Source organism: Astyanax mexicanus, chromosome 1 (assembly GCF_023375975.1).
Source record: "Astyanax mexicanus isolate ESR-SI-001 chromosome 1, AstMex3_surface, whole genome shotgun sequence".
Classification (NCBI taxonomy): Eukaryota; Metazoa; Chordata; class Actinopteri; order Characiformes; family Acestrorhamphidae; genus Astyanax; species Astyanax mexicanus.
In genome coordinates this window covers 25,785,763-25,857,851 of record NC_064408.1, presented here as the reverse complement: position 1 = coordinate 25,857,851, position 72,089 = coordinate 25,785,763, and the positions used below count along the sequence as shown (strand labels likewise).

Below are 72,089 nucleotides of genomic sequence, written 5' to 3'. Positions count from 1 at the left end.
GCTCTATTTTTGTGTTTATTGTAGTGGATTGTCCTCTTAAACAGCTCTGGTGCAGCCTCCCCCTATAGACTAGGTTAGGAGTGCTAACAAGCAAACTGCACTCAGAATAGACCGTCCCCTTTTCTAATCTAGACTTCTATCTCCATCTATACTACCATCCCCCAGCGTTAGTCACAGATGCATTGCAATGCATGCAATCTAAGATACTGGAGAAGAACAAAAGAACCTTATTTTTTTAAGAATAGGTCTAAAGTATATTAACAAAACATGATATGTTATGTACTCTATGCAACATGTAGCATATAATGAAACAAATGAAGTGCTATGCAAATCTCACCCAAGAAAATTGTGTAAAACAATAAATCTCAACAATGTGTGCCTTCTTATAAAGCACTTTACTGTTGTCATTTTAAAGGACTAACTAAATGATTAAACTAAAGAAAGATAAGTGAAAAGACTCCAGTCAAAGCATTGTGTATAGTGCTTATCTTTTGTTGTGGCCACTTGATGTCTAGCCAGGAGCAACAGTCAACAACTACTTCACACACAGAAGAAGACCACCCGTGCTTTTAAAAATGACTAAGATCTTCTTTATTCTTCAGTTAGATACCTGTTCAGTGTTGCTGCTGAAAAGAAAAAGAAACAGGGAAAATGTTGTACTATACTTGGTGTTGGAAACGACCTAGATTGTAGAGAAAAGTTCATTTAACTGTAAAATGGGTTTAAATAGTCAACATATACCTGTATTTTAGGCAAGACAATTATTAAAAAATGATTGGATTTTTATGATTGTCTGTTCGTATTACAGCATCTGAAAGAAATGAAACTCAGGTCAAATTCAAGGTACACGGTCACTAAATTGGAACAGGTGGAGCTATTACAATTTGTGTGCATCATTGAAAGGAAGGAAACCAACTTAAAATATGGAATATGAATGCACATTTTACTGTTAAAACTAACATAGTGGAAATGATCAATTCTAAAATATCTTTAGCTAGTATTTAAATTTTCTTTTCCTTTTTTGTTAGTAAATTTAGTAAATAGTGTTTTCCCAGATGTGGCCCGCAAGCATTAAACAGCTGGCCCCTGAGGTTTTTTGAATGATAATGAAAAAAAAAATGAATAAAATGCTTCTCTGGCGAGCTTTTATTTACACTTCTCACCTGTCTCTCTGTTGTGTTTGCCTTGGCGTTAGATTCCACCCGTTCTCGATTTTTCTGCCCGTTCTTGGGCTCCCTATCTCTTTATAAGGGCGTTTTTTTTTTTCTCATCCGTGTCCCAATTCACTAACAAGGGAAGCGGTAGTTTATTGGACCATGACCCTGACTATGTGGGTTCGATCTAATGTGAGAAGCGTTGTGTTTATTTATTTATTTATTTATTTCTCCTTTCTTACCTTTCTTTGAGACCAACTGTTCTGCAATTGGGTTCAATCACCCTCTGGGCTGGAGAGCTACTAGCCTGTAGCACTCCATCAAATTACACTTTATTTTCCAAAACAGATTTTTTTTGTGACCCACCACCTAATGGCTTGGAAAATATCTGGCCTACAGCCAAACTTAATAGCTGACCCCTGATGTAGGATGTTTTATGGAAATGTTTATTTAAACATTTTAACACCCTTATTAAAACCCTATATGTCAGCAATATGATTGTTTTTGTTTGTAAAATTTCCAGATCACACGTGAACAGATGTACAGAAATATAGTAAAAAGTTAGAATAATTTTAAAGAAAGAAATGGAGATCTTGTGAGCTAGTTTGAAGAACATATGTGTTTGACCGTAACAATATATAATACTAGATTCTCATGAGAAGAGCTTTGAGATGTGTCATTAAATATACTGACATGAAGACACATTCAACGTTTAAGCAGCTTTACACTGAACAAATATATGTCCTGGTCTGGAGTGCAGGACTTTCCTGTAGTGGAGACAATGTGCTCAAGTGTTTGTTGTGACGCATTTTGTTTGCACATGCAATTTTTCTTGCGTTAAACCAAACAAAAAGGGGGAAATGCTCCAATAAACAAACTTTTCAACATAATCGAACCAGAAATATACACTACATGTGTTAAAACATGCTAAAAATAGCAAGAAAGCACAGCACTAGGGGTGCTACACAAGTGAACATACAGTACGACCTGTAATACTATCAGAGCTAACTGTAGGTTCACTCCTGGGAAACAGGACAACCAGACACAACATGTCAATACCACATCTATTGTATCCCAAAACAGACAGTATGAGAGAGAAAACCCACAACAGCTCACACTTCAACCAAAGAAACTGCTTCATTTATAGCAGCAGCGTAGATGAAAGCCTGGCAAAGAGCTTAGCGTGACTGCTTTTGTCTCCTGAGTCACAGGGATTATTCAGAGTTGAATGCGGGGCTGTATCTGCTCAGGTAGAGTCCCAACAAAACCATTGACTTCTGGCCCTGCGTCCTTGCAGGCTTTGGGGCTTCTCGTGCCAGTAGACAATGAGGGCCCTCCCAGTGCCCATTGACAGCATGAGAAACGAAACAAGGCGGCACAAAACAAACATGGCGGCTCTCCTGCTCTTTCTTTCACTCTCTCTAGCTGTGCTTTCAGGCGAGGCCGGGCAGAGACAATGGCTAGACAATTAGCCTGGACCTCTCCCAGCTGCTGATGCGAGTAAAGCGCTGATTAAACAGTCCTAATGCACTTTGCCTTGTGTACCCTGTTTGCCTCCTGCAGAGTCCCTTTCAGCGGCCTTCCACAGCGTTGTACGCTTGCTGTTGTGCGAGCCACTTGAGAGTGTCTGTGTGTGAGAGGCCTAAACACACTGGCTTGCGGTCACCTTTTGTTCAGGGTTGTTTGTAATCGCAGGGCCTTGACTCGTCCCTTTTTTTACTTTATGTCTCACTTTGGGCGTCTGCATGCGGACTGTTTGCTTTAGCATCTGTTTTGAACAAGAAACCGATCAAACAGACGTGAAAACACTATAGACCTTTACAGTGCCATTGTGTAGTCAATAACAGGTCCATATTAAGAAAACTGGGTCTACACTATTTTTCTCTATGTGAAAAATTTATATGAAATATTTGTTTATAATCTGATATTATTACTTTAGTGCCTCGGTCCACATGCTTCTTTCAGTATCTCTCTCTATATCTGTAAAATGCATGTGAAACGTGTGTTCTTTTTTAGTGGCTGAAAATGAGGATTACGCTTCCCAACACTAGGGGGAGCCCAGGAGTAAGAAAATACCAATTGTCACAGAATGCTACCCCCCATTTTTTTACTTAATGTCTCACTTTGGGCGTCTGCATGCAGACTGTTTGCTTGTGCATCTGTTTTGAACAAGAAACCCATTAAACAGACATAAAAACACTATAGACCTTTAGAGCATCATTGTGTAGTCATTAACAGGTCCATATTAAGAAAACTGGGTCTACACTATTTTTCTCTATGGGAAAAAATTATATGATTTTTTTGTTTAGAATCTCATGTTATTACTTTAGTGCCTCAGTCCACATGCTTCTTTCAGTCTCTCTCTCTATATCTGTAAAATGCATGTGAAAAGTGTGTTCTTTTTTAGTAGCTGAAAGTGAGGATTACGCTTCCCAACACTAGGGGGAGCCCAGGAGTAAGAAAATACCAATTGTCACAGAATGCTACCCCCCATTTTTTTACTTAATGTCTCACTTTGGGCGTCTGCATGCGGACTGTTTGCTTTTGCATCTGTTTTGAACAAGAAACCCATTAAACAGACGTAAAAAAACACTATAGACCTTTGTGTAGTCATTAACAGGTCCATATGAAGAAATCCGGGTCTACACAATTTTTCTCTATGGGAAAAAAATTATATGAATTATTTGTTTAGAATCTAAAATTATTCCTTTAGTGCATCAGTCACATGCGTCTTTCAATATATCTTTCTATATCTGTAAAATGCATGTGAAAAGTGTGTCCTTTTGTAGTGGCTTAAATTTAGGATTAAACTTTCCAACAGTAGGGGGAGCCCAGGAGTAAGAAATACCAATTGTCACAGAATGCTGCTTTAACTACACAATACAATACATAAATAAATGAATAAATACAATACATATTTACTCATACTCATACTCTTCATAAACAGTTGTGTGCAGGTAATGTGTTATCCATAGCAGATTGCTGTAATTTAGGCTGCAAACTGGAATGAGATTACAAAGGATCAGTGCAGGTACATGATGACAGTGTTGTGGATTATCTGCCCCCTGTGTCTAGTCTGCTTCATGCAGGTAGTTTAATATAATAAATTCAATATTGATCCCAGTGCTGCCTGGCTTAATTACACAATAGCTGGACAGTGACAAAGCTTAACACGAGGCCAAAACAAGTGCCAAAGTCTAACAGCTTGTGATATGAGACACACACACAAGCAAGAAACACCACCAGTTACTGTTGATAACATGACACCCCTCAACACCTTCTAGACTGAACGTCTGCGCTACGCGAGTTTGTCCGGCTGCTAGATAAGTGTGTCTTCACTGGATAACAATGGCTGACTCTCACTGTGCCTCCCCCGTCAATGCAATCTAAGAGATAACAGATAAATGTTGTAATCTCTGTAACAAGCAAGTAAACACATCCCAAAGCCTGCCCCTCCACTTACCCCACCCACAATCACCAACACACACACACACACACATATATATATATATATTAGTATATGTATATTAGTCTACGTAAAAATAAGGATTTGTAGGTACGTATATGTGTGCATCAGTGTTTCTGTGTGTGTGTATGTTTGTGAGTAACTATGTAATAATAATATAATGTATATTAGAGGTGGACAATATGGCCCTAACATAATATTACTATATTTCAGGGTATTTTTGCAATTACTATATTCTTGGTGAAATGACAAAACACTGTATATATACATAAGCGATAGACTGGAGAATTAAGTTCGTTGTCATTCAGGGCATTCAGGAAAATCAAGCTCATTTTAAAGGGGTGGTGCACTATTCTACTGTGCAGCAACACCTGCACCACTATGACTTTTTAGAAGTCAGGAAATCTGGAAAAAAAAATTCAGCATTACAACTTTTCAAAGAAACATTCAAACAGACCTCTTTTTGCAGGTCTGTGTGCTGTTGTTTTGGCAGTAATCACACATTCAATTTGCTAGTGTTACATCAACACAGTTAATGTTCAATTTTGAAACTTTTAGTGTTAATTTAACATTAACAGTGTTGTTTTAACACTGGTGAATTTACTGTGCAGAAAATTTAATGAGGTATGTTTGAAGAATAAATAGTTCAGAATTCAATAAGCATAATATTTCTCTAATGCATTTTGAACTGTATGCTGTGTGGCATCCTAACTAAAGTTAGTCCACCACCTAATGCATCTGCTAGCTGATTGCAGTATGATATGTAGTTTTGCCCATTCACAAATGAAAAAAGCCCAATTTTCAACTCCAAACTGTTTTTTTTTTTTTCATTTCCAGTGTCCTATTACAGCAGTTATCCCAGTTGTCCCTGTGCTAATATTGGCACATTTTTTTCACCTGAAATTCTTGGATCATCTTTCATTTGTTTCATTGATATACACAGTACTGTAATAAAATGAAAATATAAACAATTTGGTAATTAAATACAAAAACTGTTCTTACTGTTGAAACATCACACTTAATAAATAAACAGGGTGAGATATCAATAAAAAAGTTTCAGAATGCTTCTTTCTATTTTGATCTGCAGTGCTGGTTCCGTGGGTTCCAGTGGTTGATTGTGTGTTACAAGTGTATTTGTATCATCATGACATGACACAAAATGATGCCACACCATTTGTACCTTTTTCAGTCCTTCGGGTAGAAACGTCTGTGCACATCTGATTAAAAAGATTAATATTAGCACACATCCCACATCCCACACATCAGACAGAACAATATGGGGTGTTGTCTGTGTCTGTATTTTACAAAACCGTGGCAGAAAATTAAGGATAAAAAATATATATGTTTCCTTGTTTGCTAAAAATTATGCTTCTGTTAAAGACTCTCTCACACACACACACACACACACTTTCCATTTTTTGTCTGGTGCTATTAAAGTGTCATGTCAGGCTAATTGGTGCTTAACTGCAGTGTTAAGGCTAGATTAGGGCACTCATAGACGTGCAGCTCTACTGGTGTCAAATTTAATGCAAGTCTAGGCATGTAGCACACTGTGTTACAGGCAGTGCATTTGTGTGTGTGTGTGTGTGTGTGTGTGTGTGTGTTCTTTGCATTCTTCGTAGCAAAGTTGAGCTGTTTCATCTTCTGCTGTGGCCGGAGATCCGTCGCCTACAGCTGTCAAAATGACATGAGCTTACATGCTTAAGTGACTAACTTCTACACCCTAAACAAACAAACACACTCACAAACCCACACACACACACACACACACACACATACACGCTGTGTGTTTAACCTAAGTCAAGTGGTACAAAACAGGGGGGGGGGGGGGGGTCGTGTGGGGGGTCATCTCTGTCTGGACTGAACCACACACAGACACGTACAGAAACTGTGGCTGGTGGAAAAATGTGGTAAAATTGACCAAAAGAGAATTTCATTTACCTTATCTCAGATGCAAAGGCGTAAACAATTGGGGGGGAGGGGGGGCACATTTGCTAAAAATGAATCAAATAAAGGCAATGAAAACCATTGAAATGCATAAATAGTTATTTGTCTGGTACAATATGTTTTTTGTTTTCAAAATGTACAGTTTTTAAGAATACTAGAAATTATTATTAGAATTATAATAGTACATAAAAGTCACAGTTTGGTTTGCACCAGATTTTTCATTGAGGTACAACCAGACATGTATAAAGTACTAAAGATGGAGACTTGAGTAATTGGGTGAAAGTACAAGTACTCTATTAAAAAAGTAGAAGTTGAAGAGTTCTTTAACCATCATACTTAGGTAGAAGTACTAAAGTATTCAACATTGTTTGTACTTAAGTATTGAAAGTAGTTTATTTAAAATTTCTACTCAAGTACTGAAAGTAAAAGTACATGTGTTGTATTGTGTAATTATTACTGAAAGAAGTCAAAAGTTCATAAAAAGTTCATAAATACCTTATTGTTTATATTTTTCAAATGTTTAGGCTAACGTACATTAGTGAAGTAGTTCTGCTTCCTTATGATACATCTCTGGGTACAACTGGCAAAAAAAAAAAAAAAAAGCAAAACAACTAACCCAAATTTTATTTAAGCAGAGAGTTGTGCAGAAGTTCCCAACACTCAGCACATGCTATTTTTTCCCCTCTTAGCACAGTGGGTATTGGACTGTGTGATGAGGAAGTCCTAGTTACTATTGCTGCTACTAATGAACAAATCTAAAAATCTATAAATATCTTTTAAAAATATCTTTTTTCAATAACTTTCATTTTAGAATAATGTAGGCTCCTCAATGTTCTGAACACATCAATTATTTCCTTCTACAAACCTCAAAGAATAAACCTATGAATGTATACAGTACTATAATTTTTTACCATTTTATACATGTCTTGATTGACAACAGTTTAAATGTGCAAACTCTCACTGATCTATTTCTTCAAACCATGTTGCATGAAAGCAAATCTGTCTGGACTGGCCTGCCTGTCCCGGCCTGCAGCCCTTTCACCAGGGTTATCTGATGGTGACACTCTTAAGCGACGCGCCTGGAGCCTCTAGAGAAAGCGCAGGCAGGACCTTGCCTTAACAGCATAGCTCCCATTCCTGCCAAGACACTCCTGCTCCACTCTTCAGCCACACAGCGGCCTCCCAGAGCTTCAGGCCGGTGGCTGGACCTGAGAGCGTCTGGCTAATTCCCGTTGATGTCTATCACTTTCTGCTTTTTCCCGTCATTCCTGCTGTCGGTATGTCAGCTACAGGCCGGTTCTTTTGTTTTTGCTTTATATTGTCTCATATTCATTCAGAGGTGAAACCAAGCACTCAATCCAAGATCAAAACTAACAATCAGGACCCAACTGAGTAGCACTAAAAACACCTGTCATTTTTCTACTTACTAAAAGGCTGAACATGTGATTTATTGTCTGATACTTCATTTTAATCTCAATTCTATATACAGTTCCGGAAAAAAAATAAGAGATCATTTAAAAATTATGAGTTTCTTTTATTTTACCAAATTGAAAACCTCTGGAATATAATCAAGAGGAAGATGGATAACCACAAGCCATCAAACCAAACTGAACTGCTTGAAATTATCAAGTAGAATTAGGAGTGACATGAAATTATCCAAAAGCAGTGTGTAAGACTGGTGGAGGAGAACATGGCAAGATGCATGAAAACTATATTTAAAAAACAGGGTTATTCCACCAAATATTGACATCTGAACTTTTAAAACTTTATGAATATGAACTTGTTTTCTTTGCATTATTTGAGGTCTGAAAGCTCTGCTCCTTTTCTGGTTTTTCAGCCATTTCTTATTTTCTGCCAATAAATGCTCTAAATGACAAAATGTTCATTTGGAATTTGGGATAAAAGTTGTCTGTAGTTTATAGAATAAAACTACATTCTTCATTTTACATAGCAGCATCAGAGAAACTGATTCAGAAACTGATGTGGTCTCTCAATTTTTTATATAGCTAAGTAGCAGTACTTAAGTTGTATTATCTTTTATAATATTTTGAAAACAACAGTATTTCTGACTGAAGAGAGGATAACATATTTTTATAAATGTCATTAATGTGCTTCTTCAAATATTCCTGCATAGCCCCATATGTTTATTCTAAAAACAGGTGGTCTGGTAGGTTTTTACTGAAGCATTTCTGCTTTTAATGGTTACTTAAGCAACAACTGTGCTGCTGCTAATGGCGCTGTTACAAGAGCTACTGCAAACATGGAAATATCAGAATGGCAAACCCAGACCTGCTCACCTTATCTTTTACTGAATGTATCATAAGTCAAAAAAAACTCAGAATTAGAAGTGAAAAATGTGCAAACGGTGCTTGCTAACAATAAATAGATTAATCCACATCTATGCTGGGTGCAACTACAAATTATTACCAAAAACGTAAGACTGTCACTTTAATGTAAGTCATGATGATGTGTCTTTACTGGATGCACCTTGATGTATATGGCAAGGTTTTCTCTTTCACTTCTTTTCACTTGTTATTTCTGTATGTTACATGTTTAAGATTTTATCGATTTTTGTATGTGGGTAAGACGTTTAATATATGTGTGCATCTAATTAATATCTATTTGAAATTTAAAATGTATGTTTTATTTAATTGTTTATAATGCATTCAGTCAGCCAGTTAGTCCAGCCAGTTACAATATATATATATCTATATATATATATATATATATATATATATATATATATATATATATATATATATATAGGGGTGTTTTACTCTTCTGTTAAATACCTATAGACTAAATTCCAGTACTTCTGCAGGAGACTGTAAGTTCTTTGTCCAGGGTCGTCCAGAGCTTTGATCCAGTCAGGTGATTAGGCCCTGTCTTATCTGAGTAAGGCTGACAGCAGCTCCCACAATCAGCTATATGAGTTATGAAGGTGAGAGCAGAGCTTGGCATCAGGGAGCAAAAGCTCTCCTCTGGGGTTTCAGCCAATGACTCTTCCTTATCTCATGATCAAACAACTGATGGAAGATTAGACTTCATACAGACGCAGAGCATGGAGTTGGATCAGGCTTCTCGTTGGGCTCCATGATATAACGGCTTAACCTTTATCACAATATTGGTTTGAAATAGTCACAGGTTTTTATTGGATGCTGTGAGCTTTCTAAACAATATCTAAATAATATAAAAGTTCCAGATATGCCTGTATATAGGTGTTTTGGTCAGTCTAGGTCAATTTGGTCAATATATACTGTATAAAACCTGTCTAGTCAAACAGTCTTGTTTTGTTGAAGTGTATAGATAAATATATGTCCATTATCTTCAGCCTTATACTGTGTATCATCTTTGGGTTGAACAGTTAGTTGATTTCAAAAGGTAGTCTGGGTGATGCAAGATGGTTTTATATGTAAACAAACTGCCAAAATAATGATCTACTGGACTCTTTGTGAGCATTTTTTTTTTTACATAAAGCTCACTCAGACTGAGCTCTGCCAGACAGAGGGTGCATTGTAAATAGCTTTTGAATATTTTTTTGTTCTTCGTCTCAATGATACTGTGTGTCAAAACATCAGTGTTAGCAGGGCCTGTCCCAAACTACCTACATATTTACTGTCCCCAGAAAAAAATTCTAAATGATCTGAAAATATAAAGATTTTCTCTTAAATGCAACTGCAACATGATACATGAGAGAAAAGTCAATAGATAAAAGATAGATAAAAGAGAATGCATAATGAACATGCATAAACAAATGTGATATATTTGATCTATAAGGGTTTGGAGAACACAGGTGTTCATCTTAGGATTACATTATAATAATTTTCTCGCACATTTGTTGTGAGAAAAATCTATTTTAGGTGTTACTGTACTTTGGTACTTTAGCAGAACAGGACGCTACTGTTTGAACTGCCTCAGACTTTCCCGCATTACTTTTTGGGGGAGATTTGTCTTAGCATAATGGGCTTTGTTTGGCTGAAATACCAGGCTTTTTAGCCTCAGCTGCTGTTCTGCAGGCCACTAATCAGAAGCCTGATCATTATTAGCTCAGTCTGCTCTTAAATTAACTAAATCCTATTGTACCTGCACTAGTCAAAGTAAACACTTGATCTGCACAAAGCATCAGTCCAGTCTAGGTAAATATTGAAGGTTTTGAAAGTAGTATATTATTGGTTTTTAAATATATTTTTGCTATTTGTAAGTATATGTTTCAGTAAAATTAACATTGTTGTTTTATTCTATAAACTACGGACAACATTTCTCCCGAATTCCAAATAAAAATATTGTCATTTAGGGCATTTATTTATGAAATGGCTGAAAAAACAGAAAAGATTCAGAGATTTTAGGCCACAAAGAGATCAATATTTGGTGAAATTACCCTGTTTTTTAGTCATAGTTATCTTGCATCTTGGCATGTTCTCCTCCACCAGTCTTATACACTGCTTTTGAATAATTGAAGGCAAGATTGGGTTTTTATTATCGAAATAGGACCTGCCTGCATTTTGCTGCACGAAAATTACTTGTTCAAGCTACATTTTTAAGTGTTTTAGATTATGGGGACATTATCTATATGCATGCTGACTCCTCCTTACTTCGCCGGTTAGATCCATTGTACCACAGTTCTTTACGTTTTATATCTAATTCATTGTTCCGCACACATCATTGTGTACTTTATGATTTAGTGTCATGGCCTTCTCTGAGCTTGAGGAGACAACACCACTGGTACATTTTTATTTATAAAGCTCTGTTGGGTAAACTTCCTTCCTACTTGTGTAATTTGCTGTCACGTTTTAACAGTTTTTATGATTCTCGCTCTTCCAGAAGGCTGCTTTTGAAGGTCCCCAAAATTAGTTTAGAACTGGGCAAAAAAGCTTTCTCCTATTTTGCACCGTGGTCTTGGAATAACCTTAAAAGCAAATTACATCTTAATGATTTGGTCTCCTTCAGTAATTTTAAAACTTTGTTAACAAATTCTGTGACAGAAACACGTAACTGTTATTCCTAAAGCTGCATTCGTGTCTGATTTCAAAATTCTATGTAACTGGTTGTTTTTTGTCTATGTTGAATGCCCTTATGTGAACTGTCTGATTGTACTTTGTCTGTAACTGGAAATGGTGTGCCACCTTGGCCAGGTCTCCCTCGAAAAAGAGATATTAATCTCAAGGGATTTCCAGGTTAAATAAAAATAAAATAAAATAAATAACTTGCAAATAAAATGCAACTCCTGTTCCAAAAATTCAAGCAGTTCAGCTTGGTTTGATGGCTTGTGATCATCCATCTTCCTTTTGATTATATTCTAGAGGTTTTTTAATTAGGTATATATTTATATATAATATCTATACTCAAAGGCCAACTGGTTTATCTTTTTTTTCTGGTCCGCCTCTATGAGATGTATATTCTCAGAAGTAAAACTTCTTCAACAGTTCTTGGCTTGCAGTAAAAATGCTTCTTTATCATGGATCCATTAGATTTTATAAAGGATCTTTAGATTTTATCAGAATCCTTTATTTATAAACAGAAATAAATGGAATCTGAGGGTAATCTGTTATGCTCATCCTGTTGCCTGATTGGAGTCAGATTTAGGAGACCATCGGGAAAGACCTCTTGCCAAACTGACAGCGTTGTACAAACCCAACAGTGTTGTCAAGTATAGGGAGACTCCACTCCACTCCACTCAAAAAGTATTGGAACTGTGAGGCATAAGTGAAGACTGGAGGGAGTAACCTCCGAAAACAAACACCATCTCAAAGAGGCTGAAAGAAAAATGAAAAAGTTTAGGGATGTCAGCGAGTTACAGGTTTGATGCACTTACTGAAAGCAATGGATTTGCAGCTAAATATTAAGTCTTTAATCTATTTTATGTCTATATGTTCCAAGTATGTTTGCTCAAAAGAAAATGTGTGGTTTTAGAAAAAGGTGCTATCTTCTGAATTGTGCAGCAGATGAATGTTGATATACTGTATTAAATCTGGAAGGGATTAGTTTCTCAGGGGGTCCTGGGATAATCTTTTCTCTTTTATGGGAGTCCTCTGTGATTTTATCCTGTCTGGAACGACCATGCATGTATTTTTCTCCTTTAAGAAAATTACAGGTAATTCCTACTGTTTTTCGCGGAACTCCGTGGTCCCGTCCGGATTCACATCTCTGAGTTTCGTTACCTCGTGTTTAATAAAATAGCTATTTGTCTACTGGCACGCACCGTAATTACACTTTGGGTGCACGTTTCCACGGAGATCCAAATAAACACAATATTTAGTGGAAATAGAGGAGCTACTGAACGTGATGTCACAAAACCGAGAAAGCAAAAAAAAAAAAAAAGCTCACTGGTCCTCCTGTTTTTTCAATTGCAGTCCGGATGCATGAGTCCCCCTGAGAAACTAATCCCATCTGGATAGGGTTTTATATTCATCTGTTCAAACCTAAATGTTTTCATTCTTCAGTAGAAATAAAGGGATTGGCCACACAATTGGTTCTAATACTTTTGAAGGGGAGTGTACAATAGGTAATGTAGTCACACATTAAACCAGAACAAATGTGTGCAGTGTAACAAAAAAAAAATCCCTGCTCTGGGTTTTTATCCCTTTGGTACTGTTTTGTACTTATTTTTTTAAGAGTGTGGATGTGCTACAATACTGTGAGTCATCTTGCCAGGAGATGGTTGATGGATACCTCTCATGAGTTCTATTAAGATAACTGATTGGGCTCCAGTGTGTTTTTTTTCCACTCTTTCCTCTGTTCTTAACAATCTTCGTTCAGAATTAATGAGCTCTGTGGTGCAGACTGTGAAGGCTGTATGGGCATGGCTTCTGTTTGCCATGTGGAGTGTAATAGCTCATGTGAATTTATTTTTTATTTTTTGGAAAAAGAAGGTTTGGCAAAGCAACTGGAGTACATATGAAAGTCGAGGTATGTCTGGACATCTGGAACAGGCTGATATTTTGTGTGGAAGCGTGCGCTGGGGCGTCATGTGACATGGTTCAGTAGCAGCCAAAGTTTTGTCAGATTTGTTCCATTACCTCAAATGAGAGGTCAATCAGCTAAGAATCATTTAGTTATTTAGTTTTTTTTTCACTGGAGCTATGAGCATAATGTAGCCATCAAATAAGTAATAGATCTATTAATTACTTAATTATTAAAGACACTTTATGGTCAAAAGTATTGGGAAGTCTGTTCATTTATTGCAATGGGTAAAAAAGGTTTATCCTGCTTTTGTTGGATTGATTCAACGGTCTCTACTGTATAAAAGGAAATCTTTAAACTACAATCTACAATTTCGAGCTATGATGAGGCTTTGAGGCATTGACTGCATTCAGTGACAAGAGCATTACTAAGGTCAGGATGTTGGATAATCACCACACTTACCATAACCCCTCAATCCCCTCCAAAACATCCTCCATGTGACTTTGACTACAGCTATTGCTGCCAATTTCCCTGATTAAACACACTCTGGACACTCATCTGCGGGCTTCTAAAGGAGTTGAGAAGAGTACCCTCCCCCCCGGCTCAGCCATCCAGCCTCAGAAACTCCTGCTCCAGGAGAACAGCAGCGAGGATAATTTTCCCCACCTCCCCCACACCTCTTGCTCAGGCCATTTAGGGATGGACCAATCTGAATCTCATTCGAAGAAAATTGTAACAATTGGCAGTAGGGGTGTGACGAGACACTAATATCACGAGACGAGACACGATACTGGGTTTACGAGAACAAGATGAGACAAGATTTTAAAATAAAATTTTAAAGAAAACATCAAAAATGAAAAATGGCTTGAAAACTAGAGTTTTATTTGACAAAATCATATAACGCAAACTTAACAGACTGGTTTCTCTTACACATTGATTCTATAAGAAATAAAAATAAAACTTTTCTAGGTCTTATGTAGTGCATACAATAAGTGCAAACCACAACCAGTCATATTAAGACTATGGTTTGTGTTTTTTTCTCCTAAATCTCTTGTAATTTAACTATGCATAACCATAACCAGTCATATTAAGACTACGCTTATAGTGCAGACAGAGACAGAACATTGTTTTTAAATACAGTACAGAGCTAAGGGATTAGTACAACTGCCTATGAAACAGTCACGTGTAGTATTTACTTACAGTATTTACATATGGTTTGTTTCTTGTTGGTCACTCTGTTACCGTTTATTGTTTTCACTGGAGCCAAAATGCAGCCAGACATACAACTTAAAAGTAGCAGAAGCATCTTCTATGCAAATGTCAGAATTTTCCTCTTCTGCTGAGAGCTGCTCTCACTGCTCAGCCACCACACTCGCTGCTATCACTACTGTGTTGTCAGATCTCTCTTAAAAAGTCCACACTAAACTCTTTTTTTCTGCGAGTCAGGTTTAAGCTTGACGAGAAATATCGTCACGTTTTAATCTCACAAGATCTTGTGCCACTAGATCTCGTCACACCCCTAATTGGCAGCCATAAGCAGAATGTGTGGAGTGTGTGATGTGTGTTGCACAGTCTGATGTTACACTAATAAATGTGTTGTCCAATAACAGAAAAGATCCCATTTTGTTATAATCTAGATTGTATCCAGATTGATTTTGGAATCTGGACAGCCAGAATACACATCCAGGGATGGACCAACCTAAATCTTATTAGAAGTCAATTGTAACAATTGGCAGCCCTGAGCAGATTATATGTGTGTGTGGAGTGCGTGATGCATGTTGCAGTCTTGCATCCAGAAATTCAACTCCAAGGTAAAGTTCAGACTGCCAGCCCAAATTCGATTTTTGATTACCATAGTAAACCATGTGTTTTCTAGGCATACATATTTGATCTGAACACTTGCAAATAACAGTGTGAACAGTCATCTAAACAGATCTGATTTGAGAAACAAATCCGATTCGCCTACATTCTGAAAATACTGAGTAGGAGATTCAGTCAAGTGGTTTGATTCATACTAATTAAAATATATATATATTAGAATGCCTTATTATATCTGTCTACTGGACAGTGCCTTTACACCCATGCTTGACTACTTAGAAGCATCCTGTTATATTGGTCATTATTTTCTGTGGTGATTAACCAAGCTTTGCACAAGCAATTTTAGAGCATTTATTTGCAGTAAATGGGAAATAGCTAAAATAACAAAAAAAAAAAAAAATCAGAAATCAGTATATGGTGGAATAACCCTGTTTTTTTTATCACAGTTTTCATGCATCTTGACATGTTTTCCTCCACTAGTCTTACACACTGCTTTTGGATAATTTTATGCCACTCCTGGTAAAGATTCAAGCAGTTCAGTTTGGTTTGATGGTTGTGTTCATCCATCTTCCTCTTGATTATATTCCAGAGGTTTTCAGTTTGGTAAAATCAAAGAAACTCATCATTTTTAAGTGATCTCTTATTTTTTCCAGAGCTGTAGATGTATAGTGTTTTTTGGCAGTGTAGACTACATTTGTGGTAAAATCATAAAAATCAGAGTTTTTACCTTAGTATCAGTGGACTGCTAGGTTGGAATTTTGTGTATAGTGCCTTGCCCTTAAATTCTCATCATCATCATCATCCTCATCATCATCATTTCAGCACCCAAACTAGTGGATCCACATGGAGTCAGCCTTTACTGTCACGCAACCTCCAGCAAAGTTCAGCAGCAGGCTACAATGAGTCAGGTTCGTTTTATATGGAACACATGTCCATTAATGACAGACGCAGAGCACGCGCGGTTTTGGCGGCCCAACGGCATTGTGGGAATGATTACAGGAGATGGGGTGGAGGGGACTGGGGTGCCTTGACATTAGCTTGGCTTTTGATCATGCTGTTCACCAAGGTGGCGCTGAGGAAACTCTAGCTAATGCTGGCGAAGGGCGAGACGGTCTAGCGAGCGTGGAAGAAGGGGAAATGAAGGCTCTTGTGCGAAACTGTTTGGGCTGGGTGCCCCAGCCAGCGGCTTTCCTTGGCACAAATTTGAGTTGTGGTGTTACAGTGCCAGCTGAGACACGCTTACTTTGGGGCACTGGTGTAGGATCTGCTTTCACAAAATGAGCTGGTGCTAAACGGTTAGCTGGAGGAAAAACGCAAGGTCACGTAAAGGTCTTTTAGTCCGACCTGGCGTCTCTGCATCTGTATTTCATTTCAGCATGCCCTTCTTGCTAGGAAAGCCATTTTACAATGTTGATGCATGTAGCTGCTACCATGATTGTCCTAGCTTGTTACAAGGGCATTGCCTAGTTAGCCACATATTGTTGTTGTGTGTAGGAAAACCTTCAAAAATCTTTTTTTTATTTTAAATTGAAAGCAATTAAAATGCTCAAGTGACCATAACTACAAAGCCAAACATACTTATTTTAAATACCAGGTGTCTGGTAGGTTTTCCCATGAAAACCTATTATGAAACCATTGAAACTCTTTCTGGCAGCTTTTTCTGGATACCTGAGCTATTACAGTGCTGTTAATGACACTGATACAAGAGCTACTGCGAACATGGAGATATCAGAACTGCAAACTCAGTCTTCATCTGCTTATTCATGCATCGTTTAACCAAGGAAACACAGAATTCGAGCTGAAGAGAGCTGGCAAAATAGAAGAGAGCATTATACAGTCCTTACAAAAAATCACCAAATTCATCCACTTTTAAAAAATATTCCACTACAATGCATGTTTTCTGCATTATTAGAAAACACATTCTCACCAAAAACAACATTGGATCAATGGTTTAAACAGGAAATTGCTTAAACTGATTTAAAAAAGGTGCAATAAAGAAACATTTAGTTCTGAAAACTGAACATTAAATCAACATTGTTAGAAATCTCAACACTGAAGGGCCTCCTTGGGGCCAAACAAAAGCACATGTCACCAGTTGTTCAGAAAGTGACCAGAGTATTAAACAGTGGAATCAGTTGTGCTGCTTGTTGATTATAAGGAAACCCCGTGGATAATACTGGACTAACCTTTGAACCAGTGGTCTGTTTCCGAACCACTGATTTAGCTATTCTTTGCTGAATTGTTTTGGGTGATACAAGGTGGGTGTTGCTAATAAAGTGGCCAGTGATTGGATGTACATGGTTGGGGTTTCTTACAATGTGGCCAATATGTGTAAATACAAAGTAGGGGGTTCTAAAATAGTGGAAAGTTCAAGGTGAGAATTGTGTTGAGTGGAAATACAAGATAGGTTTTTTTAATAAAGGGGTCAACATGTGGAAGTGCAATGTAGATGTTTCAAATAAAGTGGCTAAAGAGGTGGAAGCACCTGGTAGGTGTATCTAATAAAGTGGCCAGATCGTGAATTTACAGTATTCGGTCTTACCTTCTTTAAACTCTGATTATTTACAGTTGTTCCAATTGTTAACAAATCTGGTGAAACCCAACAGTGTAAAGATTAAGATTAGGACCATTGTATTATATAAGACTAGGGTGATGGTTAGGAGTCGGTTTTGAGATGCATTAGAAAGTTGTTCCTGATTGGCCTGTTCTCTGCAAAGTTTTTAGTGTGGGCGGACAGTGCTTTTTTTCTCAGTCACTATACCTAAAGTGAACAAAAACATAGACATATATATACATAGATCCCACATAGCCTGCCTCCTGGTGCCACCTGATATGCTATGCAATATCTATGTATATATATATATGTCTATGTTATTTTCAGTTCAGTAATGGCGGCGCCAGGAGCTGAAGCTAGCATTATGGGATGCACTTTTTAAGTAACTAATGCATCGTTTTGAATGTCAGGGCTCTCCGGATTCTAACAAGGAGTTGTGGAGCTACTTTGAGCCTGAATAACAGTGGAAAAAATGATTTATCTAGGCAGATTATGCCCCGTGTCACCCAGTCTAAAGAGTGTTTGGGGGTACCTCCATGAAATACATTTTTACTTTACTTTACTTGGTATCTCTGCTGTATATTAGAATCTATTAAAAAATAAACCATGATAAATACTTTGACACATCTGCTGATCGCTTCAGCATTCAACTGCTTCCAGTATAACAGCTAAACGAGGACAATTTCCCCAACTGAACGTCACAGGCCAATGTCCGGATAAATTCTCATCTCAGGTTCTTTCTGTTACAGCGTTTAAACAAGGCAGACATGTTTCCTTGTTTCATCTAGGCTGCTGGCATATTACCCCGAGACAGCTCCCATAAACTTCAGGCCTACGTCTGCTCCAAATTTACTTTAAAAAAAAAAGAAAAAGAAAGAGAAAAAGACATATGCTTCCAACTTGATTTTGTGTCATATTGAAAGCCTCTATTTTTGCTGAAATATGGTATCACTCAGTAAATGTCGCACTTAAAAAGGTTCGAATAACAGAGTGTTCTGATGTAGCGTATTAGGATGATCAAACGCAGGAGCAGAAGCTACCTTCTGTGACCTCAGTGAATGAGCAGTACAGTCGTGCCTTTGGTGGAGACGGAGCTCGGAGCACGGAGCTGCTCTCTGTGAACCTGGAACAGGAAACTGCAGTTCTGACCGCAGTTTATTCCTCAAAGAAATCGTCTCACTGTTGCTTTAAGTTTGGGTGGGGCTCGTATAGTCCCTTTTCCATCAAATGAGGGCAATCCGAATAATTTTTCATCCTACATGCTTGAATGGGGTTAACTTTAGCATAACTCCTAACTGAGTGACGTCTTTCTGCTCCTGTACTCCTGTAGTCGTAGTCGGCTGGAGGAGGATAGCTCATGGCTGAATAAAGACCAAGCGTGTGTGTTATCATCACTGTCGGAACAAGAACCTGTCTATCCAAAAATTAACTTTTTACAGGAGGTCACACCTTACAATAAATAATAAAATAAATTATGAGCCTTTACAACAGAATTAAACTGACAGTAGTTAAGAAATTATTAATTATTAAAGTTGAATAATGTCTTAACTAAGACCAATTAAAAATTATTTGATGCATTACTTAACTGTTAGTTGTTATCCTTATTATAATGTTCTCTATTAGTTCCATTAGTTGCTTAGTGTTTCGTAAACTAAATGTTAAAGTGAATAAAAGTGTAGTGCACATTTATATGAGGTATATTTGGACCATTTCATAATAGCTCCTCATTTTTTCAATTTTGGTTGATTTTTAATTAATGTTAAAAATGATGTAAATTAATGTAAAAAATGATTGAAATTGCGTCTTATAAGGCGAGAGGAAAGCGAAAAGCCTATGGGACAGCATTCATTTGACTTGATCTGTATATGCAAACCTTAACCTTGTATTATTGTATTCTTATATTGGTTTCATATTGTAATCTTGTACTGTATCTATATATGTAAAAGTGTGCTGAGTTCTGTTTGTACCTGTTATGTATCATTAATAAAAAATCTAAATTACAAAAAAAAAAATTACAAAAAAATATATATTCACAAAAGTACAAAAATAAAATCTAATTCAAAGGTTATTTATGACAGTATTATGTTCATCTCTGCTTTTTGATCCCCAAATCGAGTCAGATTACACAAAACCATGGTGTAAAAACAAACAGCAACAACACTTGATATGAATCCTGTAATTATAGTGCATTATAAATGGATTTATGGTATGTTACACAGTGCTTACAAGACCTTGTAATACCTGGCGGGGATCAATATCATTTTTCAAAATGAATCACAGCTACCAAAGCAAAACACTTTATAAAGTAAGCTTTTTAACTTACAATGTAAACCCTGCCAATGACATGTACTTTGATGAAATAACACTTTATTATGTGTTATATGTTAGAACACATAATTTAATTTAATTTGAAGTCATGATCTTGGCAATAATATGCCATAGAAGGCATGGTAAGTTGTTCAGGATGTCAATAACATGGAAATATTAGGTTCACAGTAATATTACCTGAAAATCTTTGGTAACAATTTTGTCTAAAAGTGTGTGTTTAATTTTAGACTTCAATCACATGGTTGTTCAGCTCCAGGCCACAACAAGACCCAGCATGTGTGTTATCTTTAATACAATAGTATGGGTTAGGGTGAGCACAGACAATGCCCAAGGCTCTCATTGCTAACCCTGCTCTCTGTTGAAGACTAGTACATATCAGAAATCATACAGTCTATCACTGTAAAATGTCATGTTTTGTTATATATGTATATTTTTATTTGTTTTTCATATAGTTAGAACATTAAATCTTTAAAACTGTAAGTTTCACATTACAATAATGGAGAATTTAAAAACTGAGTAATTAAGGCTGTGCAAAAGCAACAACACCTATACCAGTAAATGTCATTTACTGTCCTTTGTTAACCCTGTCAGGGATGGGATTCGTTTAGATGTGAAGTTGATTTCCTACAGGAAACACGTTGTCTGCTTTTTATTTTATGAATATAACATACTCTTAACATACTCCTAACCTTTACCTAATAATCTATAGATTATCCCAAAACCAGTGAAGAATCCGATGAGCTTTAATAAAATAAACAAAATTATTTATATACACCTAATTATTATGTATTAATTATAAATTTTTTTTACTAATCTACAGATTAAAATACGTCAGGAAAGTGCAGAAAAAAGAAAATACATGAAATCTGTTGAACTACTAACCCTTTGGACGATTTTAAGGAAACTCTTAGCCATTTGCCATCTGTGCACTAGTTATCTACCCTTACAATACATGTACATGAAACAATTTCTAATTCCACAAGTCACTTTATTTATATGTATTTATGCTGCTACTTTAGAGGTATGTACATTCATGTAGATGTACATTTACATATCTACACTATATACCTATATTTATTATTTATGCTGCTACATTATATATATATATATATATTTTACTGTCTTGATTAATATATTTTGATATCTAATTCTGTGATACTATGTATATGTATCACAGCAATGATTGTTTGTTTGATTGTTTCAGAAAATATAGTTTAAACTGACTTGTTAAACAATTTAAAATCGGAAATCCATTCATTTTAATAATAAAAAAAAAAACAGGGGGGGGGGGGGTTCTGTTGAAATGCATTTTTGTACAGTTCACTGTTTGAACTGGCAAGTTTTCTGTATGATTTTGGAGCAGAATTGTACAGAAGTTTTATTGCGGTGTACAGGAAACTGTGGCTGCTGGTGTTTTGTGAATGAAAGACTGTGAGGGAACATGCGTGCTGTATGGATGTGTGTTACCAGCACTACAGCGCTAGTTTATGGGCAGTCAGTGACTGTTTTTATGTAGGAAGACAGGCTTTTAAGCCACACAATAAAATCTCCTTATGTGCTTTAACATAATCTACAGTGAAGGAAAATACAGTAAACCTAGTAGATCATCAGCAAATAAAGACAATTCTTTTCATATTGTAGTGGTTGTGTTTCACAACAGGTTTTCTGAAGTAAAAGTACTTAATGTAAAAAATCATCTCTCACAGAAAGCATACCTTCACAGTTGTCTTCATAAACATGAAAACTTAATACATTCATAAAATGTATGGAGCACACATCTCCAGCCAATAGAGGGCGATATACATTCCCAAACTGGAGCCAGTCATCTCACTGGAACAGACAGACAAAACTTTGTTCATTCCTAAACAACAAAGCAATGCCAAAGGTAACAAAGGCAGCACAATGTCTGCTTGTTATTACTGGAAACAGCAGCATTGCTTTGGCATTTCCCATAATACTCATGCGCCCAGTTGCACAGTGCTCCACATGGTGCGTAACACACTTAGAAGCATTCTACAAAGTACAGACTTAAGTACACTCTTTTATAAAAGGGTTCAAATGGGAGTTCTTTAATAAGGCCAGTTTTTTTTTATTAATTCATGCTGTTAACATGTTTTTTTTTAAACACAGATTAGCCACATAACCAAGTTTGGCTGCCACCTCCTCCTGTAAATCACTCATTTTACAGATTCTGGTGAAGTATTTGCAGTTTTTTTTTTACCAGTATTCAGCAGTGTGAGCACAGCATGGCTTACTACTGTACTTTCTGGAATGTAAGTTACTGTTAATTTATGCTGATACATGTATTAACTTATTAACTCTCTCTCTCTCTCTCTTTCTCTCTCTCTCTCTCTCTCTCTCACTCCCACTCCCACTCCCCCCTCACACACACACACACACACACACACAGCTGCTGTTGAAGATGGAATATGGAACTACATTACCTTTTATTTCCTCCATTATAGCTCTCAATTAGGAAATACTAGCATTTAAAGGAAATACTAGCATTTAATTTAAAAAATCTAAATATTGTTGGGTTTAATACAATTATTTTTTAAGTGATTAGCACCGCTAATATACTTATAATGCAATTACTAATAATATAGTAGAAGTACTGATTATTGTATTTACATTTAAATGTTTATTATTAAAAGCTCAGTCTTAAAAATAAGAAAATGTGTGATAAATCTGATTAATATTTTTTATCAATGGACACCACTATTTTTATAGTGGTTATATTTTTATATCAACTTGGCTTTTAACTGGATTAATAGCTTTTTTGGATTGTTGTAAAACATTTGGTTAGACAGTTCTATGTACAACCTTTTGAAATATGATTCTATAAATCACCATCCACTTGTCAAAGAACCACTTTTTAGTACTAGACAATACATTTGACAGTCTAAATTCAACACTGTTATTGTTAGATTTTACAATTTTGTATTTAACAGTAACAGTGTTGATTTAACACTGGCAAATTTTCTGTGTACAGTAAGTGTAGGCAGTGTAGAACCCTTTTTGCTTACAGTGTACAAGATAATATGAATAATAGAGATTACCAGAGCATGAAGTTTCACATGTAACCGTATGAATCTTTTATGCTTTTTAGCATAAAAAATACTATGCAAATTTTGTCTGTTTTTAAAATGTTCACAAATATAAAAATAGTCAATGTAGCTATTTCATAAAAACTAACTGCATAAATGACCTTTTTTGTGATTACATAATAATTAAAAAATAACTCTTATGTAGCTTTTTATAGTGTAGGATTATCACTTTTTACAGAGAAGTTGTTAGATTTTTTTTTTTTTACTATATCCTGCACTACACAGGCAGTCAGTCTATATTATCTACATAAAGAACACAATTTAGCTGCTTAGGAAAAAGACTGGGTGAAACAATCGAAACATCTATTTTAAAAGATAAATAACATAAATGTGACATAAAGGGGGATAAATAAGTAAATAAATGTAACATTATATTATACACGGCCCCTTTAAGTGATTAGAAGCCGCTTTCCTTCTCTTTATGTTTCCCTCGTCTTGTGTCGGAGCTGAAATCTGATTGGCTCTTCCTTTTCCTCAGGATTTGTTCTCGTGAATTGGAGAGGCGGCGACAGCAGATATGGCTGACGGTTGGGTTCAGTCGCACCGCAGGTAAAAGCAGCAGCTGGAAGGATTTTCTGAAGAACCACATGTCTCCTCTCGTTTCTGAACAGCAGAAAAACGAGCAGTGCAACCAGCTCACCCAGCTCTCAACTACACCACCATCCCTTACAGTCAGAGCAAAAACACACCTGAGCCACACCGCGCTCTTATTTTCACAGCAGATTCAATATTCCCAGCATTATGCCTATTTTAGAGATTTAAAAAGTTCTACATGAAACTGGAAAATTGTTATTTTGCTGTTTGGTGTTATTTTTAAAAGATTTTGTATATAGACTTGTATACACAATTTTTCCACCAATCTTAAGAATGTTTTACCGGGATAAGAAATTATTCGATTGGTTGTTTGAGCTCTCATGGCTCTAGGTAGAACATTTGCCTTCAGTAAAAAACCTAGTCGTGAAACACCCTTTTATGAGTGAAATCAAGGAAGCATTATTATTATTATTATTATTATTATTATTATTATTATTATTATTATTATTATTATTGAGCCGTCCTTTAGACGGTTAACCATACGTTATTGTAATGATATATGTACCACTAATATAAAAAAATAAAGTTTAGAATAAATAGCTTTTTATAATATTTGTTCGCCACAAATAATACTACTTATACTACTACTACTACTGCTACTACTACTACTACTACTACTACTAATAATAATAATAATAATAATAATAATAATAATAATAATAATAAAAATGTTAATACTACTACTCCTACTACTACTACTAATACTAATAATAATAATAATAATGATGATGATGATAATAATAATAATACAATTAATAATGGTGATCAAAACAGTAACTACAAAACATACCAAAATGTTTTTAACACACGTTTCTAAGAAATGTTACACTTCTACCTCTAATAATAAATTGTCGTTTTTATTCACAGTGATGAGGTTTGGTCCATAACTTGGCGTGCTTTCTAAACTCCACTGTAATCAATCCACTATGTGTTCAAAAAGAACAGGGAGGCACCAACCACTCTAATGTAAACCTGCAGGTGAGCAAATGCTTAACAGCGCGCAGACAAGCCAAGTATTAATCACGCGTAGGCTGCAACTGCAACTGTTTTCTCACTCAGAAATAAAAATCCTCACATTTTAAAACCGACCTCGTTTATAAATAATGACTTAATTCAACCCGATGTTCTCACTTCAACACCCTGTGCCTTATCCTGTTTTATGGAATAGTTTATTCCCTGCTCAAAACTGCAAAAAAAAAGTATGAACACTTGAATATATCATAGATTAATTAAAATATTTAAATTTAAAATAATCATATCTAACGCTCAAAACTTTCACTCGGTTTATTTATCTTTACACACATATCGCAAGTTTGTGAGAAAATGAAGTGAATGAAGTGGTCATCGAGGCTGATGACCTGCAGGTGGCGGTACTGTCTCAGTTTACTGCCTCTCTCTTCAGGCTGCTGAGCACCGAGGCTCCTCTCAGCAGTTTAAAAAAAGTTTTTTAATGAACAGAAATTAAGCTATAGATTTGAAATTAATTCAGTCCCGATTCTTTACTGATATATAACAGGACACGAATATTGAAAGGTTGTTTAAAAGTTTTAGGTTCTGTTGTATTTGTTTTCTAAATTTGCTCAATTCGATAATCTCTGCGGCAATTAGAGTTCAGTGTTACTGCGTGTAGTAAATGTACCTGTTTTCTTTATCCCATAATCATATCAAAGCCTTCAGCAACATGTCAATCTAATATTGCTCCGACTTCTAGTAAATTCTACAAGGAACTATATAACACGCAGACAAATAAAACTGTTAGCTGAACAGCACTGTAAAATCTATCTTATTTAACAAAGAAAGGCTATGATGACAACACTGTCAGAAATATGTCAGTTTTCTACAATGTGAAAGCGGTAAATTATGTATTTCTATTTACCATGCTAAATCCACATCAGAAAACCCTCCAAAATATATTCGAAATGAGAACTTTTAGTAGTTTTAGTCAGTGCAAAAAAAATATTCCAAGTAATTTCGGAGAATGTCTATTGGTCCATTAATCAAATTTCGACAGAAGTGTAAACATTTTTTACATTTGTTTATGTCAAAAATAAAAACGCTTATATATATATCCGAGTTATCCAAAAGCAGTGTGTAAGACTGATGGAGGAAACATGCCATTTTTGTTATTTCAGCCATTTCTCATTTTCTGCAAATAAATGCTCTAAATGACAATATTTGTATTTGGGATTTGGGCGAAATGTTGTCCGTGGTTTATAGAATAATAAATAATAATTCAATAAATAAATAATTGTAGAATAATAAAAAAAAAATGTTCATTTTACTCCGACATATACCTATAAACAGCAAAATCAGAGAAACTGATTCAGAAACTGAAGTGGTCTCTTAATTTTTTTCACAGCTGTATGTATATATATATTCCTATGTTTATAGTTATGTATAGAAATACAAATGTATATTATTGTGCTGTTTTATTCGCTTTTATTTAACAACAACCTGTAATGGTTAACGTTTTTGTGCGTGAATTAGGACAGCGCCCAATCACAAAGCAGGTTAATACTCATCCACGCCCCCCAAACAAACAGTAATAACACGTAAATGCCAACCAGTGTGCAACGCTTCCTTCGTTTATTGAAATGTAAAGAACGCAACAAAAAACACCCCGTGCTCTTTTTTACCCGAATATCCAGTCCGGGGAGTATGTTCAAACAGCTAGGTCTGTCCCAGGAGCTGATTAAAACACGATTTCCCCCGCCGGAACAGATTCAAATAAAAAATAAAAAGAAACCTGAGTTTTCCCTGCCTAGAGTGCATCGCTGTACTTCAACTTTGCAACGCTGCATATGTACGAAATGGAGCAGAAAAGCGAGACTTTGCGATTTTGTGGTGGCACGCCCTTTCCTTTAACCTTCTCCTGGCTAACAGCAATGCATCACAAAAAAACATCCAATCACATTCAGTTTCATACGAACAAGCGCTAGATAATATTCATATACAGTCATGTAAATGGGGAAAAATATAAAGGTAACAAATTGAAACCTAAATAGTATTTACACACCAATGTACAGTTCGAATAAATTAAGATGCATCTCCTTAGATCCATTCAGCTTATTTACATAGTTATTTTGAATGTTTTTTTTGTCTATTTTAATTTTTTTTTATATATAAATAATTAGCAATAAAAACAGGTCCCAGACACAAGCATTGTAAATATGGACCTTTCACTAATGCTGTAGATTTGTTTTCATGGGAGCACCAAGTCCCTTTTTGTAAGGTAATGGGGACAAGCAGAGTCCAGCCAGTTCAGACTCTGCTGACTCAGGGTAAGGGTTGTGTTTTAGCGAGCAAAATTCTCCTTCGTCGTCAAATTTGCCATCTTTCCTTCCACGCAGGGTTAAACCAGTTTAAGCCTTTTTTTGAGCCTCATCCAGGTTATTCAAAAATGGAGCAATCTGATGGATATTTTCTCCAGGTTTCAGATCTGTAGGCCAACAGTAAGCCTATTTCTCTCAGCTTTCTTAGAAGCAGATCTAATTTTTGTTTTCAATTTTGCAAACACTGTGATTTGCCTGTTTTAAAACCTGCACACAAGTGGACTTTCCTAATCGGTCACTTGGGAGACTCTCTGCCCGGGGACATGTCCCTCTGTTTTTCCAGTCCACTGACCAGTCTTTGTATATTCTGCAGTTCATTTATGGAGTCTTTTGTGGATGATTTGGGTGAGCCTGTCTTCTGGCTGCTGCTGGCTCTGTGGCTGTGGGTCTCTCCTGCTGGGCTGCTCTCCCTGCTGCCAGATTTGGAGGACCCAGAGTCTGCATTGAGAGTGCTTGAAAGTCCTGTAGTGAGCAAGCTGGGGCTCTGAGGGATCTGATAAGGGTTAAATCGCAGTCGTTGTCGGGCACTGGTCAGGAAAGGGTTCCTGCTGAGGGGCGAGGCCACACCGCTGGCCGCCGGGAGAGACGAGGCTGCTGCAGCTGCTGCTGCAGCCGCCATATAGGTATATGGATATGGCAGCAAGCCCCCAAATGGTGGCATGGAGATACCCTGTAAAAAAAAGATTTTACACCTTGTTAGCACATGCTCTTCATGGATATTACACCCAAAGTATGTCCAGTACACAGATGTATTTATATTATATACATATGGAAATAATTTGGTTCCTGTTTGTAAATACGGAATGCAATATAGCCTAGTCTATTTGAAATCATTATCCGCCTTCATAAATGTGCAATTGTTCAGTCTAGCAACTTATAACAATTCTATCTGAAAACTGTGAGACTGGCCAAATTATTAGACAATGCATGTTGATGAAGGCCAAAACATCAGAAATTACAACAGACAAGGCCTCAGTCTATAAGAAAAGCATTTGTATACAGCTCTTAGACACAATGCTCTCAGTATAAGTTCAACTGCAAATAATACTTTAAAATGTAGATTTTGCAGATTTTATAATCAAAGGCACATTAGTTTGTTCATTTAACAATCTAGATTTATATTTCTATTGCAAATATTAAATAAAAAGCTCTTTGAAGACCCTCAATTTAAATGCAAGCTATCTATATTTTTGTTGCGCTTTATAATTCATATTAGTTACTGAATAGTGGAACTGATAATTCATATATTTTTTTTATTTACAGAAGTCACTAAATAATATGCATAGCATAGTGTCTCTTACCTGAGATGCAAGCATGTGTTGCGATAAGTGGAACGGGAATGTACTGGCTGCGCCTGCGCCTTGAGGTGATAGGCCTCCGTTTTCCAGTGCACCAGCCCCTGACATGGACGCCAACAAGTGTCCCATGCCCATGGTGGAGAAAGCGCCGGGGGTCATTGCGAATTGGCTCGGGTGAAAAAGCAGTGGTTGCCCCGTGGTCAGAGGGTTAAAGAAGTGCTGGCTGTGTAAACCGGACAGGGCCAGGCTCTGCAAATGACCAGCACTAAAATGTGACGGGCTGTCCGTCTGGACCATCAGCGGAGAAAAGCCATCTTTGGTCCTACTTAGGCCCGCACTGTCCAACTCTTTCTTGGAGGACTCTGGTTCTTTGTGATTTTTGCCATCCGATTTGTCTTTTTCCTTAAGACTGAAAGCAGGCTCGCCCTCCTGCTTGGAGTCAAGGCAGTCTGCTTTCTTGTCCAGGCTTGGCCTGTCCTTGATACGTTCCTCGCTGTTTGCCCTGAATGGAGAAGCTGGCTGCAGACCTGGGCTGCTCACTCCCACAGACATTTCCTCCTGCTGGTCAAGTTCTTGATCACTTTCAGTGCAATTTTTGTCATCTGTAAAAAGATAAAAATAAATAAAATATAACAAGGCTGCAAATATGCATAAATCTTTTTTGAGACATAATGCGGCTCTTTCGCGTTTCAAGATTATACAGTCACACAGAAATTGTTTAAGCACTTTTTCTGAGTACTAAATCATTTAGTCCGGACATGTTTCCACACAAACCACTTCCTTCTTGCATGCCAACTTTTGTCCATGGCACAATTGCCAGGGATGTATTGTTTACCTTAAACAAATGAGTCCCAAATGCTTGCAAGGCAAAATATTGGATGTTCTCTGTGTAGCATGTTGTTGAAAAGAAGCAGAAGCACACAGTATACTACGTTTCTTAATCTGAAATTAGCTGGCCATAGATAGAATGTAGGCTCGGGCAATGTAAAGCAAAGTGAAAAAGATTATATTAAATTGGTATGTGAATAATGATTTAAACAGACTCAGGAAGCATTAAAAAAACTTTATTTAAAACCAGCTCCTCTGGAGTTCTCTAAATTAAATTCTCTCTGTTCTTTAACAATCATGTGTTGATGATGTGCATGGTCATATGCACTGACTTTTAAAGCCAGTGGCACCATAACAGATACAAATTCAGATTAACCCTTAAATGCATGTATGATATTATAAATATATGATTTAATCTATATATACTAACTCTACTAAAATAAGTCTGCACCAGCAAAAACAGCGGTAGGATGTAGAAACAATTGTAGAATGAAGGAAGTAACAAACAGAAACTATAAAAGTAAAAGAGCTACAGCAAAATAAATCATACCTCGACTGCTCCTGTTGAATTTCAGGGGGCTAACTGCCCCTAGAGGAGAGTGGAGGGACTCTGTCCCAGCATTTTGTTCGCAAGATGAGGTGTCTGACTCTGCCCCATCTCGGTCTGCCTTGCACTGCTCGTCGTAAAGGCGCAGAGAAGGAAGAGTTAACTGCTTCCTAGAAATCATAAAGAAAAATGTGAAATTAGTTCATTGGACATCAAACACACACAAACAGAGCTGGTAATAATTCTGTATGCCACGGTCATGTGTCAGTACCTTTTTTCCCTTCTGCCATTTCCTGTGTCTCTGAATCCTTTGGCAAAGGGGTTGTTGTCGATTTTCAGTTGTGTGATCTGTAAAAATACAGGACATATGTTATTTGAAAAGGGTTCAATGTGGAAATATAATAGAAAAGAAGTATTTACTGATTTTAAATACAACATTAATTATATAGTATTAATACTACCACAGCTAGCTATATATATATATATATATATATATATATATATATATATATATATATATATATATATATATATATATATATATATATTTAATAGAAGAGGAAACTCATCAAATTATTTTGTTGACCTTTCTTTTTTTTTTAAACTGTCGGTTTATGACACATTAATATGAACAACATTAGGAGATCTTACTTGAATTAACGAAAGATGTAAATGTAAATACATTTAGACTAAAGGCGCTGCTTGTTTTCCATTAGTACTTTTCATTTGACACCTTCTCTGTATATTCAGCACTATCCATATTTCTTCTTCTGTGTATCCTTGGAATTTGGTGCTTTGGATTAACTGTGGTAATGTCCTTCAAGACTGCATATGCCCTCAGTGCTTTTAATATTTTATATCTATTGCCAAGACAGTTTAATTTAATGTAATAATAATAATACTAATTATTATTATTATTTTTACATTAAATTAAACTGTCTTGTCAATAGTTGAAAAAGTATAATAATATAATATGATATAATAATATAATAAGAGTTTACATTAGTCTAATTGAATAAAGTTATCTCATTTTTGAAGTTTAAAAAACAAATTACGTTTCTGGTTTATAGACCTTAAGATGATAAACATTACATACACATCTATGTTTATCATCTATTTCCACTTGAGAAAAGGAAAGGATTAACCATAACAGGCCTCACGCCGCTCAGTCACTCACCTTGTCGTTCTGATATGCAGTGACTGCTATGAAATCAGTCTCCGGGAACACGTATGTCCTGAAGGTGCTGTAGGGAAGCTTCAGGATGTCGTTGGCTCTCACAATATGAAACCTGGGCTGGTATTTGTGCATTGAATTTAGGATGGTCTGGAAGACAGAACACATATTGCCTTAATATTATTATGCTTTTCTTAATACAGCTCAGTTCATCATGCTGTTGGTTATAAAAGAAAACATTTAGGTATGAATGTATTTCCATATTTTAATGCCAAATTTGCTATTGTAGTTGCCCAATAACAGTTCTCTAAAAAATATCTAGATTTTTCAGTTTGATCCGTTTACAGCTATTTACAGCTTTACATATATTCAGAAGGAATACTGTTCTGTTTATAAATATATTCAGCCAGATATATTCAGAATATTCAGAAAATCTTGCATAATACAAGATATTATAATTTGCTTCGTTTCAGTAATTTCAGTGTAAGAACAAATAATTTTAAGACTGGTGCTGACTGTAGAACACCTTATTAATACATTTTGTATTAAATAAAGCATTGCTGATTTTAACTAGGTCATAATATAAACTTTGTAATTGGGATATTCATGATTTTGCTGGACATTTTAGGGCACTTGGTAATTAAACAAAAGTCAATAAATAGGCTATGTGATATTTAGCAAAAAGTAACCTATAACCACCGCAGGGAAAATAGTGGATTAGCATGTGGACCATGGTTTTCCTGGAACTAAGAGGCATTTATTTTTTAAAGCCATCCTTCCACAAGCCTTCCTCGCTAAATTGCACTTAATGGTCAGACACTGCAAACACTTTGGGGATGCACCATCAGCACAGCTTCCTCCCTTGCTTCACTAATGAGATTCAAAAAGATGGCAAAAGTCATTGTAAAAGGCCTACTAAGCTTAAGCTAAGAGCAGCCTAAGGGCCTGCTCAGAGCAGCCCAGACCTGCACCTCTAAACAGCCTCAGTATACCAGTGTATTAACACAGGCCTGAATATCTAAAGTATATCTTTACAATGGAGGTTCTACATTTCATTGCGTTTAACATCCTTCAATCTATCGGCCCACCATAGTCATTATAGAAGCCTATGATAATTATGTTCTTTTAAGCTAAAATATGTGCGGAGCACTGCTGTCATTTTATACGTGGTTATATATTATTTACTGTATATGACGAGCGCATGCAACGAGTAACGGGCGCTTAAGCTGTTGTCAAGCTATTCGATTAATATTCATTTTAATGGTCCGTTCCTAAAACTTTTCAAATGACACATTTCAGTTCTTCTCAATATTTGTAAATGTAGATAAATCTACAAAGCGACGTGTAGTCACTGGCGTTTAGCGTATGTTTCCATATTTTTGTGATAATATTTTGTTGGTTGTGTACCTGCGCAGCTTACCTGTTGGTAATATTTTTTTGTTTTTAGCTGCTTTAGCATTTAATTTTCGAACACACTTAAAAAAGTTACACTGTAGTTCTACAAGTCACTTGTTTTTTTCTTATACCTGATACCGTCTTCATTTTTATTTTTTTTTAAATTGAGACATAATTTCGCTGAAACAACCCTAAGTCTACACTCTCGGCAGCTATTACGTGGTGAGATTTAAACGGAGTCCTACTTACGAAGCCATGCTTGTCCGAAATGTTGTTGGTCAGTTTGAGCTTGTGGAAGGTGACGGGCTTGGCCATCCACTGCTCGCCTGTGGCAGGGCTGTCCGGGTGGATGTACATGCGCTTGGGCATCTCGGGGTCAGCCTTGCCGGCAACCATCCAGCGGGAGTTGTGGAACTTGTAACGGCAGTCGTCGGCGGCCACGATGTCCATCAGCAGAATGTATTTGGCCTTCTTGTCCAGGCCGTTCACGCGCACTTTGTACGGGGGGAACATCCTCCTGCAGGGGAACGGGAGCGTCTCGTTTAAAGCCAATGAAACTTGTAATAGGAATATCAGAAATAGTAAGTTTGTTTTTCTAAATAAAACTGCAGCAGTGAAATAAGTTTATTGTAAGCCGCGAGAAAAAAATATCTAAAATAGAGGGATTATTATCTCTCTCTCTCTCATATATATATATATATATATATATATATATATATATATATATATATATATATATATATATAGTATAGTAAATATATACTATAGTCAATCTATATATAGTAAATATATTTATATATAGATTTTTTTATATATTTATATATAAATATATTTTTAAAAAAGCTAATCACATTGAACAGAAAAAATAACCGGTGATGCCAGTACATCTATTCATCTATTCACAAAAATAAAATAACATTTTTGTATTTATTATTAGATACTGATGTTTAACAATATAGTATGGCTATTTGGTTGTCAAATTCCGAATCTGTTGCCATAAGAAGCACCGGTGGCTTGGTGTGTTTTTTAAAGTAGTTGTAATTTCCCTGCATAATGGAGCAGACACACTTAGAAGTTGCGAAATATTGTTGTTAATTCTGTATAATTTTCCTCAAATGGGCTTGATTATGATGGTAATTGCCATATAAGTTAGACAGGAGTGATTCATGGCTTCCTCAATTATATTGTGGGTGTTCTGGGAACGACAGTTCTTTTTCTGAAATGGATTTGATGTAAACAGGCACAAAAAATGATTGTTTCTTTTTTAAAAATCCTGTTAAACCAACACATCTTATAATGTCGGCGTAAATCGCCTCATTCAGCTCTTTAAAATAATCAGTACGTCATTAGATGTTAATAAGCTTTACATGTACATAAAACAGTGCAAAGCTAATTTTATGTAACCATTTTAATTAAGAAGCTTTATTAAATTTTACTTGTAATAGGCACCTCCTTTGCTCCACGCGGGTTTGCATACAAAACAGCGCGACTCGACTTCGAGGAGCCTACCTGCCCGATTTGGTGATGACCATCTCAGTGCCTATCTTGTGGAACTGGTCCCACAGCTCCATGGCCTCCAGGTTGACTTTAGGGTCGTCCTCCACCTCCTCCTCGGGCTCGAGGCTCTTGAGGGAGCGGAGGTGCTGCTGGTGGTGTCCGTGATGGTGGTGATGGTGTCCGTGCAGCGCTGGATGGAAGGCGGCCTCCGCGGCGCCGGACAGCGAGGATTCGGCCAGGGGCTTGGCGAGCGCCGGCGGCAGCGCGAGCGCGGGGAAGAAGGAGGGCTGCGCCGCGGCCAGGAATGCGGACACGGGGAAGTCTGCAGGCCGATGCGCGGGGAACGGAGGATGGTACGCCATGGCGGTGCCCGCGAGCAGCGGGTCTCTCATCGGGGCATCCACAGAAAAGGAAAAAATAATTAAGTTAAAACAGTGATGATAAATAAATAACGGGGGAGAGCGGGCGGTGGGGAGACGCGCGTGTCCGGTAAATCAAGAAAATTGAAATACAAAAAAAATCAAGAAGAAAAATAGAATACAAGTGGTGCGTGTAGATCCAGGAAAGTAATAAGAACGTAAAAAAAATAAAAATAAATACAAAACCAACAAAAAATCGTCTTCTTAGCTGATTAAAACTGTTGATTTTTTTTTCTAAATCATTCCTGCCAAGGATGAAAGTGTTCACGTTCCCACAAGGCAAGAGTTAAAAGAACTTGTAGGCTGTAACTCCGGACTGTGATGCTCCAGTAAAGCGGTGCGGTAACATCCGTCAGTGAAGAGCAGCAGCCTTCACACTTCAGCTCCTCGCCAGTTTCCTCCTCCTCTCTTTCTCTCTGTGTTTCGCTTTCAGTAACGCAGAGGGATAAAAACACAACGCGAAGCCACGACAAGAAGCGATGAAATGAGCGAAGAACCGGTGCGAGTCGGAAGCTCTTTGGCGCCTGGCAGCTGTGTGAGGATTCGTCCTTTGCCTTCTTGCCCTCACACTCTGTCCCCTCCTCTCCGCTTTCCCCCCTCACTAATGAGTCGAGCCGTGCTGATTGCCCATTTTACGCTTTCTCGACCAATTGCAGAGCACCGTAGGCGTGGTTTTCACAGCTCCAACCAAATTCGGGGGAAGACGGACTTGGGGTTTGCGTGAGGGGGGGTTGAGAAGAGAGCGAGAGAGAGAGGGAGGGGAGGGCGAGAAGGTGTCGGAAGCGTTTGAGGTAAGAAAACATGTCAACAGAATAAAATATTAACCAATGACAGAGTAAGGAGGTGGAAATCCCACCCCCACTCTCTCGCTTCTCCGTACGGCGGAGCTGCGTCGTGTCCGCGGCCGCCTCTCACAGCGAAAGAGCCGGCAGTAACTCTTGAATACCCACGCTCTCTGGAGACGGTGGAGCTTCTTTCTGCAGCGCCGGGCACATTTGCCATTTACGTTTACAGACTCGGCATGAATTTCTCTTTCACTGCGGCTCGGTTTGTATTTAGGGTTAAATAAAACGGCGGCGCTCTTTATTGGTGTTTTGAATTATAAGCTACTTGACCCAGGCGCTTGTTTTTGTTGAAACATCACCATATAATTTCTAAGACGAAAAAATGACCATTTACAGTTTGGTTGTGTTGAAATGTTGGCTTTATTGATGTGGCGTTTGAAATGTCTCAAGTAGCTTTGGTTAAACCTAGTGCTAAGGAAGGAGTTACATTTTAAAGCGCTTCCTATAGTATTAAAACTACTGCACGCTTGGATGAATAGAACACATTGTTTTTTTTTTTTAACCAGAGGCTTATTTAATGAGGGAAATGTTGAAGTTGGTGGATTGGAAATTCTCCTGTAGATCTCTTGATAATTATTCATTGTTAAGTAATTGGCCATGTTATCTCCGGTCCACGCAAGAGCATATCTTGTAGCCTATTGTCAGTTCCTGGTGCCGTCATGAAATAGAAATGACCGACAGGAAAAAATGTATATTATATATTATATGATATAAATTACACAAATACAGCAACGCCCGAATGGCCCTAGCTATATGATCTTTGTGTGAATGAAGAACATTATAGCTAATAATTTTTGTATTTATTTATTTATGTAATAATTTAGTGTATATATCTATGTAAAACACCCCCTTCCACATATTACAGTGTGCTTAGACATGAATGGGAAAAGTAGTGTCCTGTGCCTTTAAGAGGCTCCGCCCACGCATGCGTGATGAAGTGGGACTCGGGGTTTGGCGCCAGTCGGCTGGAGGCCTACAATAAGAACCTACCCCTGTCACTTCATATTTACCCCCTAACCACTCTCACCCCCTAGGCCTCAAACAACGTTCACCCATCCGCTCCCTTCAGCTCACAGGTTACAATGAAACCCAAGACAGCCCGTTTATCCTCTTTGAAACATTTTGACAAAATTAGCTTAGCTTTAGTTCAAAACAACAGAGAAGCTGTGGAGTAAACAATGCAGAGGAGCCTTCAGACACATTGTGAAAAAAAACACAATATTAACCCATTAATGTCCATATCTGCTGTTTGAAATGGTATTTGAGCTTGCATTAGAAGAAAAAAATAGGAAAGGCTTTTTTTAATCAATCAATTTAACAACTTTTAGGTACTATAATTAGTTAATGGGTTAAATACAGCATATTAGTCACGTGATGACAACCTTTTTAAATAAATTAAAATGTATTGTATTTTGTATGTGAGCGTTATTTACGGTTATTTAGTGCTTAAACTAATATATAGTTACTGTTAGACATTCTAACAAGGTGAAAAAACAGCTACACAGTCTTTGTGATCCTCTATCTTGGGGTACAACAGTCTTGCATGAACAGGATGGACTCAGAATCAAGAATTCCTCAGCTATGTTGATTGGGCTGTTGGTGCCTCCGAAAGGTTCCTGGCTGCCTTCTTAAAAGCTAGCCACTGCTCAGCACACACATTAGCCATGACTCACGAGAGTCCCAAGAGAGTGACACAGGGTCGCCGCCGCCTTTCTTCTTCTCGTCAAACAGTGGAGTCTCGGTCCTGTCAGATCGCTTGAGGGCTGAATGGAGAGGGGACGAGCCGCTGCCGTCGTGTTTAGCTTCGGTTTGTGGATGGGAATATCTCTCGGGATATAAAAAAACGAGCTTGAGATGAGTGGGGAATCCCTGGATGGGAACAAACAGTAGCTCTGGTAAGATGGAATATTGTGTGTGTATGTGTGTGTGTGTGTGTGTGTGTGTGTATGTGTGTGTGTGCGTGCGTGTGTGTGAGCAATCTGCAGTCTTCGGACAGAAATGTCAGGTGGAATATTTACTTCTTTATTTTCCTGGAATATTAAAGACATTATATTTTGTATAAATTCTAGAAAAGTTTATTTATAGTATGTGCTCTGTTGATCGCATGTGAGTTCGATTTAACCACAGTGGAATCAATATAGTGTCACTGTCACGCAAAAAGTTGTTTCTTCATTTTTATTGTATTATGTTGCTTGGAATAATCTGGCTGCGACTATTTGTACTATTAATGCTCTAAAATTTATTGCAATAAAATGTGTTTAATGACTTCCATTGACTGTCAAGAAGTTTTTTACCTACCCCTGTAAAGTTTTTTTTGGAGATAGGATGTTTTGGGTTACAATGACGAGTGATACATGTTGAATTACTATTAATTATATATATATATATATATATATATATATATATATATATATATATATATATATATATATATATATATATATATATAGTAGAATTTGTAGAATTTCACTAAATGTTCATAATAACCCTTTGTGAAGACAAACGTGGTGAAGACTAGTCCTTAAAAATAACGCAAGCCAATATGACAACTATTGATACGTCAAACAAAAAAGCAACTAAATAGTTACAATACAGAGGCACATATATAAATGCACATATTAAAAATATGTATTCTGCAGCTTTACACTACACGAGAGGGCACATCAAGCCATTGTTTTAAGTGTTTTAATAATTCATGAATTATTCTACAATTAGCACAAAAAGCATCACAAACAGTGCACGCCGTGCTTACAAATGTTCGCTGAAAGAAACCACATTAACCCCACACGAAGGAAGTTAATGATTTGCCGTGTATATACGTCTCAAGCTAATTATATAAACACAAGTCAACGGGAAGCTCGAGCCTATTTATTTGCAGCGGGAGCGCGCGCTACCGTGGCAGTGCACTCGCGCGCTGCCTCTCAAGTGATGTTTCGCTGAACTTTAAGGGACTAAACAGTGAGTTAGATGTCACGAGCTGCTAGGATGCCTGGCATAATTATTTAGGCTATTAAAAATAGAGTTCATAAATAAGGCGTGGAGGGAAAAAGGAAGAAAGCAGTCTGAATAGGGTGCGCTTTTCCCAGGGCTGTAATTATTTATCAGAGCTTTTTTTGTGTGTGTGTTCAGTGTTATCGTCCTCAAGCAGCATCTCCTCGCAAATCCTCTTCTGCCGTGTTTATCCTGTTGGAGCAGCTCCTTGGCGCCAGTCCGCTGAAGACCTGTCCAGTCCTTCGCGTTCCTCAACTCCGCGGCTGTGACTCGCCCAAGCCTTCAGCCTTTCTACGCTCTTTCTTCCCGTTTGTTTCTGTGCTTACAGGGGGTTTCGGGTCCCGCCCAACTGCTCGTCTTCAGCTATGCCCCCGTTATCACTGGGATAGCTTTATGCTTCTGCTGCTTCTGGAGATTGTGGTAATGTTCTAGATGACTGTTTGGCATCAGTCAAAATGCATCCTCATGAATGCTGATTCTAAATTATTCATCTGCTCGACCTGTATTTGTATTAAGTGTCGTGTGTTGTTGAACGACAAATTTAACGTTTTGTTTTTAACTGTTTGCATCCTTCAAGCCATGGCAGTCAAGTTATTGTGGGTGATACTTCAAGCTGAGGTGGGTATTCCGTAGGTCTATCAGTTCAATATGTAACATTTGGTTCACGTTTGTTTAATTTAAAGGACCGTATTTGTGGACTCATCGGCTTCCTCAATAAATCCGGTTCCAGTTTAGTCCTTAAGCTTAAGTCATCTTCTTGTTTAGGTAAACTTTCTAAACTTTCATTCGTTTATTCTGATTTAACTTATTTGGAAAGCTTGTTTTCTGCGCTGCAAGATGCGGGGTCCTATTTTTAACTGGGCTGTTATTAATCATTAATTAACAGCTTTTAGTTATAGATGCTTTTTTAGATGACAATGTCCTGCATAAGCATTAAAGTCCATTACAGTGGAGAAGAGAATTAAGCAGCCATTAAGACAAATTTAAGTAGAAGGAAACACTTACTGTCATGATACGGCCCCACTGAGATAAGACAAAAAATAAACAAACAAAAAACAAACAAACAAACTAAAAAAAAAAACAATGTATACATATAATATGACCCTTTCGGTAGTTAATGACTAAAACCATACACATTTCCAAAGAGCTAAAAAAAAACAAAGACAGAAAAGAAGACAGACTAGTGAATAGAACATACAACACTATTTAAAAAACATCACCTGCTGGTTCTTAAAAATTTATTTGGGCAGCCCCCATAATTCCAACGCAAATATAGACGCAGATTATTAGGAATAATCTATGTTAATTTAAATATAAAAAGAAAAAAGAAAAGAAAGCAAGAAAGAAAAAATAGGACAGCCTATCAGCGCCGACCTGAACTGTGTCAAATGTTGTGATATACGATTTTTGAGACACTGACCAAAATATAGCGTTTCTCTCAGTCATTCTGTCTCCATTTCTCTGCACGATGTTACGAAAAATGGTAATTCTTTGACTGGGCAAAATAACTAGAAATTAAACACACAAACACACACCTGACCTTTAAGCAGTTTTCTTTAATTCATTTAAATCTGTCTAAACCCAGGTAAAATACAAAAACATCTTACACATTTCTGTGTAGGCCACATTTAACGAACATATAGCCCATCATTTACAGAACTAAAATCATTATTTTTTTTTATTTGCCAGTGTTAAGTCAACACATTTAGTTTTAACATTGTGAGTTTGGAATATAACACTCCTACTTACGGCTTTACTGCAAAATTACAATTCAGTCGAACAAGGTCTAGTGTAACAAGTATTTTATGGTTTTATTGTATATTTGGGTTTATATTATCAAATTACATTATTATATTACCTTTTCCTGTCTGGCTAAATGGCTAAAGTAATATCCTGGTTTAAAATGCAGACATGCAGTAAAATGCTTTTTTCAATAATTGTAAAAAATGAATTTAAATGTTCATAAAATATAACAATTCTTTTCTCATAATTACACAAAACTCACATCAGTGTCACACTGTGTAGCATGCGTGAGTATTATGTAAATTGCATGCCTAGAAATAAATAATAATAATAATAATAATAATAATAATAATAATAATAATAATAATGATAAAATAATAATAATAATAATAATAATAATAATAATTAACTTGTTTAAAATATATAATTTAATTGTAATTGTCTGTCGCATTTTAATGAGCACATATAAAAACAGAACCACTAAATTAGTCATCGGTGTTTTAGTTAGACAACCCTTTAGACCAATTTCTTATAAAAAATAAAAATATACTATTCACCACCTCGGTTCGTGGAAAGGCTGTATAAAGTCCCCCCTGTGATGAATTAGCGACTGAATTAAAGCTTTCAGTGTTAAACGAACACCTGCATAACTTAAGTTACACCTGTGGTGTTGGATTAACACCTACTAAAGTGTTTATCTAAAGCCAGCTGGAGTCAAAGAAAACACGGAGACGTCTGTTATCACTGGAGCTTTGGCTGTGCTGAAACGATCCTGAGGTAAAAGTTTTAAAGATGTTGATGCAACAAAATAAAAAATAAACAAATTGAATATTTCAGAGAAAAAGCGCGAGTCATTAAAAACGCTGCTAATGGCAGTGGATCTGCTGTGATAAACAAGGTGGCTGTTTATGAGTGTGTTTATCGCCAGACGTCTTTGATATCCGCGTGTGTATTCGTCTCATTGTCTGTATGTATGTTTCCAATAACGAACAATAAATCGAGCTGAAGTATTTGAAGGCCTGCTTTGTTTTCTTTAGTTACGGCTTCAAAGTGATTACGTTCCGTCTTTAGAAAGACTAGCTAATGAGTTTGTTTTGTCTAATGAGTTTGTTTTGGGGTTTTGGAGAAAAAATCTTTTGTCTCTGAAATTCTTTCTTCACCCTATCGCTTTAAATGTATAATTAATAAATTTTAAAACGTGATATCCAGTACGAGGTCTTACACAAAAGCTGAAACAGAAACTGCGAATCACATTTTTTAGGACATCGATTCTTTTTTAAGATTTCGCTGTATCTTTATAATAAACGATAAAATAAAAGAGAAATATGATACAATAGAACATACTGTGAAAATTATTCTAGGAAATTATATTTAAAGCCATTTATCTGATCTCTAAGGATGTGTTTTTACTAAAACCCAAACAATAGGATACACCTACTTTATGTATGTGCTGGCTTAACCATTTCCTTGAAGAAAAACCTTTCCTTAAGGAGAACGTTTTCTAGTCAACCCCTCAACCAAACCTGCATTCCGTATATCAGTCATTTTACTGACCAACAACAAGGGGTTGGGATTGTTAGTAATTGCATGCAGCATAAGGTGTCACAAGCAGACAAAAATGCTTAATGCCAAAGATAAATAATTCAAACAATTACCATTGGTGCCTACAGCTGTATAACCATTGAAGGATAGCTTTTTAGCACTCACATGCTGACACAAAGAGACATAACCCTTGCTGTTACAATAAACGAAAAACATGTCTTAATAGTGCGCAGTAACGATAATTGTGAACAATGGTGATGCTACATAATGTGTGAAGTTACTTTCTAAAATAACGAGTTATTCAAAAAGATATTGTTGAATTACTTATTACACAAGGTATGTCTCAGTGATTCATCATAGATTGTATGCTTTAGCTCAGTGTAGGTTAAATATGTCTGTGAATGCCACCAATTCATCCATATCATTACTAAAGAAAGCCCTAGTTGTGTAGTAGAAGGCTATCTATATGTCTCTATACAATTTTAAGACTTTAACCCATTTCATCATTTTGATTAATTACATTTACATTTGACTAAATTCAAGTGGTAAAGTCCTTGATAAAGAGAAATTGTCTTTACCATATCAAAATATTGCAGGTCTGCTGATTTGTGTTAACCCTGATGTTCAGGTTTCTAGCTTTGCTTGCTTAATCAAAGCTTGATTCAGGCATCCCGCTTGCTTGCTTGTGGCCCAAAATGTTTGGGATGCCTTAAAAAGGTCGTCCCTCCATCCTGCCTTGCCCAGGCAATCCACCACTGATCAAAGGCAGACAGGGCCATGGTGCGGTGGCGTGGGATGGGGGAGTGAGTGTGGGGAGGGTGAGGACTGGCTTTAGACTTGGATTGGAAGGTGAATGTATTAACTTCACAGGTCAATCTCTCAGCACATCAACACTGCACTTCTCAGAGGAATGTTCTAGATCTTATGGATTGGCAGGTATGTATGTGTGTGTGTGTGGGGGGGGGTGGTCATTAGAGTTAGTAGCTCTGGCTGGTCAATACAATTACAGGTATTAAGGCAGGAAAATGTGGAGACTGTCTGTAGACATCAGCAAGTTCTTTTAAGAATATATATATTTTAAATACTGTTATGCAGAAGTGTGGAGAAACCTTAAAAAATGTAAGGAATGTTAATATAATGTGTAAATATAATTTGGGAAGGCCTATGTAGGTAAGTATGAGTGATAAGTAGTCACGCATCACTTAATTTCTGCTGCTTTTTCCTTCTCTTTTGTTTTCCTTCTTGTCTGTCTAAAATAAAGCACCAACCCCATTAAAAGAAACCAGCGTCTGATGAAGTTATGAGGGTCTCTCTTGCCGGATGCTCAAACAAAGAGAGGGGGAAAGAGTAGGGGGGAGAGGGATGGGGTTGCAGTTGTATGACAGTGCAGGCCTGCTCTAGGAAGTGAGCTCAGTGCTCCCACACAAGACGAATGGCTCCCCAGCTAACAGGGGTAATAACTTGTAATCAAAGCCATAAGACTGGCCAAGTCTTGGGCTGAGGTGAGGGGGGGGGGATTGGAGGGGTGGTAGTTTTATCTCTTCTCTTCTCTTCTCTTCTCTCTAGAATGCACATTGTTTGTTGCTTAACTCTGCCATTCATAATTCCCTACACCTCCTTTACAGTCTTATAAACGGTATGGTGGCGATCTGAAGCCAGAGCAGGACATGGAAATAGGGGAGTGAGGGGGTACCATAGAAAGGTTTTCTGCTTTTCTTCAGTCACCACACCCTAAGGACAAGCCTGAGAGCCCCACACTTTCCCTCCCACACTCATCTGAATAGCAGTTGAAAATCGCCCCATCAACATCAGACAGAGTTGGGACGGGCAGGAAGGAGGCCATCAATCTTGGGCTGAGCAACAGCGCTTTCACCTCTCCACTCACGGATCCACACCTGGGACACATTCGACATCATGTTAGGTCATCGCGGCCTTTCGGCGGAGTCAGCACCAGGTCGGGATTGTAAAGCAAGGAGCCCATCTGAAGACCTTCCCGGTGATAAACAGGAACGGGGGCCGCAAAGGAGTGGTGCAGAACAAGGGCAACAGCTTTATTTCTCTGGCTCAGGTTGCAAAAAACAGCCAGGGCACTGAGACGTGCAGTTAACCTGTAATAACGTTAGAGCGGGTTAAACGTAAAACAGGATGAGTGCAAGTGTCTGGAGATGAGGTGGAGTGGCCCCCAGCCAAGAGACTTAAGTAATGTGGGCCTGTTTTACATGGCCTATCTTGAAATACTGTATGTAGCTACAACGTAATATATAACAATAACATACCACAATTAATTTATTCTTTACTTAGCATACCAACCCAAGTACATAAATTAAAGAGGTGAAAACACATGGTTATCAAAGCTGTAACGCTGAAGGAAAGAATGGTAAATCACCTCAGTTTACGATTACGTTCTTGCTCCTCTTTTTCTCACTGACGCATACCTTAGCATGCGCACAAGCTCTTCGGGTCCAGCGGCAGCGAAAGGCTTTATCGGGGCTTAATCTGTAATGATATCACTTTCCCTGCCAAAGCTCGGGCCCCAGTACCACTCCGAGCCTCAGCTCCCATAGGAATGCAAGTGTGGCTCATTACTCTGAAGGCCTTAAGCTGATGAAGACCATTAAAGACCTAAAAGCCTTTCTTGTGTGGCCTAATGCACCCACATTCTAGCACTTCTCAGACATTGCACTGGAGCTATGTGTTTTGGGCAGCTCTGAAAATTCCCAGCAGTCTTCCAAGCTTAAAACATGGGGCATTTGAAGTCAAGTTGTTGGAGCTGAAAAGAGTTACTATTTGTGTTATTGGGCTTACCTCCTGCTTGGTAATGAATACAGTGGCAGGCAATTCTAACCACTAAGGCTGGTTGTCAACAGAAGTGTGCTCAGCACCTTTTTTTTTTCTTGTGATAAAGTCACACTTGTTCTCAGAATCCTGGATATAAATAAATGTGAAGGGTGAAAATAGCCCTATGAAATAGTGTTCAGTGAACAATTGCTCACCGGAATGGCCTGATAAAGCCCAGCTTTAGTGCTTTTCTGTGAATCGCCATAATCCTCTTTCTCTTCTCACTTCAGGGTCCTGCTCAGGCAGATATAAACTGTACTCCTTTTCACGTGACACCTAATGGCTTTGGTGTTTGCCACCCTACAAAGTCCAAGCTGAAAAAAACCCCTAAGTGAATTCAAGCAAAGAGGATATCACATCAATGCATTCTAGGCTGCAGTTGATTTGGAATTGTAGAGAAGTACAAGTTGGCTTGATCTGAATTCTAAGGTTGGTGACTTAAAAAAACAAAACAACACTAAACCAAAAAAAAAAAAAGTATATCAGGCTTCCCTCATTACTCCACTCTTCTGTCTACCCCACCAGGGAAGTGCCCCCCTTGATTCAGAACACATTGCTGCAAATGAAAGACTTGCGGTGACAGAGATACATGTGAGGCGGCATTATGCTGCAAAACTGAGACGGGGATCAAAGGGGAAACAAAAGAAGCTCGTAATCAGGGAGCTGTGTGCCAGTGTTCAGCACAGGCAAGGAACTACCCCCCTGCTTCAAACTTTGTCCCTAGACCAATTTAGACCTTCCCATCACAGAGTTCTGGCCAGTAACCCACACCCACCCCATAGCTCTGCAAGTCCTCCCCCTCTTTGATTTGTTATGTCATTTAAAGTTTAATCCAGCTGTCTCCAGTTAGCGCTCTCACGTCAAAATGTCCCTTGGAGGAACCAGGCTCCAGGAAGGAGGCAAAGGAACCAAGCAGACAACTCCATCTTCATCTACCCCAATCAGCCTTCATTAGTGAGGACCAGTCTACGAGACATCCTTACCTCCGCTCGGCACGTGATACGGAGGATACGATCATGTTACATGATCATAGAGATACAAAAAAATGCCATCTGGTCAAGTCAATTTTTCTTTGGTGACCTGTATGGTAAAGTAAGCTTTCTTTATCTCAGTGTTGAATACATCATTGTACTCCACTCTACACTTGCTGGAGTACATTCTGACCACTCGGGCACGGGAATCAATTTACAAAGCTAGCATTGCAGACTTTTTGGATCAGCGTATGCCCCAAACACAGCCATAAAAGATCAACAAATAATGCTTGGAAGAATTCCCATGGCAGGAGCACCAGTAGAGGGGGTGCTTTGGAACTAATCTTAACATTCTTCCACATACACCCTTTCTTCTCTCCGCTCTTTGGACAGATTTGAAACCTTGCTCCTTCCTTCACTGCCACCGTAGGGGCATGACTTTCCCATCACAAATCACAGATCACGAAGAGAAAACAAACCCACCTTGGCCAGGGAACAGTGGGTCATTAATAGGGCCGATGGCATGGAGCATTGTTATCGTTTAAATATGCTCTCAGACATTGCAGGTGGAAGCGGCGGAAAGCCAGAGCCGCTTTCAATTACTCTTTAATGAAAACCCTACTGCTGCCTGGCTGCTGCCTGGGGCACGGGAGTCCTGCCCTGCCAAGTTCGGAGTTAACCCAGAGACCCTGCCCGGATATCTCCTTTCCACATCAGCACCATCAGCTGACCTGAGATTGAAATCAGACAGGACTCTTAAGGTTCACATGCCAAAATTGTAAACAGGAAGTGAAATGTGATTTGTTTGAGCGAGGGCAGCTATGCCTCATGCACTCCATTTTACTGAAAATTCAGAGACAAATTTGGTATAGAAAAGGACAGATGAACCAGCGCTTAAAATAGACATCCGCTCTGTAAAGAGAACAGTGGTCTTAGTAGATTAATGTACTGTTATACAAATAATAACAAAAGTTTTTTTTTACATAAAATTACTTTTAGTAAAAAAATAAAGATGTCACAAAAATATTTTTTCTTTGACACAACAGTAGCATTATAGTATTGGAAACGTTTGGTTTTATAGGACACTAAAATACTCTTAAAAAAAAGCATGCAAGACATTTTTCTTGTATTTAAAGTGTATAAGGTGTATGAAATATGAGTAAGTATGAAATTGTGATCACAAACTTCTGACCACTACTTTTTTGAACCACTAAAGAAAATGCATTTTTGTAAATTAATCAATGCAGCTTTTCAAATCTAGGGACCATATTTATTTGATAGAAACACAGAAACACATAGCAATATTGTACGTTACATATATGTTGCTACAGATGACTGCCATAACTCCATTATAATTATCCAATTATAAAGGATGTGTTAAGCATTATAGGTTGGTATTGAATCTGCTGTTCTGATTTGGCACCAAACGTGTCCTTTTTCACATATAAGGCTACAGGGTTCAGTCCAGAACCTGGAGCTTCTACATTTGTAACAGAGAAGAAGGGCTGTTAGTGTGATGTAGGTCTGAAATGGGAGGTCAGTCGAATGGAAGCTTGATTAAGCGAGTAGGGTGCAGCAGGGTCCGGGCACCGAGCCACAGCAAAGATCTGTATCTGCTGTTAGGACGCTGCCACAATCCACTCCGCTGTTGCCTTTGTAAACAGGCTGAAGAAAAAAAAATGACTTCAGGCAGTAATTATTCCTTTAAATTACATGGTTAATTTTGAGTTATTCATCTTAATACTTATCATTCAACAACTAAAGTGAAATTATGATTATATTATCATTGTATAAAAGTACAGATTACCACTAACAACACATGTACAAACCCACTCAGAGCCCATACCCACCTGGAACCCAGCTAGCACATGTTATATCCATGTAATCTACATTTGAGCATTTTGAGTGTGTTCAGTTATAGAAAACTGTGGTCATACTACTTTAAAAAAATCACAATTTGTTTTAATTTAAATAAAGTACATCTGTTTTATGTAAAAATAAATAAATAAAGGGAAATGTATGTAAAACATTACTCAACTATTTTAAATTAGGTGAACTTTTGTCACAACAAATACATCCAAAGTGAGATTTTTGAGTTGATCCAACATAAAATACAACTGAGATTAGTCTGCTGCCATTGACCACTTCCTTTTGTTTATTAGTTTTTGGTAGAATCTGTATGTCCTCCAGTTTCTGATACTTAGCATCAGTGTGTATATTTTATCATATACACTGTAAACCCATACGATGTTTGATCTCAAATTAATTTGACTCTGTTTTACATAAAATTGGATATTTCTAAACAATACTTAACTATTTTTGAGTTAGTTGAACATTTGTGGGCACATATAAACATTCAAACTGAGATCTTTGAGTTAAACCAACTAATAATAACTTATAGTTTAGTCTGTTGCCATTGTCAGCTTCTTTTCTATTGGCTTCTGTCAAAATCTATTTGCATACTGGGTGTGTCCAACAGTTTCTGACAGACACTCACCATCATCAGTGTGTAGTGATTCCCCCTGGGCTACCTTAAAAATAAATCAAGTTCTCCTATATTGTAATAACTTGATGTTTTAATGTATTAACTCAAGTTTTCATTCCCTATTACTTAAAAAAATTGAGGCCACCAGCTGCCTTAAAAAAGGTAAGTAAACTCAATTTATCCGGTCTTACAGTAAAACAAAAATAAAAAAAAGTTAAATCAACTTCCCCTTTAGTTGTAATAACTTGATGTTCTAAGTCATGCTAACTCAAGTTTTCATTACCCATTACTTAACTTTTTTAAGGCAACCGGTTTCCTCATTTTCCTCATTTTTTAAAGTAAATTCAACTTATCAGGGCTTACAGTGTATTATGATTGGCTGCCTGGCCTCTATGTTGCAGGCAACACATGCAATATTGTCACTCTATAGCATTTTCTGTCTCCATTTATTTTTTATGAGTATCTTAAATCTATACTTTATATATATTAGCTAAAAAAGAAAAAAACTAAATTCAAACATATGTTATTCACCTAACCATAACATTTAAAGTCGATTTATTGTGCAAAGCAATTGATCAAAAAATAAAAAAACCTTAATCAAATAAACATACATTTTTTTGGTATAATAGCTAAAGGTTTAATAGCTAAAAAAGTCTAATTAACTCTTGGTTTTAGTAAACATTACTTAAAACATTGCCTCAAAAATGATTTAAGTAAATTCAACTTGTCCAGGCTTACACTGTGTTTGAGAATTTAAGCGAGTAACCAGGGCGGATAAAACAGGATTGTTAGTAATGGTAATATCTGTCATTATACGCTGTATTTTAAATCAAATCGAATTTGTTTATATGGTGCTTTTTACAACGGATGTCACAAAGCAGCTTTAACCAAAATAATGTCTTAAATGTGCATCAAAATCAATTTATAATTTTTCTCAGAGTTAATGAAAAAAGTAAATACATCTCTGTTTGATGAAATATGAAAGAAGGCATTCACTGTTTGCCAGGACGTAAGACTGCAGAACAAATGCTTAAACACACACATTACAAAGTGAAATAACTATGAATCAGAGCTTCAGGATCCAATGTTAAATGTGACTAAGTGCACACAAGCTTCCCCAAAGTTCTCATGTTTTGCTTCCAGATAAAGATCTGGCAAAAAGGGAACACTTCCAAAATCCACAGGCAGGACCTCACAGATCAATTTGGCTTGAGTTATGCATGAACGACACCCCATTTTGGGGGTAATTTGTTCAATCATAAAGCCATTAAAACATGCACCCAGATGATTCCATTAATAATTATTACAATGAAATTAGTTCAAGATTAGGCCGGGCTGTACGGAGTGGCTTGCAGCTGCCTTTGAAGACACTGGAGGAAAATGGAAAACAAAAAGCCTCATTGGGGTTTATATTTTTCCAGGAATATTTAGATAACATTTATGAGAACATAGAGAGTATTTTTGGACAGCATGTGCATATTAAAAAAAAAAAGCGTTTTAAGCGTAAGAGATGTACAGTATGTGACTTTTGATGCTTTAAACACTGTTATTAATGTTCAATAATGTTATATTCGCTTAGCTTATATTCAAATATAAGCTACATGAACAGCAAATACTCACAATTCAATGCGTTAAATAAATAAGAATTTATAATTCATCTAAACTATCTCATTTCTGTGTTTTCTCTGCTAGAATGGATTTTGTCTGGGATTAACATCAACTAGTGAAACTCAACTGGGATCAGTGTAGTCATATTTGGGGCAGCTGATTACAGTAGGTCTGCATTATGGTGTGTTTGAGAGGAGATCAGTTCTACACTCTATTTATTTTAGTTTCAGATACTAGTGCTGATATATACATGCATTTTAGACCTATTTATAACTGAATACCTTCATTCCAAAAATATGTTATAGTATGACATATAATGACATGTAAAATGTCATGAAATAAAAAAAATAACAATACAAAAATATTTCTTCAATTATGGCAGAAAATAGGGAATTACGAGAAATATGAAAACAAATATAAAAAATAATAAATTAATACATCTATAAAAATTTGAAATATATTAAATTTTTTCTGTTTATTTTAAATCTGACTATTGAAATGTTTAATAGTCTAAAATAAAGACCCATGAATAATGCATTATATATTATATTAGATTTATTTTTACTTGATTAAGTGATTCTAATATTTGATTAATTCAAGATTAATTCAAATATTTGATTTTTTACACAATTCCACACACAAAAACAGTAAGCATGGCAAATCATTATATTATATTATATTATATTATATTATATTATATTATATTATATTATATTATATTATATTATATTATTTTATATTATATTATATTAGGAACAAAAAGTGTATAAAACTCAAACAGTAATAGCTCCTCACAGAATAAGATTCTAAGAAAAGTCAAAGATCGTCAGTCAGTGTCTCAGAACCACCCTTCAGAGGCCCCTTACTCCTCCTGACTAAAGATGACCTCATTTTGGGTGCTATCCTCTGAAGCCCCCTCATCCCATGTAGACCCCAAGCACCTAACCATCTGCTAACAAGTTTGAATAACAATATGCTCCAACAGTGCAGATGAATTTAGCAATTAATCATTAATATTTTTTTAATTATATTGTCTTTATTATTAAACATGCTTTTACATATTTTTCCTGGTTTTTAAATTGTCAAAAAAAGGTTTCCATGACAGCTTTACACAATCATAGGTTTGTGGATCAATTTCATTCATTCAGTTTCAGTTTGCACTTCAAGACAAGACAAGACAAGACAAGACAAGACAAGACAAGACAAGACAAGACAACAAACACAAAACTTGTTCTGGGCACAGATGGAATTTGACCTCCACCGCTAACCCATTCATGCAATAAACTCATATACAGTACCACATACACACTAGTGAGAACACGTGCCCAGAGTGGTGGGCAGCCATTGCTGTATCAAACCCACAACCTTGTTATCAGTGGTCCCCTGCTCTAACTGCCGAGCCTTCACTGTTCCCGATAAAGTACAATCATAAATAAGAGAAGAAAGAAGAAAGTTTTCCAAAACTGGAAATGCAAGAACACCACTGGAAGAACACCAAAACTGCCTCCATCAGATAAACAGCACTTAGAGCTCTAGTCTTTGAGAGAGAGTAAAAAATGAAGCTCCACTCTCTTTTCTGATCTGAAACAGTGCACAGGTGTTCAGTCAGACGATGACTCCTCACTGTGGATCTAAAAGGATGGTGAAGTGGGTCAGGAACGTTATATTAAGAAAAGCAAACGGACAAAAGGAAGAGCACCTAATTAAATCTGATTGCTAATGGAGTTAAAGGAGTTCTTAACTATAGACTGACCATAGAGAGCCCAGACTTTGGCTTCTCTGAATCTGGTTACGCGAACAAAACCAAAAAAAAATCTTTTCCAGAGAAGAACAGTACCTCTGATAAAGGAAATGTGGACTCAGTAAATAATGACACATCATTTTTAGTTGTTAATGCTTCTGTGTAATTTTATAAGCAATATATTTTTGCCATTTACTTTTTCCATTATAACCATAACTTAGAAGATAATAATCGCAAAAATTGCATATGAATAAAGTGCTCCCTGATATTTGTAGTGTTGTTATAATCAAGTCACAATATTATGACCACCTCCTTATTACTGTACTCTGTAACTATGTCCATCTTATCAGGTTCACTAACAGTGGCGTGAAAAAGTATTTGCCCTCTTATGTCATACTTCTATTTTTTAGATTATCAAAGAAAATTCAATATCAGACAAAGATAACCCAAGTAAATATAAAAAGCACTATTCAAACATTGATTTAATCTATTATGGGAATAAAAATATCCAAACCAATCTAGCCCTTTGTGAAAAAGTGTTTTCCCCCTATAAATAAAATAAATAAAACTGTGATTAATCACACATTTTGCAAAGCTAAGTTCAGTTTCACTGCTAACCACAAGCAGGCCTGATTACTGCCAGACCTTTAAAATCACAAAATCACTTAAATAGAACCTGACATGTCTGACAACATGAAGCAGCTAAATGATCTCAAAAAGTAACACATTACGCCCTGACAAAAAAAAAAAAAAAAACAATTGAGAAAACAAAGCTATTATCACCTATCAGTTTAGAAAAGGATAAATTGTAATTTCTAAAGCTTTGCAACTCACAGTGAGAGCTATTATTCACAAATGGAGAAAACATGGAACATTGGTGAACCTTCCCAGGAGTGAACAGCATACCGTAATTACTCCAAAGGGGCATGGACAACTCATCCAGGAGGTCACTATTAATTATTCCATAATAAGATAGAGACTGGTAGAAAATGACATCCATGTGAGAGTTCTAAGTCAGAATAAACATTGGTTTGCAACATTGGTGCAAACATTGTTTTTTTTTACTTTTCCTCTCCTTTCCTTTCTTTTCTTTTTATTTCACCTTTCTCCTCTAACCCTCTCCTCCCTCTATCCTTCCCCCAAGTCAGTAGCTCAGCTTGTGTGTGTGTGTGTGTGTGTGACCGCAGCCCTAATACAATCAGTAATGAATTTTGTGTTACATTAGGCCCATATAAATGGAGGCACAAGCGCAGCTTACAAGTGCCGGGACTCGAGCCGTAATCTAATGACGGGCCGGGCAGAGACAGGACCAATTAGTGGGCAGCCGAGCGGGCCTAGCGAGGGTCCCTGCTGCTGGGGCCTGCAAATGAATAGGCCCAAATCGAATCACGGCCTAATAGACGCACTGCGTGAGAGAAGGAGGTGGAGGGGGGGAGCAGTCGATGCTAAATGCATTAAAGCCTTGTGACCTCCCATCTCTCTGTATCTTCCGGCGTTCTCTGCAAAACAGAAAAAAAGACATACGGCTAAATCTAAAGGGCTTTAGTTTGTTTAAGGAAAGGAAGACGTAGTCGTGTCCTCTTAAATATGTTAGAGGTCCGGGTCTACAGAAAGGGATGACTTTAGATCTTTCGCTTCGAGACGGGATCGACTAATTTACGGCAGCTGAAGAAGCCTTTGAAAAGGCAGCGTGTTCTTTTCCAGCTTATCTTTAAGGAGTGGTTAAGAGAAACTGGCCGCTTGTTTTTTTATTGCTGAAGGAGAGGAAATCAAATAAGAGTCAGATAAAAGTGTCACATATATTCAGAGCGATTGAATGATGATAATGTGAGATAGGTAAACGTTTTTTTTTTATTTTGGCCACAGTGGTGACCTGTTGTATTGAAGCTGGTGGAGAAGAAAAGTGTCTGAATACACTGAAATACATGTTGTATATTGAAGAACATGAATATGTTACATGATTTAGGTTTATATTTAGTTTTCATAAAAACATTTAAACAAAGTTTTTATGTTTGTTACATTGTTTTCATTTAGTCCTGTTAGCTTTTGGTTTAACACCGCAATTTAGTGAGTGCACTGAAGAACGTCACTACATCCTGCTATCATTATCTATGTGAGGATCTTCTCCCAATACACGTTGTTAGTTGCAGTTTAATCCTGCTTCCCTTTGAATGCCTGCACATAATGCAGCAGAATGGGAGCAACAGATTATCTTTGGATTCCTTTATTTCTGTTTTAAAATAGAAGCTATAGTTACAGAAGATACAGAAATAATAACCGAATCTGTCAGATTTGGCACAACATTGATTCTTTTTCATCTTCTATTGTTTAACTCAAAAGATCCCACAGTGACATACTGTATATGTGACAAAAAGCTGTTTAAAGTTCCTCACAGCACTCTGTCTTTAGATTTAACTCATGAAGTCCCTGAAGAATTTGTTTCTCAGGGGGTTCTGGGGTTATTTTTATTTCTTTTATGAGGGTCCTCTGTGATTTTATTCTCATCTGGAACAACCATGTATGTGTTTTTCTCCTCTGAGAAAATGACAGGCTTAATTATCTACTGTTTTTCGCTAAACTCAGTGGTCCTCTGGTAATTTTAGTCCTGTCCGGATGCACATCTCTGAGTTTTGTCACCTCGCTTTTAGTAAAATAGCTTTTTGTCCACTCCTACGCACCGTAATTACACTTTGGGCGCGCATTTACACTGAGATTCGCGTAAACAACAACAGCGAGTGGAAATGGAGGAGCTACTGAACGCAATGTCATGTGATGAGAAAGCCACTTTCACCGTTATCCAGCTCAAAGTAGATCCACACCTCCTTGCTAGAATCCGGAGAGCCCTGACATTTAAAATGACAGACTCCATATAGCGTAGCAGTCGGCATCAGGAGCAATGCCGGTGCTTGCACCTAAAGCTAGTGTTATAGGATGTAAACAGTAGCTTTTCATAAGCTTCTTGAGCACTTTTTTAAGTTATTAATGCCTCATTTTAAATGTCAGGGCTCTCTGGAATCTAGCAAGGCGGTGTGGAGCTACTTTGAGCCTGGATAACCGTGTAAAAAGTGATTTATCGGGGCAAATTATGCCCCGTGTCACCCAGTCTGAACGGTGTTTGAACAAACTGTTAAAATGTCTGGATCTCAGAACGCTGTGGGAGAACGGAGGTGTGCTATTCATCAAAGGTAAGTAATTTTTATCATGTTTTAAAACAACAAAAGTCAATTTTACACTGGAGTTCTCCTTTAACTGTAGAGGGTTGAGCAACAGCTGAACTGTAGATGGGGAAGTTTTGTTGAGGAGGGTTTTGTTGGTCTGTTCAATGAAATCGGCTCGGCCGGGGGGAAAGTTATCAGTAAAGTGGTAGCCTTGTTTATCGAGAGATTTTGCTAATGTCTGCAGAACCTAGAATCTCTCCTCCATCCTGTCTGCTACTGTTGCAATACCAAGATCTTTACTCCACATGACAAAGGTCATCCCTTCTAAGCTCTGCTTGTGGAGGGGGAGAGGCCTGTGGATGATAAAACGAGGGGAAGAGTAAGTGATAGAGAGAGAGAAAGATAGAGAGGGAGAAAGAGAAAGAGAGTGAAGGAAGAGGAGGAAGTCGTCTGGTCTGTAAGAATCACGGATCCCAAAGACAGGCGGCAGAGATAGCGGTCTGCAGGCGGCGGATGTCGGGGGAGGAGGGTGAGGTACGTTACCCCTCAGCCGACAGATACCTCACACATGAAACACTACGGGGGTTATCAGCGGGTGCTTTGATGTAGAGCCCAGTGGCTATCTCTTCTTGTGTCTGGACTCTGCACTCCTTCAGCCACACGCCAGAGCCTCTGACAGCTGCTAATACACAGGTGAGAGGCCACCAGACCCTCCAAAACCTGCTGCTGATACCCGAAGAGCACAGAGACCAGCAGACACCAGCAGGGGTGGAGGGAGTATCCCTGCTGTGGTAAAAAGTTGCTTGATTACCAGTAAAAGTAGAAATAAAAGAAGTATAGAAGTTTCTAAAGCCCTTAACAGTCCTTAAGATTTCTTTCCTTTAAATTTAAAGCAGCAGTATTGCAGTAGAGATGGAAAGAGATAAAATGTTCTTAAGAATGGTATCAAAGTCCTGGCATGATGACCATCCCTGCAACATCTACATAGAGGGTACCACTTTAAAATAAGTATACCTTTATAAAGGGTTTATAAATGGTTTACAATTCGTTTATTAATGGTTACTAATTAGGTTGTAAATGCCTTATACATTATTAATAATCAGTTATAACACATATGTAGAAAGGGCAACAGTGCCCAAACTGTTGTTTGCCAAATAGTGAACCCACAGCCATCTATATTGTTGCCCTTTCTACGTATGTGTTATAACTGATTATTAATGATTTTTAAGGCATTTACAACCTAATTAGTAACCATTAATAAACCCTGTTAACCCTTTATAAACCCATTATAAAGGTAGTCTTATTTTAAAGTGGTACCAAATAGAGTGGTCTGGTAGGTGTGCTGGATGTAATTGCTCTCTACATTTAATAACAAAAAACAAACAAACAAAAATATATATATATATTCAATGAATTTCACACAGTAAAGAATTTACATTAACATGCTTTAAACCTTTTTTTCCATGGGCTCTCTGTAATTACACATTTTCACCAGAGATGTCTCCAAATCCAGATTCCCCAAAAACTACGCACTGTCACTTTAATGGAGGCAATAATTCTCCTATCAATTACTTTCGATTTTTGAGTTTCTTTCGATTTGCTGTAAGATCATGTCACATGTGGGTCATACACTATATACATCATAACACCATATATACAATAAGTTCCATATGTGTTTTCCACTCTTATTGTCTTTCATTTGTGTTTCATTGTCTCATATGTCTACTTCTGGGATTCTTTTGTTTTGTCTATTTTTTGTTTTGTGGTTTATTACATTTTTGAAATTGCCTCCTCTATGTCGGCTTACATCAAACCAAAGTTAAAATGTGTTATTATATATACTTATATATAATGTGTTGCTATAACTATCTTATAGATAGATAGAACAATAGACAGTGAACACCAGTTGATGTACATAAAGTAAGGATAACTGATGTCAGCCATAAAGAAAGTGCAAATACACAGTTATATAATAATTTAAATTTAGCAGTGCAAAAGATACGTAAACAGTAGATGGATGAACTAGTGAATGAACTACTAGTGCAAAATAGGGTAGAACTATAAAAATAGTGTTATAGGCATCATCAAGTCTGAGAGTGTGACCATAGCTGAGGGTGTGTCCATGGTGTGGCCAGAGTTACCAGAATAAAAAGGGTCACAGAGTCTTCAGTTTGCTGTGCTGAGAGGAGTTGAACAGTCTTATGGCCTGAGGGACAAAAGACTTTTGGAATCTGTCTGTGCAGCAGGACTGGGACAGTAGTCTGCCACTGAATGAGCTCCTCTGCCTGGTGATGGTGCTGAAGAGGGTGGTGAACATTGTCCATGATGTCATAACATTATAACAAGAAATGTTAGCATTAGAAACAAATCAAATAATGGGGTAAAACTTAATAAAAAGGGTCACAAATAACAGTACTAACAACAGTAATAAACATTGTTAAATGTTTAAGTAATGCCTTAACTAATAATTAATTAACTAATAATTAATGATAATTAATTATATTAGTAAACATTAGAAAATGTTAATGATAGCGAATGTTGTAAATAATACTGAATTGAGACATTAGTTAAAACATGTTGTAATGATTAATAATGTCTTAACTAATGTGACTTAGTAATTAGTTGAGTACCCTTATTGTAAAGTGTTACCAATATTTGGACCTGATTTAATGGGGACATATTATACCTCTTTTAACACGTTAGATCTTCAAGTTAGAATAGATCTACAGGCAATAAAAACATGAAGTTCTTTTCAAATAAAGAAATCTCACCAGCTCTATTTGTGTCAGTTTCAGTTTCTTTCAGAATGAGCCATTAAGGGCTCTGTCACTTTTATGCATATAAGCTGTTGCTGGCCACATCCAGTGTTTATGTATAGCATTTACCACATGTTAGTGTTAGATTGTGCTAAATGGCTAAATTTGAATAAGCGAGTTCATGATTAACTGTGATAGAAACACAACTCAATATTTAAAATACTTACATCTCATGGACAGTAGTTACAGATCCCACCCTCAGACGAAGTCTGCTGGCTAATCCTGGCTAATCGTACTGTTTACTGTCCGAAGTTCTTAACAGAAACAGAACTTTAACTGATCTAGTGGGTGGAGCTCTGGTGGGTGTTGATGGGCAGAGGGTGGTGCCAAGGTGGTTCTATGCACATTTCCTTATTGGAAATTAAAATGGCTTTAACTGATTCACAGAAAATGGATGGATGGATTTTTCATTTTCGTGATTGGACTGTTTATAAGGGCAGTCAAGACCCAAGTGGAAATACAAAAGCGTGTAAAAAGTGAGTTTTGCATAATATGTCCCCTTTAAAAAAGATCTGCTATGAAGCCCTGGAGCGGTGGTCTGCTTGAGGTCTGTAAAAGGGAAGAGGACGCCGCTATCTGCTGGTAAACACTCCAGCAGGCAGACACATGGGGACAGTAGATAAACTTTATACCACTTCAGAAAAAGCTCGCTGAGAGGCGGCCGCCATTGTTCTGTCTGAAGGAGAGTGCAGGGACCAGGTTCAGCAGATCTGCTCATCAAAGCCGAGAGATGAGGGGAAGGGGTGTGAGGGAGAGGCCGCTAGAGGACACCGGCTCGTGGATGTTTATAGAAGGATGCTTTGATGTTCTTGCTTGAAAATGGCAGGTGTAGTATGGAAGTTGCAAGGTTTCTGCATGAATATTTTTAGCACCAATTTTGCAACCGATTTTTTAAAAATAGTTTTAACAGTGTTTTAAAGCTTTAATGAGTATCCAGATAAAAACATATAAAAGACTCAAAATGTCAAAAAAGACAAAAATCCACCAGATCCACTGATTTAGCTATGGCAAACTACAGGGGTTGGACAATGAAACTGAAACACCTGTCATTTTACTGTTGGAGGTTTCATGGCTAAATTGGAGCAGCCTGGTGTCCAATCTTCATTAATTGCACATTACAACAGTAAGAGCAGAGTGTGAAGGTTCAGTTAGCAGGGTAAGAGCACAGTTTTGCTCAAAATATTGCAATGCACACAACATTATGGGTGACATACCAGAGTTCAAAAGAGGACAAATTGCTGGCGCACCTGTGACCAAGACAGCAAGTCTTTGTGATGCATCAAGAGCCACGGTATCCAAGGAAATGTCAGCATACCACCAAGAAGGACGGACCACATCCAACAGGATTAACTGTGGATGCAAGAGGAAGCTGTCTGAAAGGTGTTTCAGTTTACAGAGAGCACATGAGACACAGAGACAGACAGGGAACAGTGCAATGACATGACAAAAAAACAAGTTCATATTCATGTTCCTTCAAGTTTCACGAAATTCAGAAATCAATATTTGGTGGTATAACCCTGATTTCGAATCACAGTTTAAATGAATCATGGCATGTTCTCCTCCACCAGTCTTACACACTGCTTTTGGCTAACTGTATGCATCCCCTAGTGCAAAAATTCAAGCAGTTCAGCTTGGTTTGATGGCTTGTGATCATCCATCTTCCTCTTGATTATATTCCAGAGGTTTTTTATTTGTTAAAATCAAAGAAATTCATAATTTTTACATGGTCTCATCTCTTTTTTTACAGAGCTGTATATCATATTGTATCCAGGCTAAAGGCTAATGGGTTTCTAGAGCTTCCTTTCAACTGTACAGTTTTACCCAATAAATGTATCACTTACGAAAATATTGTATCAATGCACTTACAAACAAGACATTTTGTTCCAACAACTCCTTCTTGGTGCAAACTCTTTTTTTTACTCAGTTTCTTTTGTTTGCAAACTGAGATCAAGTAAAAATGGGGATCAGCACTGGTGTTGGTGATCATGTCAGAATGAGCAGATGCAGTGGAAATAAAAAAGGCTCAGAAAGATCATATTTCATATTGGGAACAGTGCTGCAGACAACTGTGTTGAAATGTATGTATGGAATACTGATGCACCATACCAAATTCTGTTGTGTCCTGCCAGGAATTCCATCTAAAGCTGACAGTCGATTCCCAGTTACAGTGCTCACAAAACCTTGCCAACCAGGCTTGTACAGTCATAAGCCCAAGAATCTGCTGAAGCTTTCACATTCAGGATTCTGGTCCAATGCAATAAATTGTCCAGATTTTGCTTGAGAGCTTGGGCTCCTCCTGTGGACCTAAAAAAGGATAGACATTTTTCTCCTCAAATGCATAGCAGTCTGCAACTCCACCCTGCTTAAAAAGTAAAAATACAATACAGTATATGATAACCCAGTACACAAGTACTGGGGCACATGCTTAATTTATGTTTTCATTGAAATTTGGCCCCATCATTGAGGTCTATGTTTACCTCATTCTGGTCCCATTACTGACTCTAATGGGGACCATTACTGACATTCATATGGGCATGTTATGTAAAGGGGGCTTTGCTATGAGGACAAAATTATTGGATGAAGCACCATCATTCCAGAGTGGAATTCTACTTCCACTACTCCACAACTCCACAACTCTTGAGGGATTTAGACATACTACCAGCAGGTTCATATTTAACTGCTTCAGAGAATCAATACTTCTTTTTTACATGACTAGACAAGCCATGTGTAAGCATTTGCACATCTGTGTCAGCAGTGGGTGCAACTTAGGCTGCGTTCACATTACAAGCCAAATTGCTCTAATCTGGATCTTGACTGTTCACATTTACAAATGTAAGTGATCTGTATCTGTGTGTAATGTGAACGAATCTGTCCCTGAAACGCCTCACATGCGCACATTAATACATGTATAATCGTTGCCTTCTTCTTTACCACCAACAAAAAACGTCATATTTGAAAGACTACTCGTAGCTTTATGAAGGTAAATCAATGAGTTAGCAGCTGATATGTGGAGCATCTTTTGCTGGAGTGGAGAAACAGCAAACAGCTGGTCTGAAGTACATGCTCAGGTTAATTAGGAGAAAAAAAGCACAGGTGGTTTGCTTTTGCTGTTTTCGCAGCTTTAGGTCCAGAGCTGCACCAAGAGACCATGTGTAAAAGCAAAAAGAGAGAAGCATGAATTCTGATTTGTCTGTTCACATTCATATCGCATGTCCATGGATCAGATATGTATCCGATTTAAGACCACATATGAAAGTGACTCAAATCTGATAAAAAAAAAAAAAACGGATTTGGCACGTTCACACAGCCATGAAAAAAATCAGATCTGAGCCACACTGAGCAACAAAAAAAAAAAATCAGATTTAGGTCACTTCAGTCTGCTAAGGTGAATGTAGCCTTAAAGTAGCTGAATGCATTCATTAGAAGGGGGATACAGTACACAAACATTTACACATATAGTTCAACCCATATTATTAATAACTATAAATACAATGTCTTTCAAGGGAGAAACAGAGAAGGCAGGCAGAGTGAGAGATTATGAAAGAGAAGTAGAGAGGGAGAAAGCGGAGTTCAGTCTAGACCTTACATGCCACTGACAGAAATATGGCATTCTCAGGCTTTGAAAACAGTGATGGTTTTCATCATGCTGAAATATGGAAGGAAGCGAGGTGAGGGGTTGTGTCCAGTGCAAATGTTAGCCAACAAGCTGCAGCTTATCTTCCAGTGCTGAGGTGTAATTGACTTCTCACTCTCAATGAAGGAATGCAGAAGGTCCTTGCTGAAGAGTCTGCCCTCAAACTACCCCCTCCCTAACTTACCTTAGAAACCAAAACTGAAGGACCAACAAGAGTAATTTTATCTTAAACACATTACCCTTATTAAGAAAGGCGTTTACATTGTTCAACTGCTTTTAGTGACATTTTCTTGCTCAGCGCTCTTTGGCACCAGGACATGGATGAAGAGTAACAGAAGAGTTAATTTGATGCAGTGAAAAGCCAGTTCTTTCATTTGTATTCCACAGAATAAATCATACAAGAGTAGGGAGGTTTGTACATTTGTGAAACATTGTTTATCTACTTGGAGCACCACCAGTAAATTATGAAAATGGCATGGTTGTCTCCTGTGACTACATCTTCAGAGATGGCTTGAAGCAGCCGACCCCAGTATGTAGAAGGTTCAGTGAAGTCCACAGATGGTGTGGCAGGTCTTTTCTACCACCTCCTGTGTCCCTGATGTATTGTTGGAATACGGGAAGGCCCAGGATGCTGGTAGCCAAGTGTCTCTGGTCAGGTTCTCAGGGATAGACTGTAGCATCTCTTGTACTGCCTTGTTGTAGAGGTGGGGAAACTTAAGCGTACCTGGTGGAACCAGTGTTGTTGTGGCGTTGTGTAGGATCTGCCAATCATTCTTCTGGGCTCTTCTAGGCAAGGTCAGAGTAGCTGTATTCTTTTGGAGACTGGCCGGGGAGATTCCAGCAAAGACTGGCAGGTAGAACAAAGACAAACAGTGAATTTCAGACAACCAATTACTGTAATATCTGGAGAGCAATGTTGTTGGATTTGTATCCAATGAAAAAGCATTTCGTGTGCGTTTACACTTGCTTTTTATCTGGTTAGGCCTTATCCAGATATAATTCTGATATTCAAAATGCGTGAAGTGACCAAGTGCAAACAATGCCTTAGTTTACCATGTGAAGTGGCATTAGTGAGGTAAACCATTGAACTATGTATCTGGATGGGGACTAAAATGATCAGGGGAAAAAAGATTAAATAGCTGATCCAATTGGAAATTAAATTACAGTGTAGGTCTTGTGAAATTTCCTGTAGACCCCATGCAATTTTATTAGCATAAAGCCTTCCGCTGATTGTGATTGGTATAAATCACCTTTTTGTGCATTCTGAGACCTTCCTCTGACTGTGATTGGTCCTAGATACTGCCTTGTGTTTTTTTAATGTGATCAGGTTTGCATGACTAATTTCACATTTGTCTTTAACCTTTAAAAGTTATTGATTAGCTTTTTCTCTACTGTGGTTATTGATAGGTTGTGCTTCCTTTTATTGTTTAAACTACAGGGGTTGGACAATGAAACTGAAACACGTGTCATTTCAATGTGGGAGGTTTCATGGCTAAATTGGAGCAGCCTGGTGGCCAATCTTCATTAACTGCACATTGCACCAATAAGAGCAGCGTGTGAAGGTTCAATTAGCAGGGTAAGAGCACAGTCCTGCTCAAAATATTGCAATGCACACAACATTATGGGTGACATACCAGAGTTCAAAAGAGGACAAATTGTTGGTACACGTGTGTGACCAAGACAGCAAGTCATTGTGATGTATCAAGAGCCACGGTATCCAGGGAAATATCAGCATACCACCAAGAAGGACGAACCACATCCAACAGGATTAACTGTGGACGCTGTAAGAGGAAGCTGTCTGAAAGGGATGTTCGGGTGCTAACCCGGATTGTATCCAAAAAACCTAAAACCACGGCTTCTGAAATCACGACAAAATTCAATGTGCACCTCAACTCTCCTGCTCCCACCAGAACTGTCCGTCAGGACAATAAAATATTGTGCTCTAAAACCAGGTGTTTCAGTTTCATGGTCTAACCCCTGTATGTCCTAAATGTTCCTTATCATTGTCTTCATCATCATCATCACCATCACCGTTATAAGCTCCTGGCTCTTGTCTTTACCCTCCATCTTTCTTCACGGCTCCTCTCTGCCGGCCTCCCAGCTGCCTGCCACGGCCACAAGTGCTTGAGGGGCGTTGGGTTGTTAATGGAGATAGAAGCTCTGTGGATTAGGCGCCTGATAGCTGTCTCACCTTGGCTTCACTCCTCGTCCGATGCATTAGAAGAGTCAGCTGCTAAATCATTTACTCCTTTTCTTCCCCTCCCATCCCTTCACATGCTCACTCAGTCCTGGAACTGAGAAAATGTGTGTAATCCCATCAATAGAGGCCTGGGCAAATGTTCTTTATTCATGCTCTCATTCACACAGTACATCTGCCTTTCAGCTCTCTTTCTGTGTCTGCCACACACACACACACACACACCTCAGACCTCTTAAAAGCAGTTTTTGATGGGCATCAGTGGCAAAAGGAAGAGTGTGTGTGTGTGTGTGTGTGTGTGTGTGTATGTGTGTGTATGTCACTCTAAGTGACTATGTCTGCACTGGACTTTAAAAGCTGTTCTTCATGCCTGTAGGCTTCGTGAACATAGCTCACATCCTGAAAGAGAGGACAAAACAAAAGGCTACTCGGAACACATTAAACTTTCCTTTGCCTCACTCCCAGGCCTCTCTTCTATACTGACCATGAAATAGAGTTTTTATTTAAGGACACAAGGAATGTTCCCGCTAATACTTCAACAAAGAAAAAAGAAAGTGTCTTATTCATGTCAGGTTTGCCCAAACATTGTGGCAATTTTATAAAACGCTGCTTTCGGCAGTGCTGAAGAGTGTCTTATGTAATGTTAATGAGAAGATGATCAAGGCAAGTGAGGCCAGACTGTACAAGTAAATGCCTGTATAAGTAAGTAAACTATCCTAAAAGTGTTTATAACCTAGGGTGTAGTATTTAGCCATGTTTCAGAGTGATTTTCGTAATGCTAAAACAATTGTGAAGTAATATTTACTGAAAACTTGACCTAATTTGACTCCAAACTTTTAGTTATTATGTCTAAATTCTAAGCTAGTTTAATATTTTTTTGTGAGAGCAATTACTTAAGACAATAATTCCACTTAAATATCATGGTTAGGTGAGTAAAACAAATGTGTGTTTGCCCTTGTATAGCATACAGCCAATGCAGAGTTGGCATCTCAAGAAATGATGCTTGCTCTCACAGCCTACAACATAGAAGCAAAACAGATAATCATAATATATGAGCTACACAAAGTTTACCTAAGGTAGTCTGAGGGGGATAATCACTACACACCGATGGTCAGTGTCAAACTGAGGGACACAAAAAAGGCGATAAAAGAAAGAGTGGGTATTGACATGAGTGGAGAATACACAATTGCTAGAACACAATTGGCAAAAAAGAAACAGCTGAATGTGGAATTTCTAAAGTTTATTGTATGGTGTGTTTGCTTACATGAAGTTGGAAGGGTTAACTTTACCTCTCTACTGAAAAAAAACAGTATATCCAGCTTAAGACAGTCACTATGGTTTATCTGGTTGACCAACTAAGGTCTTTCTGAAATAATCAACCTCTATGATCAAGCTAAATCATGCTGGTTTACCAATATGATCAGCAAGACCAAGCTGGTTGACCAGTGGACCAGTATGACCAGAAAGTCCAAGCATGACTAATATCAAAATCCAAAATATACTAAACTGGTCAAGAGCTTGAGTATGCTTATGCCTGGATAACCATATTTTCTACCACATTGATCTTTAAAGACCATTTCAGTCCATCTGTAACCAAGAACCGGCAAAATCTGGTCTGTTGGTGTTTTTTTTTGTCCTGTGCTAAATAGTGTAAAGCTATATAATAGTATCAAAGCAAGAGTGAAAGTTTGTAGTGAGTAATGCCCAAAGAAAGCTAAACTAAAAGGTTTGAACGTATTTTATCACCCTCCCAGCTAACAGAAATGAGTATAAGAATATTTAGCAAAGTTTTTAAAATGTCCCAGGAAGGTTAGCATCACAATGTTATTAGAATGTTTTTCATATAACATTCCCTAAGCTAGACGAACACTAATATTATGGAAAACTACAAATTAAATCGCTGATACAAGTGATGTTGCAACAGTGTTCCCAGAATGGTAACCATACGGAAAAGAACATACAAAAAAAGTTAGATTGAATTGAATGTTCTAAGAGTGTTGACTGCAATGTTCATAAATTGTTCTAATAACTAAAAATTGTTAGCTGGGCTCCTACCAAAGGCTTTAAATATATAAATGTTCCAAACAACCCTCTGCTGTCTTCTTCCATCTCTTATCTTTATGAATAGGTTGTTCTGGATGCATGTAAACAGTATATTAACCAGCCACATTAACAATAGCAGTGTAAAGTGTAGCACTGTAGTCTCTCTTCATCTTACTCTGGCAGGCGCTAATGGCTCTTGGAGCTAGCGGTGTTATACTTAATGCTAACGAAGCAACGCAGTGTTTATGCTGAGCTGTTAATGTGCTCTCCAGCCACTTTAGCCAACCTCGCACCTCACTCATCTAAGCTAGCTAGCACACGTTCATTAGAAAGAGATCTGTCCCATTCCAACTGACAACAAATAACCGTGATTTATTGATCAGTTTTCGTGGGCAGTCTTAAACAGGAAAGAGGCGGATAGCACACATGTGGTGTGTGTGTGTGTGTGGTGTGTGTGTGTGTGGTGTGGGGGTAGAACTTCCATCTGTATACACATTTCAGGCTCTAAACACGTCATTTAGTGGACATGTGGGGGGAAACCGAAGTCCGCATTAAAGAAAAGCAAGTGACGCTCTGTTCGTTTATCATTCATGCTCTCACTGTTGGTTACATTTGTTACGCTAGCACCTAGCTCGTACAGCTCGCTCCTGATTAATGAACGTCTTAGTTTATCTCTGCGCCACTACGCCTGACTTTGGCTGTTTATATTCTGTCAACACAACAGAACATAACGAGACATTGATTTCAACACAACAGCTGAGGTCTGCTAGCGGCTACGCTATATTCACACTTGTGACTGACTTGCTTGAAGTCTTGCTAGACTAGAGTGAGCTGTCCATGTTTCAGGAGTTGGACAATGAAACTGAAACACCTGGTTTCAGTTTCTCTATCATTTATTGTCCTGACGGACAGTTCTGGTGGAAACAGAGAGTTGAGGTGCACATTGAATTCTGCCGTGATTTGATCCGCCGTGGTTTTAGGTTTTTTGGATACAATCCGGGTTAGCACCCGAACATCCATTTCAGACAGCTTCCTCTTACAGCGTCCACAGTTAATCCTGTTGTATGTGGTTCGTCCTTCTTGGTGGTATGCTCACAAAAACTGGCTGTCTTGGTCACATTTCATAAATAAATTTGCAGCTAATTCTATGCATTTTTCCTTATTAAGTTACAGCGGATTCATTTTTTTGGGGGGTGGTTATGTTCTCCCAGGAAGTTTGGAGGGTGAGGACACTTTCCGCACGCTGTATACTGCTTGCATGCTGCACTGAAATAAATAGTAGAAAAGCAGAAAGGTCAAGCTTTGTCTGGCCATCAGCAAAGCCATATGTCACTTGAGGATACTTTTTTTAAAGTTCCTGAAATTGTTTTGGCTTGGCTGACCATTATTTAAGTATTATAAGTATTTTTTTTTTCTTTAATGAGATGAGTCATTCTTGCCATAATCTGCATCATAGTTTGAATGATTTTGGTATTGATCTACAACACTGAAAAAAAAAAACACATACTTTAAGGTGTTTTCAAATTTTTGATTGGTACTGCACACCTTCACCCACATTCGGATGAATGTAGACAATTAGCTAATTTGTGAAAAAGAATAGGATATTTCTATATTAATTTACTCTACATAAATAGATAAAATAGTTGATTTTAAAAAATTATGTAGGTTCTTAATAAAAGTTATCAATAAAACAACTGATAAAAATGAGAAGCATACAACAAGTGGATATTATTGTAGCCTATCCTACATTCTGTGTTGAGGCCTAGAGAGCAATCACATACAGGGGTTGGACAATGAAACTGAAACACCATCATTTTAGTGTGGGAGGTTTCATGGCTAAATTGGAGCAGCCTGGTGGACAATCTTCATTAACTGCACATTGCACCAGTAAGAGCAGAGTATGAAGGTTCAATTAGCAGGGTAATATATTTCTTTTTTTTTCCAGAACTATATATGTAGTTATATGCATAAGTATGCATATGTTTCCTCGTTTTGATCTGACATCAGTGGGAACAGAAATATATAATTAGAAAGAAAATAGTGATAAGTCAAAAGCTCTTGCACTTTCTAACTACCCTATTGATGAGCTTGTGCATTTGTTTAGATAAAACATAGTGTATCCAACAAGAACCAACATTTCATAAATGGACTGCTTGCATGCTGCACTGACATAAATAGTAGAAAAGCAGAAAGGTCAAGCTTTGTCTGGCCATCAGCAGAGCCATATGGAACAAGGTCTGTTCATCTCTCCTACTCTTTCTTTCTTTCTCTCTTTCTCTCATGTGCACAAATGCATGCATGTTTGCGCGCTCTTCCACTCCTGTCACAGTCTATTATCTCTCAGCATGCTGAAGGCTGCCACGGTGTGGGCTCTTCAGGGGTAAGTGATATGATTGATTAGATCTGGAGCTTCATCTGACTTCTGGCTGCTCATAGAGGGCAGTGAACTACACACATCCACTCCCACAGTTCTATATCCCAGCATCCCTATCTGTATGCATTGCTTAGGCCTTACACTGTGTAACACTGCATTAAAGGGCCCATACTATAGATAACTGAGGGTAACTGAAGAGAAGACGATTATGCTCAAATAATCACAATACAAACCCAGAAACTTGTTTTTGAATGTGGTAATGATGAAAATGATGGCCTCTATTACCCAACAATGCAGTACAAAGGAGAAAGAGAGGATCTACTAATATCAGAAACAATCAATTGTGCTCATTACTCAGGTAGAAGTATAGATAGATATTTGTTTGTGGTACGAATGTGATCCAACCTCAATCTGATCCAACTCTCGAACAAAAAAAAAAAAAAAATTTATGTTTGCACTATTCGGCTGTTCAGGTGCAGTTTAACCTTATTTATTACTGCAGCTATTAAGCTAACTAATTCTTTAGCATGCTAAGCTGTTTTCACACTGAACACTATGTTTTTGACAGTATGAGCTGTATATCCATATAAATAAACAAATGTATGTAATCCTGCTAAAAGATACCTACAGATCTGGAAAAAAAAATTGGATGCCACTTAAAAATGATACGTTTCTTTAATTTTACCAACTTGTAAACCTCTGGAATATAATCAAGAGGAAGATGAAGATGATGAAGATGGATGATCACAAGCCATCAAATCAAGCTGAACTGCTCAATTTTTTTAACCAGGAGTGGAATAAAGTTATCCAAAAGCAGTATGTAAGACTGGTGGAGGAGAACATGCAGAAATGCATGAAAACTGTGACAACAAAAACAGGGTTATTCCACCACATATCATATAACTTTATGAATATGAACTTGTTGTTTTCTTTGCATTATTTGAGGTCTGAAAGCTCTGCGTCTTTTTTGTTATTTCAGCCGTTTCTCATTTTCTGCAAATAAATGCTCTAAATGACAATATTTTTATTTAGAATTTTGGAGAAATGTTGTCTGTAGTTTATAGAATAAAACAACAATGTTCATTTTACTCAAACATATACTTATAAATAGCAAAATCGGTGAAACTGATTCAGAAACTGAAGTGATCTCGTAATTTTTTCCAGAGTTGTATTTTATTAATCAACTATGTTTGATGCAAAGTAAAAATGCACATTCTTTGATTAGCACAGCAGTGTGTATTGGACTAAGCTATCTAGTCTATTTGAAATCATTAGGAGCTTGTGCGAATGAGTGTTTGTGTGTGTGTGTGTAAGTGTGTGTGTGTGTGTGTGTGTATGCCGGTGTGTGCACCACTGAGACACATACTTACAGTGACAGAGGAGGTGTTAGATGCCTTGCAGGGCTCAGTGTGTGCTCTGCTCGCCTGGCCTGTCTGCCTTCTCACCTTAATCCAAACAGAAAAGAGACTACCAGCATGGATCCCAAACAACTCTTGCTCCAGCACTGGAGATGAGTGGATGTGTGTGTGTGTATGTGTGTAAGAGCCACACAGGTTCATTGTTAAGAATGAAGCCTCCTTTTGAGTGCAGTAATTTGCTTGTTATTTTGAATGTCCAGAATTAATTTCTAACACTTAATATTATACCATGTTTAAATTCGTCACTAAATTAAATACAACAGAATTGGGGAAAAAAACGTAGTTTAACGTGTTATTTATCATTTTAATAATTTAAAGGTCTCCTTCCGCTAAAATCCATTTTTTTTTTTGTTCTTTGTGAAATACAATAGGTCTCTCTGAGTTGTATATGATGATGCACATGAAACTTCTCAACCTCCATTGTCTGCACAAGCTAGAAAAAGAAAATAAAGAGAAAAATGAGTCGATCAGGAAAAGCACCTGTGTCTACGTCAACCCATGAATTACTATTCATGGCCTCGCCCACCTTGGCTTGCGACCGCCCACAGGCAGCGCTGAAGCCAGGTAGCGAGACAGTCTTATCAGACAGGAGCTAATAGAGCTAGGTACAGCATGACAAGTTTGTTCCTGTGTTATTTGTGCAAATAGCACATCAGTGTATTATGCTTTGCTTAGTAATTCAGAGCTAAGGAACAAATGGTTAGAATTTGTCTATGGAACACCACCAGTGAAGTACAATTGAGATAGGCAGTTGCATTTTTAAAACAGCTATGTTTATAATAGTTTAAAAAAAAAACTCTGCTGCAGCTCAGCCAACAAAACCCCGGGGTGGATTTTTAATTTCTAAACCTGGACAACCCACCACTGGGTGTAAGCATAGGATTTACATAGGATCTCCGGTGGATTCTGCATTTTACAGAGACTCTAAGACTAGGTTAGTGGCTGAACTGCACTTAGCAGGGCATTACACATTTTCTAAAGTAACATATGACATCGCAAAGACTCTTATTAGTGTAAAAATGTCAATCAGAAGCGATATGCTTGCACGTATGAATATTCATGAGCAACAGCAGAAATCCTAACCCCTCCACCTTCACCACTCCTCCACCGGACTAAAGCAGCATTATACAGAAACACTGGAGCACATTTTTTCCCCACAAAAAACAGCTCACATGGCATTCATTCATACTAAAGAGCACAACTAGACATTTTAAAATAAATGAAAAAAATGATGGAATGAGACCTTTAAGAAGAGAATGTTTAAGTACAGGTAAGATTCTAATAAAGTGTACAATACCAAGATATAATTGACCCCACTGTATTTCTCAAAACTCAAAAGTTCAAAACTTTAACTTAACAACACCAACATACTAAAGTCAATGGATGTACACTTAAACCTTGAACCTGAAGCACAGCATGAAAAACCTATAACCTACATCCAGCTCTCTGGTCTGTTTTTGATCTTTGCTCATAAAAGTAAGGTTACGGGTTCAAGTCCCGCACTGCAACCCATCGATAAAAGTACTTAACCTCGGTTACTGCTGTAAAAACATCAAGCTGTAGTGGTGAGGGGTTCCAATTAAAAAAAGAGACTGTGTGAGCTTCAAGAGCTAGTGCTCAGAGATGGGCACTTAGATTAACAACACAAAGTTGAGCTGCGCTTAAGTCACATATAAGCAGGTTTTAGACTTGACTCCCAATTTGATTCAAGCTCAACTAAAAAAAGTTGAGTTGGATGAATATGCAGAAAACTAGACATATTGAATGCTATAGGAATGTTAACTGCAATTTTCATAAAACATTCTACTAACCAAAAAGTGTTAGCTGGGATTCTACAAAGGCTTCAAATGCTTTAAATGAGTGATATTAAAAGTAAAATAACTACAGCTGTCAAGCTATTAAAACATTATTCAAATTAATTACAGGCTCTGTGATTAATTCATCTAAAGTGTTCGCATTCATTATACTATATGTGCCAAAACATTTTTTTTTACCTCATTTCTCAAACCTCTCTCAACCAGTTACTGAGACAAACAAGCCTGTCTGCAATATTAATGCAGAGTCTATGGAGTAGTATGCACAAGTGTCTGCACTGCTCTTCAGTTTACCTATTGAGATAAGAATGCAAACACATTTTCCGCTGCTGTCAGCATCACGGGACACTATGAAAAATTAGTTTATTATTAAAAATCTTTATTTTACTATATAATTTACACTTTATTTTCTCGATTCCCAACATCCCAACATTCAGCTAGCATTGGCAAGATATTGGAAAAGGTATTAAGCATAAACAAAGAAGCATAGTATAGCATAATCTAGCATAAACAGTGTTTATGTTAGCTTTCTGTGAGATTAAAATTAGACAGTATTTAAAATACACATTTACATGCTACACTTACTGTACCTTACATGCCTTGAATATGTTATATTGACCTAATATTTGACTTAGACTCCAGCCTTAAGACTTGTGACTTGGGACTTGTATTGTGTGACTTGAAAACATCTCTGTTGCTGCCCAATAAAATGATAGAAACACGTAATCTGACTACTATACAATAATGATGAAATGCTTTTTATAAGACCAAGAAGTGTGGACTTTGTTAATAGATTATAACCATAAAAAGTAGACCCATTTTATGTAAAGCAATATGGAAGTATGAGATAAAAGCCTCAGAAAACAACCACATGACAGAAGCAAAGCAACGTTTTACTGTTTTATTGGATGCTGATATTAAGAATCAATGCTAACCTAATATTGGGCTTTGCTAATAGTGTTAATGGTTTTTGTCTTGTTTTGTAAACAAAATAACTCATATTATGTCTGTGTAGTCCAGATTTCAACTGATATGTTTCAGTTTCAGACTATCTTTCAGAATTGTACCTAGCCACCACACCTACAGTATGCTAGCATCGATGCTAACACTTTGATTCCTCTGCTTAGTTTGGTCAGGAGATTGACCCAAACGTAAGTATTTTATCCCTGAGGTAAATTACTTGATTCTGTGCTGAAAGAAGCTACAAAGTCTCCTGATTTAAAAGGGTTAATATGTGTCACGGTATCACAGTAGTCATGTGTCAGACACACACTAGCGCCGAGTCGAATGGTTTCAAATAAAAGGACAAGTGTGTGAGACAAACTGCATAAACATTTAATGTGTGCTGACAGAAGCAATAAGCCCTTAGCCCTGGACAGTCTCACTTTAGATGGAGAGAAAACAACTACTATAAATCCTCACAAATGTGTCTTGCCATAAAAGTGTCAGGAGGTCATTTTTATTTGCCCACACAGGCTGAGGGAAAGGGCCTCACGATGGAGCTCCATGCAGA

The 72,089-nt window shown here is 37.5% G+C and overlaps 1 protein-coding gene across 1 annotated transcript; it reads right to left on the bottom strand.

Moving 5' to 3' along the window:
- Positions 1-26,432: 26,432 nt before the first annotated feature.
- On the bottom strand, positions 26,433-35,029 carry tbx2a (T-box transcription factor 2a). Its single transcript, XM_049475305.1, has 7 exons — positions 33,952-35,029; positions 32,692-32,959; positions 31,051-31,197; positions 30,145-30,221; positions 29,877-30,043; positions 28,502-29,100; positions 26,433-27,870 (listed from the first exon to the last, which is right to left on the bottom strand). Exons 1-7 carry the CDS (start codon positions 34,329-34,331, stop codon positions 27,436-27,438), a joined length of 2,073 nt encoding a protein of 690 aa, XP_049331262.1. The 5' UTR covers positions 34,332-35,029; the 3' UTR covers positions 26,433-27,435.
- Positions 35,030-72,089: the final 37,060 nt, after the last annotated feature.

Bases quoted from the DNA above. Each gene is read 5' to 3' on its own strand.
- tbx2a (XM_049475305.1), bottom strand. From the start codon at position 34,331: ATGAGAGACCCGCTGCTCGCGGGCACCGCCATGGCGTACCATCCTCCG. The intron at 29,101-29,876 runs GTATGATTTATT...ATCTTTTTACAG, and splicing joins ATTCAACAGGAGCAGTCGAG to ATGACAAAAATTGCACTGAA. The intron at 27,871-28,501 runs GTAAGAGACACT...TTTTTTTTACAG, and splicing joins AACACATGCTTGCATCTCAG to GGTATCTCCATGCCACCATT.